Raw genomic sequence first — 72089 nt, 5'->3', positions numbered from 1 at the left:
ACCTTACCTGGCAACATAGGCAAGAACCCTTTCTTGCTTTCATCCATTATAAAATTCTTTAGAATCTTGTCCAGGTATGTACTCTGTGAAAGCCCTATTAGGCGTCTTGATATATCTCTACAAATCTTGATGCCTAAAATGTATGTTGCTTCACCAAGGTCTTTCATTGAAAAACACTTATTCAAATAACCTTTTACACTACTTAATAGTTCTATATCATTCCCAATCAATAATATGTCATCTACATATAATATCAGGAATGCTACAGAGCTCCCACTCACTTTCTTGTAAATACAGGCCTCTCCATGACACTGTATAAACCCGAAGTCTTTGATCACCTTATCAAAGCGTCGGTTCCAACTTCGGGATGCTTGCTTCAGTCCATAAATGGAACGCTGAAGTTTGCATACCTTGTCAACATTTTTAGGATCGACAAAACCTTTGGGTTGTACCATATACAACTCTTCCTCAATGTCACCATTAAGGAACGCCGTTTTGACATCCATCTGCCAAATCTCATAATCGAAAAATTCAGCTATTGCTAACAAAATCCTCACAGACTTTAGCTTCGCTACAGGTGAGAAAGTCTCATCATAGTCAACTCCTTGAATTAGTCGGAAACCCTTTGCAACAAGTCGAGCTTTATAGACAGTAATATTACCATCAACATCTGTTTTTCTCTTGAAGATCCATTTATTCTCGACAGCCTTGCGGCTATCAGGTAAGTCTACCAAAGTCCACACTTTGTTATCATACATGGATCCCATTTCAGATTTCATGGCATCTTGCCTTTTGTTGGAATCTGGGCTCATCATCGCTTCTTCATACGTCGCAGGGTCTTCATCATTTTTATCCACAATCATGACATTTAGACAAGGATCATACCAATCAGGAGTGGTACGCTCCCTCGTCGATCTGCGAGGTTCAGTAGCTTCCTCGTTCGAAGTTTCATGATCATTATCATTTGCTTCCTCTCCTATCGGTGCGAGGCTGCACAGGAACATCTTCCGATACTGCGCTACTCGATCTACGAGAGAAGGTTCGAGTAACCTCGTCGAGTTCTACTTTCCTTCCAGTCACTTCTTTAGTGAGAAACTCCTTCTCAAGAAAGGATCTGTTCTTGGCAACAAAGATTTTGCCTTCGGATCTGTGATAGAAAGTGTACCCAATAGTTTCTTTAGGGTATCCTATGAAGACGCATATCTCCGCTTTGGGTTCTAGCTTGTCAGGTTGTAAATTTTTTACATAAGCTTCTGTTGCGGTCAGAAACCCACCGGCGAGCAACGACGGGCAACACAGTAGAGCCGGGAACAACTTAGGGCTGCGGCTGGCCCTGGTCCCTCCGAGCGACGGCCCGCAAAGCCTCTGGTACGCACGTCCGATGCTGGTGCAAGGGCGTGCCACCTGACCTATACACTGGTCGGGAAGGTGATGGAGATGCCTCGCTTAGTTTCCTGCATGGCATACACGTAAACATTAAATACGAGCCTCGATCGGCTCTCAGGTTATCCTATGAATCGGCTCAAGGAGCCAATCCACCCATGATTCGTACGAGGTGCACGAATATATGGTGGTCCTGCTTGATCAAGATAAAGCTAAAACGATCTACGACGATTTAGGGTTTTCACCGCATAATCGGATCATCCTACTCACGATTGGGCCTCGCGGCCGCGCACGGTGATCGTAAGCCGATCCTAGACAAGGCCTAAAAACCAACACGAGGTTGATCCCCGGAACATCCTGTCTAGGGCTAGCAAACTACACCCTACGCGTCGCTGGATCCTCCAACCCTTTGTGAGGCCTAACTATTGCAGATATTAAACTAATCCTTGAAGAACAAGGAGCAACCGTAACGGATCGGATCTACCAAATAATGATCAAGCGGGGTGCCGCCCCTACACCTAAGATAGGTGTAAGGGCGGCTAGATGTGTAAGGGTTGCACTACGACAACATATGATACGAAGAACAATGCTAACCCTAACACATCTAAGATAACTACGTTGCTCGCCATCAAAAAGGCTTCAGTACGAGCAACGCATGAACAACGAAATAAGCTTATGCTGCCTTGATCGTAAGATGCGATCTAGGCAGCATGATGCTTACCAGAAGAAACCCTCGAGACGAAGGAGTTGGCGATGCGCCGAGATTGATTTGTGGTGAACGTTGGTTGTTGTTTATTTCATAAACCCTAGATACATATTTATAGTCCAGGGGACTTTCTAACGTGGGAATAATCCCCACCGTGCACGAGACAAACTCTACCTAAACGACACGTATCCTACTATATTACAGATACACGGGCCAACTAGCCCAAACTTTGCATAACAGGCCGATTCACGTATTTCCTCCATGTATATTCTTCAAATCCATCTTGATCGCGGCCCACCTCTGACTCGGTCAAATTCTTGGTGATAACACATGCCCCCCTGGTTTTGGAATTGATAATTCCAAAATCACTCTGCTTTTTCTTCGTTGGGTCATGTCGTGGCAGAACCGTCGCAGTATCCTTCATCATGATGCCTTGCCTTCTCAACTTCTCCGCGTGACCTGGCTTTTTTTTTTCTTTTAGGCACCACTTCCTCGGAAACTGCTGTGGCATTGAATTTCCACTATATCCCCTTTTATTTAACCGCTCCGAACAGTTTACTTCCGCATCCCCTTCGCATTAGCACTCCAAAAGCCCTCCTGCGCCACCATGTCTTCTTCCTCCTCTGCTTCATCGGATCTTTCCACCCAGTCCTCCTCTTCCCGCGAGCCGACGCCGGAGCCGAACCAGGAGGAGGTCCACGCGGCGAACACCCGTCGCGCCATCGAAGCCGGGGAGGAGTCTAGCCACGACTTTTCCGTCTGGTCTGAGGACGACAAGTCCTTGACCGACGGGGAAAGTGACCTCCGCTTCCTCGCCGACGGGGAAACGGAGGAGGAGAGTGATGACGATCGCTTCTCCTGCGACGACTTCACCTCCCCCGAGGAGGAGGAGGAGGAGAAGGAGGAGGAAGAGGAGGAGGACGAAACCTCCTCCGACGAGCCACCGGCCAAACGGTTCTGCCCCTGGCCGGGGAACCTCAGCGACTTCGACAGCGACGACGACGACGACGGCGACGAGGAGGATGAGGACAATGAGGGCCCGGCCGGCGGCCGGCTGGAGCGGCGACGACGAGCCCGCCGGGAGTAGCGCCGGCCGGCGGCGACGACGGCGACGACGAGGGCAGCGACGGCCCATAGATTAGGACCATTAGCATAGGATCAGTAGTAGTAGACGGGCAATGTATCCCCTAGTACTCCCTTTTGAGAGCAATCAGCTCTTTATGTAAGAAATCTTGCTTATCAATGAAGAATTTCCCCAATTTGATTTTGCCGATTTCCCTTGAGTCAATTTAGCCGATTTCCCCTCATACTGATTTTGCCGATTTGTCCCCTTAGCCAATGCTTGACGAGTCGATAGCAACGCATCGGTCCTTTACAATTCATCCTTCAATTCTTCAACTGATGACCTTGAGATCTGGTGGATAATGTAGAGTCTTCAAGAGAGCCTTTGAATTCTTCCAACCAGGCCCAATGGTCTTCTTCAAGCACTCATCATTTTGTGAAGAAGGTTGCGACGAAGGATCAGCCGATGGTACCCCAATCGGCTCCTAAACAGAGCATCTACCAGGCCTGCTGCCCCCCGAGCCTTACTCAAGGCGAGAATATTGGTGAGGATGCACCAAAGCTGATCACCTTTCTTCCCTCGAAAGCCGATATATCTCTTCTGACAGCACTGCTGAACTAGCACCAAGGGCTGAAAATCCTCGACAAGAAGGTTCAGGCACCAGAATCGGCTCAAGGCAGCTGAGGAAGCTCTCATTGTTTTACTCCCTCGAGGAAGCAGAAGGCCCCACAGCTGAACTGGACTTGGTGAAGATCCGTGCTTTGAACACGTAGCCAGTAGATCCTGCGTAGTTATACTAGAGTCGATGGCTGTGCATCGGCTTTGTCTCTCAGTTCTAAAGTCGATGTCCTTGCATCGGCTGTATATCGTGATGCTGATTTTTTTACTGGCCGATTTTTTCTACTCGGCCCCCAATGTTTCACTGCACACATGTTCATCTGCACATGTTCATCTGATTAGGTGCCCCCCGAGCCGAATCTGTCAGGTAACTGCAGATATCGGATCTGTAGTTTAGCCAAGGCACCGTATTGGCACGTCGGCTTCGGTAGGACCAATGTTGATTTTCCCTGACTCATCAGCCGACGTAAACCGCTGCCCAGTAGATCGACGTTGCATACAAGCAGAACATGTGGTGAGGATAATTTTGGCCGATTTCTGGAATCGGCCTCCATATTGATCGAAGTGTTCAATGAAGGCGTTGTGCTTTTCCTTCATATACCTTTGGGGGCCGATCCCAAGGATCGGCCTCGCCACATTTGCTCATCGGTTTGCTCTTGCTACACGGTCAGGCCAGTGGATAAGACCAGCCTAACCCTGCCCTTCGTTACGTCGATGCGCTCGCGATCGTCCAAATTGATACCCGAGAGTGGCTCTTGGCCTGCCGCTTCCCAAGCGTTCATGCCGGCCGTTGAAATTTCGGCTGAGTCATCGGCCCGGACGACCTCTACCTCATCTCCATCCCACTCGTATTACGCATTGGTGCATCGTGGAGGGAATGCAACAATTGGCGTGGATCCAATCTCTTCCTAGCAGAACAGCATAGGTGCTCTTGCTATCGACGATGAAGAACGTCGTAGGGATAGTTTTCCTTCCTACGGTCAGATCCACGGTCAGAACACCTTGTGCGTCAGAAGCTTGGCCGTTGAAATCGCTCAATGTCACGTTGGTCTTGATTAGATCCGAGCTAGAGCGTCCCAACCGACGTAGCATAGAATATGGCATAATGTTGACTGCCGCTCCGGTGTCCACCAGCATCTTATTGACAGGCCTCCCATCGATATAACCTCGCAAGTACAGGGCCTTCAGATGTCTGTAGCTTCTTTCTCGTGGCTTCTCAAAGATAACCGGCCGTGGGCCGCAGTCAAGTTGTGCCACAGGTGCCTCGTCTAATCCTGGAGCACTGAACTCCGAAGGAAGGATGAACACCATGTTTGTGCCAGCCGATGTTTCATCATCGGCTTTCCTTTGCTTGGGGCGCCACTCCATTTTCCGTGGTCGACCCTCTTCATCCAGGGTTCGCTGAATTTTCGCGGCCAGATCAGGCCGCGCCTTTCTCAGCGTGTGCAGGTATAACCTTTCGGCTTCCTCCAAGCCGCGCAATCGCTGAACCCTACGCTTTTGGGAACGGCTGAGTCCATCAGGGCACCACCTTGGCCGGTGGTACCTGTCTTCTTCTTGTTCTTCATCGTCTTCCAAATCCTCGAGATCTTCTACCCGAGGGGACTCAGCGTGTTTGCTTCGAGGTGGGAGAGGCCCTAGACGTTTGAACACGGACACGTTGGCTGCCTCCTTCTTCTTCTGGTTACATTCTGGGCAATTGCCGATTGTAGGCAATCGGCTCATTCCTGAATCCCAGCAGTGTCTGAAGAAGGTGCAGTCCCAGTGCCTATCCTCATCGTCCTGCTCCCTCGACTTTTCCTTGGCACGGCGCTCGTACTCCTCCTCATCGCGATCATGCCGACGATGTCTCCTGGCGTCCCTAGCCAGACGGTCTCCATCATCATCGTCGCTGGATCGTCGGCGTTGGCTATATTGACTCACATACTTATTGAGGAGGTGATCAGAGAGGGGTCGCTGATATCTTATGTTCTTCACTTCTCCCTCTGTGACGTAGCGCTTGCCATCGTGACGGAGCCGATCGCGTGGAGCGGCCTCCTCCGTGTCCTTGCTACGAGAGCAGCTGCCCTCGTCTCCATCCTTGCCGGAGTGGTGCCCGGGTCCTGCCATGTTGATACCGAACGAGGATCCCGACGGCAACCTTCGGGGTAAGTGCACTCCACCATGTTAACGGCGGGGAAGGGGTGAGTGTCGACCTTCATGGCGTACTGGTTGAAAATCGGACGTCCTTGTTCTATCGCCATTTGGATCTGCCGACGCCACACCCTGCGGTCGTTGGTGGCATGGGAGAGCGAGTTATGCCATTTGCGGTATGGCTTTCCGTTCAGCTCTCGTACCATGGGGAATTTGAGGCCTTCGGGTATCTTCAATCGCTTCTCCTTGAGTAAGAGGTCGAAGATTTGCTCAGTTTTGGTCACGTCAAAATCAAACCCTGCGGGCGGACTCGGTGGCTTAACCCATTTGCGGGACACGGGGTTGCCCCCGAGTCCATTCAGCCACTGCTACCTCTTGATCTCCCGCAGAGCCTTCGTCTTCATCCGCCTCAACCAGGACTACCGCACACTTGAATTTGTCCTGGTACAAGTCCGGGTGGCGCTGTTCATATGCTGACAGTTTCTGAACCATGTGCGCCAGTGAAGGGTAGTCTACTTGGGAAGCCATATCCTTGATTTGTGAGGCAAGGCCCACCACTGCCAACTCGACTGCTTCTTTTTCAGTCACACGAGCCGAATAACATCGGTTCCTCAGATTTCCGAAGCGCTGGATGTATTCTGCCACGGTTTCTCCACGCTTCTGACGTATTTGAGCTAGATCGGCAATGCCGGCCTCGGAAGCTTTTGAGTGAAACTGCATGTGGAACTGTTCTTCCAACTGCTTCCAAGTCCGGATCGAGTCCGGTGGCAACGAAGTGTACCACCCGAAAGCCGATCCCGTGAGGGATCGTGCGAAGAACCTCACGCGTAGTGGATCCGACGCCGAGGCCGTTCCTAGCTGTGCCAAATATCGGCTCACATGCTCGATGGAGCTGGAACCATCTGATCCACCGAACTTGGAGAAGTCGGGGAGCCGATACTTGGGTGGTAGCGGGACCAACTCGTATTCATCGGGGTACGGCTTGGAATAGCCGATTGTCCTCCTTTTCGGCACCATGCCGAACCGGTCCCTCGGGATCGTGCCGATCCGATCCACGGTGCCGGGCTGTAGGAGTCGAACTCTGAAGATTCGCCGGGGTGGCGTACTTAGCCAGCCATGCTTGCTTTTCCAGCTCTGAGCCAACTGCAGGAGCTGAGCTCTGGAGGTTCGTCGGGGTGGCATATTTAGCTAGCCACGTCTGCTTCTCAAGATCTGTCGCTGACGTTCCTCCTGCTTTCCCAGAAGTCCCTGCTGTCGCGGCCTGGTTTGTGAGCGCCCAGTTACCGCAGTCTGGCACGTATGTGCACATGTACCCGTGAGGGATCTCCTTAGGCGCCTCATGCAAGAACTGGAAGTCACTAGGGTCACCACCGATCTTGTAGACGACGAATGCCGGTGAATTCCGCACTTCTGGTGCTGCCAACGCAAATGGCAGCGGTGGACGGGACTGGAGTGGCATCTCTCCTTGGTGTGTCCCGAGAGCTGGTCCCGACGGAGAGTACTGGTGCCTCATGATCTCCTGGATCACCCGAAGAGCGACACGCTCCAAAGTGTTCACCGAGGTTCTCGAGTGGCGGTGCAGCGAGTGAGCCACCATGTAGTTGATCTCCCGACGTAGGGACTCGGTGCGTTCTTCGACGGGGTAGAGAGGTCTATCCCATCGAGCGCACCATCAGGCGAGAACCCCTTCCACCTGATGCCATGTGAACGGGTTCTGTGAAAAGAGCCGATGAGGTCGGCTTCGAGGATTGCTTTGACCTCGTCATACTTCTTCTTGAGCTCGTCGGCCAGATCCTCGTACGTGACTGGAGTGCCATCCGCCATCTCAGATGTAGATGGCGATGTGGTTGATGTCGAAGATGGTCCCACCGGGCGTGCCAGAATGTGTTGCGGTCAGAAACCCACCGGCGAGCAACGACGGGTAACACAGTAGAGCCAGGAACAACTTAGGGCTGCGGCTGGCCCTGGTCCCTCCGAGCGACGACCCGCAAAGCCTCCGGTACGCACGTCCGATGCTGGTGCAAGGGCGTGCCACCTGACCTATACCTGGTCAGGAAGGTGATGGAGATGCCTCGCTTAGTTTCCTGCATGGCATACACGTAAACATTAAATACGAGCCTCGATCGGCTCTCGAGGTTATCCTGTGAATCGGCTCAAGGAGCCGATCCACCCATGATTCGTACGAGGTGCACGAATATATGGTGGTCCTCGCTTGATCAAGATAAAGCTAAAACGATCTACGACGATTTAGGGTTTTCACCGCATAATCGGATCATCCTACTCACGATTGGGCCTCGCGGCCGCGCACGGTGATCGTAAGCCGATCCTAGACAAGGCCTAAAAACCAACACGAGGTTGATCCCCGGTACATCCTGTCTAGGGCTAGCAAACTACACCCTACGCGTCGCTGGATCCTCCAACCCTTTGTGAGGCCTAACTATTGCAGATATTAAACTAATCCTTGAAGAACAAGGAGCAACCGTAACGGATCGGATCTACCAAATAATGATCAAGCGGGGTGCCGCCCCTACACCTAAGATAGGTGTAAGGGCGGCTAGATGTGTAAGGGTTGCACTACGACAGAGCATATGATACGAAGAACAATGCTAACCCTAACACATCTAAGATAACTACGTTGCTCGCCATCAAAAAGGCTTCAGTACGAGCAACGCATGAACAACGAAATAAGCTTATGCTGCCTAGATCGCAAGATGCGATCTAGGCAGCATGATGCTTACCGGAAGAAACCCTCGAGACGAAGGAGTTGGCGATGCGCCGAGATTGATTTGTGGTGAACGTTGGTTGTTGTTTATTTCATAAACCCTAGATACATATTTATAGTCCGGGGGACTTTCTAACGTGGGAATAATCCCCACCGTGCACGATACAAACTCTACCTAAACGACACGTATCCTACTATATTACAGATACACGGGCCAACTAGCCCAAACTTTGCATAACAGGCCGATTCACGTATTTCCTCCATGTATATTCTTCAAATCCATCTTGATCGCGGCCCACCTCTGACTCGGTCAAATTCTGGTGTGTTGCGGTCAGAAACCCACCGGCGAGCAACGACGAGCAACACAGTAGAGCCGGGAACAACTTAGGGCTGCGGCTGGCCCTGGTCCCTCCGAGCGACGGCCCGCAAAGCCTCTGGTACGCACGTCCGATGCTGGTGCAAGGGCGTGCCACCTGACCTATACCTGGTCAGGAAGGTGATGGAGATGCCTCGCTTAGTTTCCTGCATGGCATACACGTAAACATTAAATACGAGCCTCGATCGGCTCTCGGGTTATCCCGTGAATCGGCTCAAGGAGCCGATCCACCCATGATTCGTACGAGGTGCACGAATATATGGTGGTCCCGCTGATCAAGATAAAGCTAAAATGATCTACGACGATTTAGGGTTTTCACCGCATAATCGGATCATCCTACTCACGATTGGGCCTCGCGGCCGCGCACGGTGATCGTAAGCCGATCCTAGACAAGGCCTAAAAACCAACACGAGGTTGATCCCCGGAACATCCTGTCTAGGGCTAGCAAACTACACCCTACGCGTCGCTGGATCCTCCAACCCTTTGTAAGACCTAACTATTGCAGATATTAAACTAATCCTTGAAGAACAAGGAGCAACCGTAACGGATCGGATCTACTAAATAATGATCAAGCGGGGTGCCGCCCCTACACCTAAGATAGGTGTAAGGGCGGCTAGATGTATAAGGGTTGCAGTACGACGACATATGATACGAAGAACAATGCTAACCCTAACACATCTAAGATAACTACGTTGCTCGCCATCAAAAAGGCTTCAGTACGAGCAACGCATGAACAACGAAATAAGCTTGTGCTGCCTAGATCGCAAGATGCGATCTAGGCAGCATGATGCTTACCGGAAGAAACCCTCGAGACGAAGGAGTTGGCGATGCGCCGAGATTGATTTGTGGTGAACGTTGGTTGTTGTTTATTTCATAAACCCGAGATACATATTTATAGTCCAGGGGACTTTCTAACGTGGGAATAATTCCCACCGTGCACGAGACAAACTCTAACTAACCGACACGTATCCTACTATATTACAGATACACGGGCCAACTAGCCCAAACTTTGCATAACAGGCCGATTCACGTATTTCTTCCATGTATATTCTTTAAATCCATCTTGATCGCGGCCCACCTCTGACTTGGTCAACTTCTGGTGATAACACATGCCCCCCTGGTTTTGGTAATGATAATTTCAAAACCACTCTGCTTTTCCTTCGAAGGGTCATGTCGTGGCAGGTCAGAACCGTCGCAGTATTCTTCATCATGATGACTTGCCTTCTCAACTTCTCTGCACGATTTGACAATTTTGGCTCCACCTCCTCGGAAACTGCTCGAGCAATAAATCTCTATTCCATCCCCTTTTATTTACAGCATCGAGCAGTTCACCTCTTCATCCTTCTGCTCCAGACTAGCCGTCAGCCAAAAAACCCTCTCCTTCCATAGCCATGTCGTCCTCTTCCTCCTCTTCCGTTTCTCTCCAATCCTCTTCCTCAAGCGAGTCGATTCCAGGGCACAACCAGATGGAGGCATACAACCGGCACGCTCCCCAACATTGGGACGAGCGGGAGTGGGACTTCGATTTCGTGCCAGAGGGCGAGGACCTCGTCTGGTCAGATGGGGCCATGCCCCTAACTGACGGGGAGGATGACCTCCGATTCCTGATTGACGGAGCACTGGAGGCGGAGAGCGACGACGACGACCCTCCCTTCCGGGGTAAATTCACCTCCATCACCAAAGAAGAAGAGGATGACGAAGACGAAGACATCTCCTCCGACACGAAGAAGGAACAGGAGGACGACACCTCCTCCGACGAACCGCCGCCAAAGCGCATCCGTGGCTGGGCTTGGTCAGATGAGGACGACGACGATGACGAGGAAGAAGCCTCCGCTGAAGGTTACAGTAGCAGCAACGAGGAACTCGTCGACAGCAGCAATGACGGCAGCTACTCCAGCGACGGCGAAGACAGCAACAGCCCTTAGAGTAGGGACCTACTAGCATAGGATTAGCAGTAGTAATCTGTTCCTCTTTGTTGAACAATCGGCTTCTCTTTGTAAGAAATCTTATTATCAATGAAAAACTTCCATTGATTTTGCCGATGTCCTCTATGCTGATTTAGCCGATTTTTCCTCATCTGACTTTGTCGACTGTTAGCCTAATCAATGCTCAATGACTGATGGCAACGCATCGGTCTCTCACGATAATCTGCGAGACAGGCCAATTCAGTCATCCCTCCAAGTTAGCCAGCTCTGCAGATGACGATAGCACAGCCGATCGCAGTAGGCTGGCGATTTGGTCTTGAGCAGGCGTCTTTAAGAGAACCCTGGAACTGTCGCTGAATCAGCTTGGATGCTAAAACTGATAACTCTGTCATAAAAGCACCACTCTTCAGAACAGTTGCGATGTAGAGCCAGCCGATTCCAACCAAATCGGCTCTCCAGAGCAAAGATTTTTTAGGGCGAGGTACCCCCCGAGCCTTAATCAAGGCGAGAATACCGGCGAGGATGCACAGGTCGAACAAAAAGGTTCTGACCTCAGGTAATCTGGTAATCCGAGATAGCCACCATGAAGAGTCAGCCAAACTTGCCCCCATTGATCAGCTTTCTTCCACTGAACGCCGATGTTGTAGATGAAACACCACCAGCTTAATGAGAAAGCGGCTGCCTTGCATGCCAAACTGATGTTGCTGCTGAACTTGGCGCAAAGGGTTGTCGGCTCATTGCAGCCGAGGCTGCTCTCATTGTACATTCCCTTCAAGGAAACATAAGCTCTTGAAGCCGAACTGAAAACCATCTTGGCGCAAATCTGGGCCTTGAGCACATAGCCGGTAGGTCTTGTGTAATTGTACTAGAGTCGATGGCTGTGCATCGGCTTTGTTTATTAGTTCTAAAGTCGATGTCCTTGCATCGGCTGTATGTCATGAAATTTTTTTTTACTGGCCGATTTTTTCTATCGGCCCCCAATATTTCACTGCACACATGTTCACCTGCACATGTTCATCTGATTTAGGTGCCCCCCGAGCCGAATCTGTCAGGTGACTGCAGATATCGGCTCTGTAGTTTAGCCAAGGCACTGTATTTGCACGTCGGCTTCGGTAAGACCAATGTTGATTTTCCCTGACTCATCAGCCGACGCAAACTGCTGCCCAGTAGATCGACGTTGAATACAAGCAGAACATGTGGTGAGGATAATTTTGTCCGATTGCTGGAATCGGCCTCCATATTGATCGAAGCGCTCAATGAAGGTTTTGTGCTTTTCCTTCATATACCTTTGGGGGCCGATCCCAAGGATCGGCCTCGCCACATTTGCTCATCGGTTTGCTCTTGCTACACAGTCAGGCCAGTGGACAAGACCAGCCTAACCCTGCCCTTCGTCCCGTTGATGCGCTCGCAATCGTCCAAATTGGGTGCCTCGTGTAATCCTGGAGCACTAAACTCCGTCGGAAGGACGAGCACCATGTTTGTGCCAGCCGATGTCTCATCATCGGCTTTCCTTTACTTGGGGCGCCACACCATCTTTTGTGGTCGACCCTCTTCATCTAGGGTTCGCTGAATTTTCGCGGCCAGATCAGGCCGCGCCTTCCTTAGCGTGTGCAGGTATAACCTTTCGGCTTCCTCCAAGCCGCGCAATCGCTGAACCCTACGCTTTTGGGAACGGCTGAGTCCATCAGGGCACCACCTTGGCCGGTGGTACCTGTCTTCTTCTTGTTCTTCATCGTCTTCCGAATCCTCGAGATCTTCTACCCGAGGGGACTCAGCGTGTTTGCTTCGAGGTGGGAGAGGCCCTAGACGTTTGAACACGGACACGTTAGCTGCATCCTTCCTCTTCTGTCTACATTCTGGGCAGTTGCCGATTGTAGGCAATCGGCTCATTCCCGAATCCCAGCAGTGTCTGAAGAAAGGGCAGTCCCAGTGCCTATCTTCGTCGTCTTGCTCCCTCGATTCTTCCTTGGCACGGCGCTCGTACTCCTCCTCATTGCGATCATGCCGACGATGTCTCCTGGCGTCCCTAGCCAGACGGTCTCTATCATCATCGTTGCTGGATCGTCGGCGTTGGCTATATTGACTGACATACTTATTGAGGAGGTGATCAGAGAGAGGTTGCTGATATCTTATGTTCTTTATCTCTCCCTCTGTGACGTAGCGCTTGCCATCGTGACGGAGCCGATCGCGTGGAGCGGCCTCCTCTGTGTCCTTGCTACGAGAGCAGCTGCCCTCGTTTCCATCCTTGCCAGAGTGGTGCCCAGGTCCTACCATGTTGATGCTGAACGAGGATCCTGGCTGGCAACCTTCAGGGTAAGTGCACTCCACCATGTTAACGGCGGGGAAGGTGTGAGTGTCGACCTTCATGGCGTGCTTGGTTGAAAATCAGACGTCCTTGTTCTATCGCCATTTGGATCCGCTGACGCCACACCCTGCGGTCGTTAGTGGCATGGGAGAGCGAGTTATGCCATTTGCGGTATGGCTTTCCGTTCAGCTCTGTACCGTGGGGATTTTGAGGCCTTCGGGTATCTTCAACTGCTTCTCCTTGAGTAAGAGGTCGAAGATTTGCTCGGTTTTGGTCACGTCAAAATCAAACCCTGCGGGCGGACCTGGTGGCTTAACCCATTTGCAGGACACGGGGGTTGCCCCCCGAGTCCATTCAGCCACTGCTACCTCTTGATCTCCCGCAGAGCCTTCGTCTTCATCCGCCTCAACCAGGACTACCGCACGCTTGAATTTGTCCTGGTACAAGTCCGGGTGGCGCTGTTCATATGCTGACAGTTTCTGAACCATGTGCGCCAGTGAAGGGTAGTCTGCTTGGGAAGCCATATCCTTGATTTGTGAGGCAAGGCCCACCACTGCCAACTCGACTGCTTCCTTTTCAGTCACACGAGCCGAATAACATCGGTTCCTCAGATTTCTGAAGCGCTGGATGTATTCTTCCACGGTTTCTCCACGCTTCTGACGTATCTGTGCTAGATCGGCAAGGCCAGACTCGGAAGCTTCTGAGTGAAACTGTATGTGGAACTGTTCTTCCAACTGCTTCCAAGTCCGGATCGAGTCCGGTGGCAACGAAGTGTACCACCCGAAAGCCGATCCCGTGAGGGATTGTGCGAAGAACCTCACGCGTAGTGGATCCGACGCTGAGGCCGTTCCTAGCTGTGCCAAATATCGGCTCACATGCTCGATGGAGCTGGAACCATCTGATCCACTGAACTTGGAGAAGTCAGGGAGCCGATACTTGGGTGGTAGCGGGACCAACTCGTATTCATCGGGGTACGGCTTGGAATAGCCGATTGTCCTCCTTTTCGGCACCATGCCGAGCTGGTCCCTCGAGGATCGTGCCGATCTGATCCACGGTACTGGGCTGCGGGAGTCGAACTACGAAGATTCGCCGGGGTGGCGTACTTAGCCAGCCATGCTTGCTTTTCCAGCTACGAGCCAAGCTGCGGGAGCTGAGCTCTGGAGGTTCGTCGGGGGTGGCATATTTAGCTAGCCACGTCTGCTTCTCAAGGTCTGTCGCTGACGTTCCTCCTACTTTCCCAGAAGTCCCTGCTGTCGCGGCCTGGTTGGTGAGCGCCCAGTTACCGCAGGCTGGCACGTATGTGCACATGTACCCGTGAGGGATCTCCTTAGGCGCCTCATGCAAGAACTGGCAGTCGCTAGGGTCACCACCGATCTTGTAGACGACGAATGCCGGTGAATTCGGCACTTCTGGTGCTGCCAACGCAAATGGCAGCGGTGGACGGGACTGGAGTGACACCTCTCCTTGGTGTGTCCCGAGAGCTGGTCCTGACGGAGAGTACTGGTGCCTCATGATCTCCTGGATCACCCGGAGAGCGACACGCTCCAAAGTGTTCACCAGGTTCTCAGAGTGGCGGTGCAGCGAGTGAGCCACCATGTAGTTGATCTCCTGACATAGGGACCTGGTGCGTTCTTCTGACGGGGCAGACAGGTCTATCCCATAGAGCGCACCATCAGGCGAGAACCCCTTCCACCTGATGCCATGTGAACGGGTTCTGTGAAAAGAGCCGATGAGGTCGGCTTCGAGGATCGTTTTGACCTCGTCGTACTTCTTCTTGAGCTCATCGGTCAGATCCTCGTACGTGACTGGGGTGCCGTCCGCCATCTCAGATGTAGATGGCGATGTGGTTGATGTCGAAGCTTGTCCCACCGGGCGTGCCAGAATGTGTTGCGGTCAGAAACCCACCGGCGAGCAACGACGGGCAACACAGTAGAGCCGGGAACAACTTAGGGCTGCGGCTGGCCCTAGTCCCTCCGAGCGACGGCCCGCAAAGCCTCTGGTACGCACGTCCGATGCTGGTGCAAGGGCGTGCCACCTGACCTATACCTGGTCAGGAAGGTGATGGAGATGCCTCGCTTAGTTTCCTGCATGGCATACACGTAAACATTAAATACGAGCCTCGATCGGCTCTCAGGTTATCCTGTGAATCGGCTCAAGGAGCCGATCCACCCATGATTCGTACGAGGTGCACGAATATATGGTGGTCCTGCTTGATCAAGATAAAGCTAAAACGATCTACGACGATTTAGGGTTTTCACCGCATAATCGGATCATCCTACTCACGATTGGGCCTCGCGGCCGCGCACGGTGATCGTAAGCCGATCCTAGACAAGGCCTAAAAACCAACACGAGGTTGATCCCCGGAACATCCTGTCTAGGGCTAGCAAACTACACCCTACGCGTCGCTGGATCCTCCAACCCTTTGTAAGGCCTAACTATTGCAGATATTAAACTAATCCTTGAAGAACAGGGAGCAACCGTAACGGATCGGATCTACTAAATAATGATCAAGCGGGGTGCCGCCCCTACACCTAAGATAGGTGTAAGGGCGGCTAGATGTATAAGGGTTGCAGTACGACAACATATGATATGAAGAACAATGCTAACCCTAACACATCTAAGATAACTACGTTGCTCGCCATCAAAAAGGCTTCAGTACGAGCAACGCATGAACAACGAAATAAGCTTGTGTTGCCTAGATCGCAAGATGCGATCTAGGCAGCATGATGCTTACCGGAAGAAACCCTCGAGACGAAGGAGTTGGCGATGCGCCGAGATTGATTTGTGGTGAACGTTGGTTGTTGTTTATTTCATAAACCCGAGATACATATTTATAGTCCAGGGGACTTTCTAACGTGGGAATAATTCCCACCGTGCACGAGACAAATTCTAACTAACCGACACGTATCCTACTATATTACAGATACACGGGACAACTAGCCCAAACTTTGCATAACAGGCCGATTCACGTATTTCTTCCATGTATATTCTTTAAATCCATCTTGATCGCGGTCCACCTCTGACTTGGCCAACTTCTGGTGATAACACATGGCACTAGAAGGAGGGCACCTCTGACTTTTGTTGCAACCCCAAACTTTAAGGAATGATAGCTTAGGTTTCTTCCCAAACCATAATTCATACGGTGTCGTTTCAACAGATTTAGATGGTGCCCTATGTAAAGTGAATGCGGTTGTCTCTAATGCATAACCCCAAAACGATAATGGTAAATCAATAAGAGACATCATAGAACGAACCATATCCAAGAGAGTTCGATTACGATGTTCGGACACACCATTGCGCTGTGGTGTTCCCGGCTGTGTCAACTGTGAAAGTATTCCGCATTTCTTTAAATGCATGCCAAACTCATAACTCAGATATTCGCCTTCGCGATCAGAACGCAGAAACTTAATCTTCTTGTTATGTTGATTTTCTACTTCACTTTGGAATTCCTTAAACTTCTCGAAAGTTTCGGACTTATGTTTCATGAAGTAAATATACCCATATCTACTCAGATCATTCGTGAAGGTTACAACCTAACGATAACCACTACACGATGGTACACTCATTGGTCCACACACATCGGTATGTATGATTTCCAATAAGTCTGTAGCTCGCTCCATTGTACCAGAGAATGGAGTCCTAGTCATTTTTCCCATTAGACATGCTTCGCATCTATCAAGTGACTCAAAGTCAAGTGACTCAAGAAGTCCATCGGAATGGAGTTTGTTCATGCGCTTCACTCCAATATGACCAAGACGACAATGCCACATATAAGTAGAATTATCATTCAATTGAATTCTCTTAGCATAAATGTTATGAACATGTGTATCACTACTATCGAGATTTAACAAGAATAAACCATTCATCTCAGGCGCATGACCATAAAAGATATTATTCATATAAATAGAACAACCAGTATTCTCTGACTTAAATGAATAACCGTCTTGCATTAAACAAGATCCAGATATAATGTTCATGCTCAACGCAGGCACCAAATAACAATTATTGAGGCTTAAAATTAATCCCGAAGGTAGATGGAGAGGGAGCGTGCCGACAGCGATCACATCGACCTTGGATCCATTTCCAACGCGCATCGTCACCTCGTCCCTCGCTAGGATTCGTTTATTCCGTAGTTCCTGTTTCGAGTTACAAATGTGAGCAACCGAACCAGTATCAAATACCCAGGCACTACTACGAGAACCAATAAGATAGACATCTATAACATGTATATCAAATATACCTGTCTTTTTCTTGACAAGGTGATACGTCTCAAACGTATCTATAATTTCTTATGTTCCATGCTAGTTTTATGACAATACCTACATGTTTTATTCATACTTTATATCATTTTGATGCATTTTCCGGCACTAAACTATTCACAAGATGTCGAAGCACCCGTTCCTGTTTTCTGCTGTTTTTGGTTTCAGAAATTCTACACATGAAATATTCTCGGGACGAAACAAAAGCCAAACCTCCTATTTTTCCGAGGGACACACGGAGCCAGAAGGGCAAGCCAGGGGGAGGCCCACGACCTCCACACCATAGGCTAGGGCGACCAAGAAGGGGGGCACGCCGCCCTATGGAGTGGGCCCCTCGGGACTCCACCGACATCACCCCTTCGCCTATATATTCTTCCGTCTCCGAAAACCCTAAAACAATCGACGATATTCCACGATGAGTTCCGTAGCCGCCGCCATCGCGAAGACAAGTTTCGGGGGACAGAATCTCTGTTCCGGCATGCTGCCGGGACGGGGAATTGCCCCCGGAGTCATCTCCATCGACACCACCGCCATCTTCATCACCATTGCTGTCTCCCATGATGAGGAGGGAGTATTTCTCCCCCGAGGCTGAGGGCTCTACCGGTAGCTATGTGGTTCATCTCTCTCTCCCATGGTGTGATCTTTATGTGATCATGAGCTTTGTATCACTATTAATCTATGTGCTACTCTAGTGATGTTATTAAAGTAGTCTATTCCTCCTCCATGATGTAAAGTTGACAGTGTGTGCATCATGTAGTACTTGGCGTAGGTTATGATTGTAATCTCTTGTAGATTATGAAGTTAACTATTACTATGATAGTATTGATGTGATCTATTCCCCCTTTCATATCTATTGGTGACAGTGTGTATGCTATGTTAGTACTCGGTCTAAATTGCAACGGTCTATTATGCACTCTAGAGGTTACTTTAATATGAACTCCGAACGTTGTGGAGCTTGTTTACTACGGCTTGAGGTGTGCTTTGTAGCCCTACACAATGAATGGTGTTTGTTATCCAACAAGAGAGTGTTTAAGAGTAGCATTTATTTATTCAGTTATGTGATCATTGATGAGAGTGTCCACTAGTGAAAGTATGATCCCTAGGCCTTGTATCTAAGCATTGAAACACCGTTTCCAACAAGTTCTGCTACATGTTTGTTTGCTGCCATTTTATTTCAGATTGCAATTACTACTTACAATCATCCATATTACTTGTATTTCACTATCTCTTCGCCGAACTAGTGCACCTATACATCTGACAAGTGTATTAGGTGTGTTGGGGACACAAGAGACTTGTTGTATCTTAATTGCAGGGTTGCTTGAGAGGGATATCTTTGACCTCTACCTCACTGAGTTCGATAAACCTTGGGTGATTTACTTAAGGGAAACTTGCTGCTGTTCTACAAACCTCTTCTCTTGGAGGTCCAACACTGTCTACAGGAATAGAAACGTGCGTAGACATCAAGCTATTTTCTGACGCCGTTGCCGGGGAGGTAAGGTAAAAGGTATTCACATCCTCCGACTACTAAGCTATTTCCTAGCACTGTTGCCGGTGTGTGAGTGCTCGAAGCTATTTCCTTTAGATTCTGCAATTATATCTTTTTGTTTCTTGTTTTTATTTTCACTAGTTAGGCATAATGGAAAAAAACAAAAAATAGTGACTTTTTAATATTTTTCCTGAGCTAAGACATGAATGGTTTGATGCGAAAATTTAAAAACATATGGAACCTTATTTGCATAGTAGGAATGTTATTAGTATGAACGCAATTACTGCTAATGCTATGGAAAAGTCTAAGCTTGGGGAAGCTAGTTCTTATGATCTTTTTAGCTTCCCAGCTTTAGGGGAGAAAATTTGCTCTGATAATACTTTATCTTCCATATGCGATAAATCTAATGATGCTTGTGATATTTTAAATCCACCTGCTGTCGAGGGTACTCCTCGGCAATGCCCTCCGATTGGGGCTTAGGGTTGATGGAATCCTGTAGGCTGACACGAGACATCGGTTCACAGACAAGCGGGGAGAGCAATTTACCCAGGTTCGGGGCCCTCGATGAGGTAAAACCCTTACGTCCTGCCTGTCTAATCTTGATTATGAAAACTAGTCATCAACCCGTGCGGAACCGCACGGGTTACATGCTTTTTTTATAGCATAACTAAAATAATTTTAATATTTTTTAAAAAAATTGTAGTTTAAGACATTACTTATATATATCTATAGGGAAAAATTATATCAGAAGTCGAAACTATAAGCCTAATTCCCATGTATTCTACAGAACATATTCTAGTATATTATATACTTCAAGCCTTCATATTTCCATGTTAATTATGCTATATCATTTGCTACTAATATAAGTCATTTTACAATGTCTACGTACCTTTTAATCAACTTTAATATCATACTGATCCTCATATTTTTCTAGATCCGTATGCATCTAGACTCGTTTTATCGTATACATTACCAGTATAACATATGTAAAGACCCATGAAAGAATGGGCATGGAAAGTAATCTTATGTTCTTTGGCTAACGTGACAATTGCAACATTAGTGAATGTTAATTTACATACATGCACTGGACGGTTAGTTCAGTTGTGCAATCAACAGAGTTATGATGAGATAATGTGGAATTTCCTGCACGAAACATGCTAAGAGATACCAAAAAAAAAACCTTAAAAGATTGCAATAAACTATACATAATAATTTCTGATGTAATTTTTAAATACAATAGGTTACTGATTTTTATTGTGCAAGAAATTAATGTTCGCTTAGAAATTTTATGTCCAGATACATAAATTGTTTGACAAATCTCAGGAAACCTTTATGGGATGGAGGGCGTGCAATTAAATACAAAATTTTCACAAAAGATAGAAAACATCCCTTGTAAAGAAAAGAAGTGATTTGCTTGTGTGAATGGTCGTACTGTCAATGTTTGCTTACATTTTCTATGATAGTGTAAAAAAAAAAATTTGCATTGTAGATTTCACAAATAATTTATGAGAATTTTGTATGGTGACAATACTAACTCACTTGGTTGGGGAGGGGTTATGCATCCCCAATTATTAAGTTCAAGTACTAACATATGTAAATTTGTATTCCTATATAGTTACAATATAGGACTCTAGCCTAGAAATGCAGTCTAAAATAGAACTTGTGAGGTGCAAGGGTCTTTAAATTATCTTGATGTTTACATGCGACCTCTATCAAGTTCTCCACACCATGTCAGCCATTCTTTGTAACCTATAAAGATCGTTGATACTTGAATTTATTTATCTAAATATGTCGACATGAGGACAGACATAAAAACAATTTCAGTATTATAGCCATTCACGTACCTAGATTTATACAAAATGAGTTCTGATGTGAAGTTACCTAATACTCCCGATGAGTACTGAGTGGGAGCTTGTGGCGTGTAGGCTTGTGGCAGTACGGAAAAAACAGAGGTGAGGAACATTGTCAGTCACCCAAAAATAACTGATAGCCAGAACCGATCCTTGTAAATATAAGAATGTGGCCATATTTTTACTAAGCACTTTTTTTTGCATAAATGAAGAGCAAATTGTATCCCACAACCTAGAAAAGGTTCCAATAGGATTTAGGATACTAAATTAATTAGATGATAGGGTTAAGAAAGCTAATCTTGGAAAATCAAATATGAACCTGAACCGGTAACATTGAGTGAGTTCGTCTTATTTTTTGTTTGCATACCCCCAAACCTACAGTGCTACATATCCAGACTAACTCCAGTGTCCTTTTCTTTAGAAGTAAAAGAGATAGTTAAGTACTGCAAATACCATATCAAACAACATATACTTGCTGGAACTAAAAAAATTGATGCGTAGATGAGATTAAACAGATATGAGATGCCTAAATAATATTGAGGTCAACCTTTTTGTGAAACATGTGATAATCTTAATAAGCATAATAATTAAAAAGCTAGATGTTCTTTGCACATGAATCATAGATTCAGTCGCCTTCAACCACAGAGGCCACCACCTAGTGGGATTATATAGAGTTAATTGGTTAGATAAAATCAAGCGTGACCAATCTGCTGAATCAATAGATATGTCCAAGACTCTTTATCATTGCTGCAAAAAGCTGAAAAATACCATAAAGGATCTAACTGAGAGATGAGAGCATGTTACCTACTGCCAAACACCGTGACTGCACTTCCAGATGGAGCACACATTAGCTGCTGCTGCTGCCAAGGAGACGCACGACCTACATGACACAGACATGCCTCGGTCAGGCAGCGATGGCTTCTACATCTGGCACAAACACCAGATCTTGAAAAAGAGGAAAAATTAGACGGGACACATAACCACATGTGAGCATGCAGACCTGAAAAATCAATCAGCGAGGTATCAATCGTGAGTGAAAAGAGCTGAAGACAATCCACATATCTGATCAGCTTATGGATCAAGAAAATTGCATTGCTGTGCATCAGCCGGATTGTTTGCAGATCGATCGAGTGCCCTTGGCCGCTGCTGCCGGCCTGCCGCTCGCATGTGACTACAGGAAACGCCGGAAGCTATTCCCATACATCTTCACTCGGTGTTACAAAATTAATTGGAGGACACATGTAGCCCGGCGAACGGTTTGTTCATTGAAAAAGGATGTCAGATTTACTCGCATCAAGATCAGAAAGGATGATAGGAAAAGAGGTGTCACGTTCCAAGACGTCACCTGTCCTGCGGGGGTGCATGGAGAAGTCAGGTTTCATCCAACGGTTTAAGATGGATCATCGGTTAATCAATGGATGAAATTTGTTAATCTATAGGATTAACGTGGTGTCTCCAAGGGAGTCTCCAATTAGTAAATATAAGATATTGGGTTACAATGAGGTGCCAAAAGGTTTGGCTGAGATCTCGTCGAGAGGTTAAGTATTGCGGCGATCTAGCTCTAGACTTCTGGTGGCTAAGATTGCTATGATTGATCGTGTCCCTCGGCAGCCCCTCTCCTGGCCTTTATATAGGAGGCCAGGTCTCAAGAGGTCTAACCGTGTACGACTAGATTTACAGTAGTTCTAAATCTAAACTTTCCGTGTTCGGCTCCTTCCTTGTCTTGCCCGCCAAGGAACCTTCTGGTGCGCCATCCAAGTGACCCGCCTTGCCTTCAAGTGCCTTCATGGGCCTCCAACTAGGTTGTACAGGATAGGGCAATGTCGGTTACCCGAAGGGTAATGCCCATGTCAGTAGCCCCCAAGTGTCTAGCCAAAAATAGTTCGGGTAGGGACTAAAGCATGCCTCCTCTTAACGTTCTTCTCCTTGATTGTTCTTGTTCATCTTCAATCAGCATCATCTTCTTCTGTCGGGTGCGCATCAGCGCTCCCGATGGGAGTAGCCCCCAAGTCTAGGTACGGATGCTTGCAATCCGTGCGTAGACTCAAGTTGTACCACTCGAACGTTTTGCTCTGCCGAAGTTTTTCTGCAAGTCTTCATAGGTCATCCGATATATTTTTCGCGCGTAAGGGATAATGAGTAATGTGCCCAACTTTTGCTGGTTAACTGCCGATGGCAACACAACGTTACCCTACACAGAATCAAGTCCCCGGGAATGATCCTGGAGTGCAAAAAAGTTATGTCGGGTGCGCGTCCAGCGCTCCCGATGGGAGTAGCCCCCGAGTCTGGGCACGAGCGCTTGCAACCGGGTGCAAACTCGAGCTGAGCAATCATCTTTTTCTTCAGTCGTTTCTTCACAGGAATTACTTTGAGTCCTCATTTTATCGGGTGCGCGTCCAGCGCTCCCGATGGGAGTAGCCCCCGAGTCTAAGTGCGGATGCTCGCAATCCGTGCATAGACTCAAGTTCACCACCTGATACCTTTTCCATTCCTTCGAATGCTTCGAGCATTCCTCACGACGTCACTGATGACGTCACTGACATTTTGATTTTGACTGACAAGGCGCGACCTGCTGGGCCCACTCTTCCTCTGCCTGGCCCTATTTTTAAGTAATATCCGCCTTTCTCATACGGTTACCAAGGCGCCTCCTCGATTTCCGCGATCACCAATGGAAAAAGGTCCCCTTAATGAACTGGCAGCAACGACACGTGCCCACGCAATCCTCAAGTTCTCCCTTTCTTAAAATCTTTAGAGGACAAAATCTTTAATCTTCTCCCATATTCACCGTAACATCTTCCCGTCCTTCTTCTTCCTCTCTCTTTCACAACCGCTGTGCCGCCACCACCGCTTTTCAGATTTTCTCCATATCTTGCAATGGTGAAGAAGAAGAACCTCGCTGCCGCCGCCAGCTCCACGAGTAGTGGCGCCGCCGCCAAGGCCTCCTCGAATCTTCCGAAGAGGAGCGCTCCAGATGCTCCTCCCCCAGCTCCGGCGCCGCCAGCGCCGCCAAGCTCGATAGCCAAACCCGGAGACTGGCTAGCGTCCTCCATCACGAAGCGTGATGAGAAGAGGGCCCGAAGCCTCGGGTTAATCTCCTCCGATGAGGGAAATGTGATTCTTCCAGGTGCGATTTCTCGGCCCAATCCTCCTGCTGGTTTTACCGTGATGTTCCTGTCGTTCTTGTATCGGGGTCTCTCGCTTCCTGCCCACGAATTCCTTCATCGTCTTTTGCGGACTTACGAAATCCAACTGTGGCAACTCACTCCCAATTCAATCCTCCACGTTGCTGTGTTCATCACCCTCTGTGAGGCGTTCTTGGGCATCGAGCCTCACTTTGGGTTGTGGAAGAAAATTTTCTTCGTAAAGAGATACAGCAGTAGCAATGGATCTTTTGCCATTGGAGGAGTGGGATTTGTTGTCCGTTCAGAGGTTAACTATATGAGTTTCCCAATGAGAGAATCCGTGCAAGGATGGAGACTGAAATGGTTTTATGTTAAGGATCCCTCAACAACCGAGTCCTAGCTTCCTTGCTTTGCCGACGTCCTTGAAGCCAAGCCTAAGCATTCTTGGAAGAACATCCTCTCTCCCGACGAAAGGACAGCAGCCGACGAGTTATTTGCCAAATTCCTTCGGATCAAAGAAGCCGATGGTCAAACTATGATCGGCACAGAGGTGGCCGCTGTGTTCTTGAAACGTCGAGTCCAACCAATCATGGCCAGGGTTCGTCCGATGTGGTTGTATTCGGGTCCAAAGGATGAAACCAGGATAAACATTGCTGAACTATCGGAAAAGGAGCTGCTTGATGAAGTTCGTCGCCTTACTCTCTTTAATCAGGAAGACTCGATCTCGTTGATATCTTCTTATTCTCCTCTTGATGCTGATCATCCACCGTTGGAGGCAATTTTCCTTGTCATACTCTTATTACTCTGTTCCACTTTGTCGACATAACTACTATTGTTCTTATTTGTTCTTTTCTTCGACAGGTCCCCATAGTTTCTGAAAACTTGCATGATTTGCCAAACGATACTTCCGAGGGAAGAGGTTCCTCAGCCCCTGTTGATTTTCATAGTGCCAAGCACACGAGCCCAAAGAACGAACATGACGACCCGATAGATTCTGAGGGTGTCTACACCGATCTTCCTCCCTCAGCCAATGATGCTTGTGACACAGTAGGATCAGTGCGTGATGACGACGCTGATCGTGATACCTTTGTTAATGCAGCTGTGGAGGAGGCCAGAGCTTCACCCGTGAAGAGATCAACCGGCGGCTTTGCCGATGAAGACGATCTCTTCGACATGTAAGCGCCTTTTTCCTAGGATTTGTACCCTACTTCCATCATTCACTTTTCCTTTTTAACTTGTGCCAACCATCCTTTCGCAGTGACGAAGGTTTCATCGAACCTCCGTCTAAGAAAGCCAAATCTGGTGCTGCTCTGCTGGACGTCGCGGCTTCCGAAGCTTCGGTTCCTAAGGCAGCCCCCCGCGGCCCAGGTATCAACTGCTTCCTCCCTTTCTAAGGGGAAAGATGTCCCTTCAACTGCTGCCGCCACGACCCCTCTTTCAGGAAAACCTGTAAGTATTTTTCGATTACAACGCGAATTTTCCCTGAATGTGCCTTTATTAATGATTCTTTGTCAAACATCTGTTTTTTCTCCTTTCCTTAAGGACCTGCGGGGCGTTATATCTTCTTTGGAGGCCTTTGCCTCCCAATTTACTTCCCTGGAAGCAGACAAGGCTCGGCTGCAGAAGGAAGTTAAATCTTCTTCCTCGAAACTGGACGGTGCAGTCAAAATAGCGGCCGCAGCTCGCCAAGAGGTCGACTCCCTGAAGGAGGAACTGTGCAAGCTGAAGGAGAAGTTGAAAGAAGAGGAAGCGTCTAGGCTGGTCGCCGAGGCTCGGGCGACCGAAAAATATGAACTTCTTCGCCAGTCTTCCTTGGCTTTGCTTGGTAATTTCTTTTATGCTTCTCTGTCGATTATTGCGCTTATGAATTCGATTCTTTGTCAGTAATATTTTCTATTTCATTCTCTTGCAGAGGCCGCCGACATCCCTGCCAATGCCTTGGACAAGATTCCAAACAACTCTCCGGCAAACGGTGTGTCGATGACTCTCGCCTCCCACCAGCTTACACGGGAGCTTCTTGAAAAGGGCAAAAGTGCCATGGCGCGGATGCACTCGATGATCTTCCCCAAGATCAGTCAAGACAATACTCTGGGGCAGTTGATCAATGCCTTCGCAGTCGACACCAAGGAGGTTATCGAGGTATTCAAACGCACTTCGCGTACCTATGGTGCCCTCCTAGCCTTCCAACTTATGATGGGTCATGGCTTCAAGGCCGATATCGAAGAGATGTCTAGGGAGCTGCCGAAAGAGCAAGATGGGCGCTTCATTGATTTAAGCATCTTCAAAACGTCAGCCCTTAAGTGTGCACGCCAGCTCCTTGAGCTGGTTTCATCAAGGAAAACATCAGCTGGCCCCAGTTTATCGACTCAGATCCAAGCCCCTTGATTTTTGTAACAAACTTCTCTTTGAGTTGATGTGAAACAATGTTCTATTGCAAAACTTATGTTTGTAATAAACTCCGTGCTAGCAATGTTGTTAGTACACCCTTATTATGATATTTTCACTTGCACTCTCCCGATGGGAGTACCTTCTGATGTTGATGCGAAGCGATCCGTCATGCCTTTGACGTTGTTCCTTGCAGGTTTTCCCAGTGCCTGCATTTGTTGATGATTCTTCGGGTGCTCTTTGTGAAGATGATCGAATCCAGCGTATGAATGATCGGATCGCGCAGATGGAAAAGGATCTACGCAGTACCTATGCCTTGGCTGCCATTATCAAGAAGAAGGGCGAGATTGCAGCCGACGTAGAGCGCTATGCTCTTACTGAACTGCATAAAGCCACTGAAAGTTTAAACTATAAGTTCCCTGGTCCTTGTGCTCATTACTCTTTGTCAAAAACGCATTGCCTCAGCTGAAGAGAACAAGTGGATCCACGAGCGCGTTAGCGCATTGACTCAGCTGTCATCAGCCGAGGAAATTTTCTGGAGGGAGCACTCGAAAGCTTCGGCTGTCGCACAATTCCAGGATCGGGTCCAGCAGGTCCACCATTTTTTCGACAAGTGCTACAAAGCCCTAAGGGTAATTTGGAGGACGATGTTCCCCTTGAACGCGGTCCCTCCTACGTTGTTGACTCTGATGTCTGAATTTGGGAATACCAAGAAGATTTGAGACTTGGTGCAAGCTCAGGTTTTTGCAGGGGCCAGATTTACACTTGCCCTCGTCCTTGCACGTTATCTTTCGGCGAATCTGCTGGCTATCGCCAACGCGGTTGGTGATTTGGAGACACTGTACCCGAAAGTATTGTTGCCCGCCAATATAATTGTCGACAAGCTTGAAAAGGATTCGAAGGTACCTGAAGAAAGAGAGACTCCGCAAGAGTAATTCAGGGTTAAGTTTTTATTGTAAATAGTTACTTTGGCTACTTCGTCCAAGCGTTTGGATTGCATAGTTGAAACTTTTTGTGCGGTATATACATGTATATGTACTTTTACCGTGTCAATGCCGTTGGCAAATTTTGAAGGAGCAAATCTTAATTGCCCGTTTAAACGCATGTGTATTCGTTGGTCAGCAAATTATTTGAGTGATCAGCTCGTGTTGCGGGTCTTGCTAAACCCGTTGTATGTGCAACTTTGCTTTCAACCGATGTATGTTCGGAGAGCAGCTCCCGAATATATCGGGTGCATTAACTCTGCCGATGAGCCTGTTGTTCTATGGTATTTCCATAAGTAAAATATCGAACGTGGGTTGTGTTATATGTCTTTCCAACCTCTTGCTATTTACGGCGCTCGTAGAGGCATCTATAGCAGAGGGAAGTGTTAGTGTCCTTGTTTATTTTGCATCCTGTAGCACTCGTAGAGGCTTTCTCGGAGCACGATCTTTTGCCGCATACTACGTTGCACCGTCGTTCGCCAAGGGGCGTAAGCAAGGTTTACGATGATGCGGTTTAGGTGCTCCGAATTACTGCAATGCTTTTCAAGGAATCAAAACTTAAGTTCTCATTAATAATAGAAACATGGGACTAAAGGGCGAAAAAGGGAGAGCCCTATTTGAAAAGAAAGGGAACACTGAATACTAATAAACTGCTTAAGCAAGTAAGGGGTTCTTCTTATCTTACAGCTTGTCCACCACGTTAGTGGCTATCGAAGCGTCGTTGATTTCACCAGGGGTCTCGGCAACAATTGCCAGTGTCTTGCTGTCTCCTATGACTGCTGTGCCATCAACTGCCGAAGTTTGTGCTGCCGAAGCTTGTGCTGCCGAAGCTTCCAGGGCAGGGTCAGCTGGCTTCTTCTTTGCTCCTCTGACGCGTTCTTCTTCCTTATTATCGCGTGACGATGACTTGGAAGGGAGATCGGTAATTTCCTGTCTCAGCCCAAACTTTGCAGCAATCCTCTGAAAGTCGCGATCACAATTGTCCGAGCGTGAGAAACTTCCATAGAATTTGACGTTTGTCCCGTTGCTCCCAGGCATTTTCAGCTTGAGGTATGCGTAGTGCAGTACAGCCATGAACTTGGCATAAGCTGGTCTTCCGAGTATAGCGTGATACTGCGATTCATAGTTCACGACTTCGAAGTCGATCTTTTCCTTCCTGAAGTTGTCGGGTTTTCCAAAGATGACGTTCAGGTAAACTTTGCCAAGAGAGTACGCCGGTGAAGTAGGGAGAATCCCATGAAAACAGGTGTCTGTTTCTTCTAGCATTCTCATGGTGATCCCCATACTTTTGATTGTGTCGACAAATATCAGATTTAATCCGCTTCCACCATCCATGAAAACTTTGCTCATCTTGAACCCCCTGATACGTCTCCAACGTATCGATAATTTCTTATGTTCCATGCTACTTTATTGATGATACCTACATGTTTTATGCATACTTTATGTCATATTTATGCATTTTACGGCACTAACCTATTAACGAGATGCCGAAGAGCCAGTTGCTATTTTCTGCTGTTTTTGGTTTCAGAAATCCTAGTAAGGAAATATTCTCGGAATTGGACGAAATCAACGCCCAGGATCTTATTTTTCCACGAAGCTTCCAGAACACCGAGGGAGATACGAAGTGGGGCGACGAGGCGGCGACACGCCAGGGCGGCGCGGCCCACCTCCTGGCCGCGCGGCCCTGTTGTGTGGGCCCCTCGCGTCGCCCCTAAACCTACCTCTCCGACTATAAGAAGCCTTCGTCGATAATAACTCCGGCATGCGAGAGCCACGATACGGAAAACCTTCCAAAGACGCCGCCGCCGCCAATCCCATCTCGGGGGATTCAGGAGATTGCCTCCGGCACCCTGCCGGAGAGGGGAATCATCTCCCGGAGGACTCTTCACCGCCATGGTCGCCTCCGAAGTGATGTGTGAGTAGTTCACCCCTGGACTACGGGTCCATAGCAGTAGCTAGATGGTTGTCTTCTCCTAATTGTGCTATCATTGTTGGATCTTGTGAGCTGCCTAACATGATCAAGATCATCTATCTGTAATGCTACATGTTGCGTTTGTTGGGATCTGATGAATATGGAATACTATGCTATGTTGATTATCAATCTATCATCTATGTGTTGTTTATGATCTTGCATGCTCTCCGTTGCTAGTAGAGGCTCTGGCCAAGTTTTTGCTTGAAACTCCAAGAGGGAGTATTTATGCTCGATAGTGGGTTCATGCCTCCAATAAATCTGGGACAGTGACAACAAGTTCTAAGGTTGTGGATGTGCTGTTGCCACTAGGGATAAAACATCAATGCTATGTCTAAGGATATATTTGTTGATTACATTACGCACCATACTTAATGCAATTGTCTGTTGTTTGCAACTTAATACTGGAGGGGGTTCGGATGATAACCTGAAGGTGGACTTTTTAGGCATAGATGCATGCTGGATAATGGTCTATGTACTTTGTCGTAATGCCCAATCAAATCTCACAATACTCATCATAAGATGTATGTGCATGTTCATGCCCTCTTTATTTGTCAATTGCCCAACTGTAATTTGTTCACCCAACATGCTATTTATCTTATGGGAGAGACACCTCTAGTGAACTGTGGACCCCGGTCCATTCTTTACATCGAATACAATCTACTGCAATACTCGTTCTATTGTTCTCTGCAAACATCATCATCCACACTATACATCTAATCCTTTGTTACAGCAAGCCGGTGAGATTGACAATCTCACTGTTACGTTGGGACAAAGTACTTTGGTTGTGTTGTGCAGGTTCCACGTTGGCGCCGGAATCCCTGGTGTTGCGCCGCACTACACTCCGCCGCCATCAACCTTCAACGTGCTTCTTGGCTCCTACTGGTTCGATAAACCTTGGTTTCTTACTGAGGGAAAATTTTCCGCTGTACGCATCACACCTTCCTCTTGGGGTTCCCAACGGACTCGTTAACTGCGTGCGAGCATCAAGACAATTTTCTGGCGGCGTTGCCGGGGAGATCAAGACACGCTGCAAGGGGAGTCTCCACTTCCAATCTCTTTACTTTGTTTTTGTCTTGCTTTATTTTATTTACTACTTTGTTTGCTGCACTTAAACAAAACACAAAAAAATTATTTGCTAGCTTTACTTTATTTACTATCTTGTTTGCCATATTAAAAACACAAAAAATTAGTTACTTGCATTTACTTTACTTATTTCATCATGTTTCCTCCTAAGTTTATTCTTAAAGATGTACCGTTAGGCTGAGGGTCTATCCTTGGGAAAGATAATATAGAAGATTTTTTCACTCATATTAGTACGGCTGAAGATTTTGAAGATAGACACCTGGTAGAACTTGCTCCTACTTATGAAATTGCTGCTGCTTCTTTAGTCGATCAAGGTCATCATAGAATGCTATGACACATGTTATAATTATCCTTATGAAACTTGTCATAGTTATGATGGGATTGCCAAAAACCATTCCCTTGGTATGCAACTTGTTTACCATGTTCAAATTCTTGATAATGATCCTGCTCCAATTACTATTAATGAGAAGAGTTTTTCTTATGCCAAAATTAATGATACTTTTATACATATGAACCATGTTAAGAATGTTTTAAGTGATGGGTATATTGTGGATTTCATCAATGATGCTACTGAAAGTTATTATGAGAGAGGGAAACATGGTTATATCCATCTTAATAATATTAAGTTTCCCCTCTTTATGTTGAGAATCTTGAAGTTGCGCTTGTGTTGTCTTTCTATGCTACTTGCATTATGCGTACATGACTTGTTTATTTACAAGATTCCTTTTCATAGGAAGTGGGTTAGACTTAAAAGTGTTTCTTATTTGTTTTTGATGTTCTCTTTTGCTTCAACTCTTATTTCTTGAGAGAGCATCATTAAAATTACCGAGCCCATCTTAATGGCTATAAAGAAAGCACTTCTTGGGAGATGACCCATGTTTTTATTTTGCTACTGTTTTTTTTGTGTCTTGGAAGTTGTTACTACTGTATCAACCTCTTCTTATCTTTATTTTATTTCATTGTTGTGCCAAGTGAAGTCTTTGATAGAAGGTTGATACTAGATTTGGATTTCTGCGCAGAAACAGATTTTTAGCTGTCACGAATTTGATTTGATCTCTTTGTAGGAGAGTCTAAAAAATCTGCAAAAATTCATGTGTAATCCTCAGATATGTACGCAACTTTCATTCAATTTGAGCTTCTTCATCTGAGCATGTTAAGTTCCTCTAAAAAATTCTTCTTTACGGACTGTTCTGTTTTGACAGATTCTGCCTTTTATTTCACATTGCCTCTTTTACTGTGTTTGAGTGGATTTCTTTGCTCTATTAAATTTCAGTAGCCTTTGGTAATGTCCAGAAGTGTTGGGAATGATTGTGTCCTTGCTGAACATGTGAATTTTTGATTATGCACTAACCCTCTAATGAGATTGTTTTGAGTTTGGTGCGGAGGAAGATTTCAAGGATCAAGGAAGGAGGATGATATGATATGATCAAGAAGAGTGAAAAATCTAAGCTTGGGGATGCCCCCGTGGTTCATCCCTGCATATTTCAAGAAGACTCAAGCATCTAAGCTTGGGGATGCCCAAGGCATCCCCTTCTTCATCAACAACTTATCAGGTCACCTCTAGTGAAACTATATTTTTATTCCGTCACATCTTATGTGCTTTACTTGGAGCGTCTGTGTGTTTTATTTTTGTTTTGTTATTTTCATTCTCTGAATAAATTCGGATCCTAGCAATCTATGTGTGGGAGAGAGACACGCTCCGCTTTTTCATATTGAACACTAGTGTTCTTAGTTTTACTTTTAATGTTCATGACAAAAGTTAAAAGCTGCTGCATTTATTGCTATTTGGTTGGAAACAGAAAATGCTTCATGTGGTAATTGGTATATGGTCTTGAATAATTTGATACTTGGCAATTGTTTTGAGCTCTCAAATAGATCATGTTTAAGCTCTCGCATCATGTAGTTTGAACCTATTAGTGGAGAAATACCGTAGAGCTTGTTGAAATTTGGTTTGCATGATTGGTCTCTCTAAAGTCTAGATATTTTCGGGCAAAAGTGTTTGAACAACAAGGAAGACAGTGTAGAGTCTTATAATGCTTGCAATATGTTCTTATGTAAGTTTTGTTGTACCGGTTCATACTTGTGTTTGCTTCAAACAACCTTGCTAGCCAAAGCCTTGTACTGAGAGGGAATGCTTCTCGTGCATCCAAAACCTTGAGCCAAAACTTATGCCATTTGTGTCCACCATAACTACCTACTATGTGGTATTTTTCTGTCATTCCAAGTAAATTGCTTGCGTGCTACCTTTAAAAATTTCATTCCTTGTCTTTGCAATACATAGCTCATGGGAAAGTAGCCTAAAAACTATTGTGGTAAAGAATATGTCGTTTATGTATCTTATTTCTTATAAGTTGCTTGTTGAGCGGTAACCATGTTTCTGGGGACGCGATCAACTGTTACACCTTTGTTGAATATCATGTGAGTTGCTATGCATGTTCGTCTTGTCTGAAGTAAGGGAGTTTTGCCATGAGTTGAGTGGTTTGAGTATGCATATTGTTAGAGAAGAACAGTGGGCCGCTAACCAAAGCCATGTATCATGGTGGAAGTTTTAGCTTGGATATTAATCCTCAAATCTCTTATGAGAATATTATCTGTTGGTGAATGCTTTAAGCATTAAAGAGGAGTCCATTATCTGTTTTCTATGTTGTCCCGGTATGGATGTCCTCAAGTTGAGATATATCAAAATCGAGAAATCAAATGCGATTTATCTCCTTGGACCTTTGTACATGTGGCATAGAGGTACCCCTTTGTGACACTTGGTTGAAACATATGTAATGCAATGATAATCCATGGAAATCCGAGCTAATTAGGACAAGGTGCGAGCACTATTGGTATTCGATGCATGAGGCTTGCAACTTATAGGATGTTTTATGCATAACACATATGAATTATTACTACCATTGACAAAATTGTTTCCATGTTTTCAAAACAAAAAGCTCTAGCACATGAGTAATCCTTGCTTCCCTCTGCGAAGGGCCTTTCTTTTACTTTATGTTGAGTCAGTTTACCTACTTCTTTCTATCTTAGAAGCAAACACTTGTGTCAACTGTGTGCATTGATTCTTACATACTTGTGTCAACTTTGTGTTGACAATTATCCATGAGATATACATGTTGAAAGTTGAAAGCAACTGCTGAAACTTATATCTTCCTTTGTGTTGCTTCAAAACCTTCTATTAAGAACTTATCGCTTTATGAGTTAACTCTTATGCAAGTCTTATTGATGCTTGTCTTGAAAGTATTATTCATGAAAATTCTTTGCTATATGATTCAGTTGTTTAGTCATTATCTTTACCATTGCTTTGAATCATTTCATTCATCGCATATGCTTTACAATAGTATTGATCAAGATCATGTTGGTAGCATGTCACTTCAGAAATTATCCTTTTTATCGTTTACCTACTCGAGGGCGAGTAGGAACTAAGCTTGGGGATGCTTGATACGTCTCAAATGTATCAATAATTTCTTATGTTCCATGCTAGTTTTATGACAATACCTACATGTTTTATTCATACTTTATATCATTTTGATGCATTTTCCGGCACTAACCTATTAACAAGATGTTGAAGCGCCTGTTCATGTTTTCTGCTGTTTTTGGTTTCAGAAATTCTACACAAGAAATATTCTCGGAATTGGACGAAACAAAAGCCAAACCTCCTATTTTTCTGAGGGACACACGGAGCCAGAAGGGCAAGCCAGGGGGAGGCCCACGGCCTCCACACCATAGGCTGGGGCGGCCAAGAAGGGGGCGCGCAGCCCTATGGGGTGGGCCCCTCGGGACTCCACCGACATCGCCCCTTTGCCTATATATTCTTCCGTCTCCGAAAACCCTAAAACAATCGATGATATTCCACGAAGAGTTCCGTAGCCGCCGCCATCACGAAGACAAGTTTCGGGGGACAGAATCTCTGTTCCGGCACGCCACCGGGACGGGGAATTTCCCCCGGAGTCATCTCCATCGACACCACCGCCATCTTCATCACCATTGATGTCTCCCATGATAAGGAGGGAGTAGTTCTCCCCCGAGGCTGAGGGCTCTACCGGTAGCTATGTGGTTCATCTCTCTCTCCCATGGTGTGATCTTTATGTGATCATGAGCTTTGTATCACTATTAATCTATGTGCTACTCTAGTGATGTTATTAAAGTAGTCTATTCCTCCTCCATGATGTAAAGTTGACAGTGTGTGCATCATGTAGTACTTGGCATAGGTTCTTATTGTAATCTCTTGTAGATTATGAAGTTAACTATTACTATGATAGTATTGACGTGATCTATTCCCCCTTTCATAGCTATTGGTGACAGTGTGTATGCTATGTTAGTACTCGGTCTAAATTGCAACGGTCTATTATGCACTCTAGAGGTTACTTTAATATGAACTCCGAACGTTGTGGAGCTTGTTTACTCTGGCTTGAGGTGTGCTTTGTAGCCCTACACAATGAATGGTGTTTGTTATCCAACAAGAGAGTGTTTAAGAGTAGCATTTATTTATTCAGTTATGTGATCATTGATGAGAGTGTCCACTAGTGAAAGTATGATCCCTAGGCCTTGTTTCTTAGCATTGAAACACCGTTTCCAACAAGTTCTGCTACATGTTTGCTTGCTGCCATTTTTATTTCAGATTGCAATTACTACTTACAATCATCCATATTACTTGTATTTCACTATCTCTTCGTCGAACTAGTGCACCTATACATCTGACAAGTGTATTAGGTGTGTTGGGGACACAAGAGACTTCTTGTATCTTAATTACAGGGTTGCTTGAGAGGGATATCTTTGACCTCTACATCACTGAGTTCGATAAACCTTGGGTGATTCACTTAAGGGAAACTTGCTGCTGTTCTACAAACATGTGCTCTTGGAGGCCCAACACTGTCTACAGGAATAGAAGCGTGCGTAGACATCACAAGGCCGCTCTTCAGATCAGCCATGTACTTGGAGAAATTACGCTTCCAGTGCCCCTTCTCCTTGTAGTAATAGCAGTCAGTATCAGGTTTAGGGCCAGCCTTAGGCTTCTCAGGAGGCGCAGCAACTTTCTTGCCGCCCTTCTTCAAGTTGCCCTTCTTAGGTTTGCCTTGCTTCTTGAAACTGGTGGTCTTGTTGACCATCAACACTTGGTGTTCTTTCTGTATCTCAATCTCAGCAGATTTCAGCATGGAGAAGAGTTCAGGTAACTCTTTGTTCATGTTCTGCATGTTGTAGTTCATCACGAAGTTCTTGTAACTTGGTGGCAGTGATTGGAGGACACGATGAATACCCAGCTGGTTAGGAATCACTATCCTCAAGTCACTGAGCTTCTTCGTGTGCCCGGACATAGCGAGCATGTGCTCACTAACGGAGCTGCCCTCTTCCATCATACAGCCAAAGAAGTGTTTCGAGCCCTCATAGCTTTCAACGGCCGCATGAGTTTCAATGATAGCTTTTAGCTCATGGACCATCTCATATGGGTCGTGGTACTCAAAACGCTTTTGGAGCTCCGCCTCTAGGCTGCACAGGATGGCACACTGAACTTGAGAGTACCGAATCACCTGAGTCTCGTAAACATTCTTTTCATCCTCAGATACTGCAGGTGGTGGTGGGGGACCTAGCGGTGCTTCGAGCACAAATTGCAGATTTCCACCATTGAGAAAAATCCTCACATGACGGAACCAGTCGGTGAAGTTGCTACCATTGCTTTTAAGCTTTTCTTTCTCTAGGAACAGGTTAAAATTGATGGAGGGGGACGCCATGATCTACAACATATTTGCAAAGAGTTTAGAATAATTTTATGATAAATTGAGTTCAAATTTTTATTCTTAAATTAACTAGGTGAACTCCCACTCAAAACAATATCCCTCGCATTGTCTTAGTGATCACACGAACCAAATCCACTACACCAAATCCGATCATCACGAGAAAAGATGTAGCTTCAAAGGCGAACACTCAAAGTGTTCATCATATCAATCGTATGACTCATGCTCTACCTTTCGGTATCCCGTGTTCCGAGACCATGTTTGTACATGCTAGGCTCGTCAAGGCAACCTTAGTATCCGCGTGTGCAAAACTGGCTTGCACCCGTTGTATGCACATGTAGAATCTATCACACCCGATCATCACGTGATGCTTCGAAACGACAAGTCTTAGCAACAGTGCATACTAAGGATGAACACTTTATTATCTTGATATTTAGTGAGAGGGATCATCTTATAATGCTACCGTCGTGATCTAAGAAATACAAGATGCATAAAAGGATTAACATCACATGCAATTCATATGTGATATGATATGGCCCTTTTGTCTTTGCGCCTTTGATCTTCATCTCCAAAGCACAGACATGATCTCCATCATCAACGGGCATGATCTCCATCATCGTCGGTGTAGCGTCAAGGTTAACGGCGCCATCTTCATGGTTGTGTTCCCATGTAGCAACTATTACAACTACTTTGAAATAATAGTTCAACATGAAATTTAAAGACAACCATAAGGCTCCTGCCGGCTGCCACAATACAATAATGATCATCTCATACATATTCATCATCACATCATGGCCATATCACATCATCAAACCCTGCAAAAACAAGTTAGACGCCTCCAATTTGGTTTGCATATTTTACGTGGTTCAGGATTTTCGAGTAAGATCCAATCTACCTACGAACATGAACCACAATGGTGATACTAGTGTTGTCAATAGGAAGAGTAGATTGAATCTTCACTATGGTGGGAGAGACAGACACCCGCAAAGCCACTTATGCAATACAAGTTGCATGTCGAGCGTGGAGCAAATCTCATGAACGCGGTCATGTAAAGTTAGCCCGAGCCGCTTCATCCCACCATCCCGCAAGATGCAAAGTACACGAACTAAAGACAACAAAAGCATCAACGCCCACAAAACCATTGTGTTCTACTAGTGCAACCAATCTATGCATAGACACAACTCTGATACAACTGAAGGGATTCGTAGCATAGAAAACAAAAAATTTCCTACCGCAAGAACGAATAACAAGCCAAGATCCAATCAAGAAGATGGTAGCAACGAGAAGATCATGAGACTAACCCTCGAAGATTTCCAAAGCCAACGAAATTAGATCTCGTTGTTGCAGAAGATGATCACTTGCCGCTTTCAAAAGCGCGTAGAAGATTTTGACGGTGCCACAGTCGGGCAGCACCTCCGTACTCGATCACACGTTCGGTGTTGATGACGACGTCCTTCTCCCCGTTCCAGCGGGAAGCGGAAGTAGTAGATCCTCCTCAGAATCCCGACAGCACGAAGGCGTGGTGGCGGTGGTGGTGGAGATTGATGACCCACAAGTATAGGGGGTGTATCGTAGTACTTTCGATAAATAAGAGTGTCGAACCCAACGAGTAGCAGAAGGTGTTGACAAGCAGTTTCGATGAAGGATTCATTGTTAATGCTCACAAACAAGTATTCAGGGGGTTTTGATATAGCAGATGAATAAGGTACAAGTAAGTGAAATGCGAGAGTAATAATTGCAGCGAGTGGCTCAATCCTTTTTAGCACAAAGGACAAGCCGGTTTGTTTACTTATAATGACCAAACGTTCTTGAGGACACACGGGAATTTAGTCTAGTGCTTTCGCTTCATATAGTTGATTAATCTTCATTGTTTTGATAAGTGTTGTGTGGGGGAACCTATGCTAATGTACCGCCCTTCCTAGGACTAATACATACTTGTGATTATACCCCTTGCAAGCATCCGCAACTACAAGAAAGTAATTAAGATAAATCTAACCACAGCCTTAAACTCTGAGATCCTGCTATCCCTCCCGCATCGATATACCAACGGGGGTTCAAGTTGCTTGTCACTCCGGCAACCCCACAATTAGCAAACGAATACAAGATGCATTCCCCTAGGCCCATAAAGGTGAAGTATCATGTAGTCGACGTTCACATGACACCACTAGAAGAATAACACCACAACTTAAATATCAAACCATTGAATATTACTCAACATAGTTCACTACTAACATTTAGACTTCACCCATGTCCTCAAGAACTAAACGAACTACTCACGAGACATCATATGGAACATGATCAGAGGTGATATGATGATGAATAACAATCTGAACATAAACCTTGGTTCAATAGTTTCACTCAATAGCATCAATAACAAGGAGTAATCAATACCGGGAGAGTTTCCTCTATCAAACAATCAAGATTCAACCCTAGATGTTACAGCGGTGACGAGGTGCAGCAGTGGAGATGACGGTGACGGTGGTGGAGACGATGGTGGAGACGATGGTGATGATGATCCCAATGAAGTCCAACTCGATGGCGGTGACGATGGCGTCGATTTCCCCCTCCGGGAGGGAATTTCCCCGGCGGATTTCAGCCTGCCGGAGAGCTCTTTTCTCTCTGGTGTTTTTCGCCCCGCAGAGGCGGCTGTGTCTCCTCGCGATTATGCCCAGCACCTTAGGTTTTCGGGTAGATGAAGTACGCGAAAGAGAGGAGGCCGAGAGGGGCTGTGGTTCCCCTCCCCACAAGGCGGCGTGGCTAGGGCAGGGCCCGCGCTGGCCTATTGGGGGCCCATGGCGGCCCTCCTCGGCTCCTCCTTTTGGCTGGCTCATTATTCCGGGAAAATAAGATCTTCGGTGTAATTTCCGTCAATTGTTGATCTCCGGAAATATTGCATTCTGACGGTGCTTTTTCCAGCAGAATCCTCACTCCGGTGAATGATTCTTCAATAATCATGAAACATAGAAAATAGATGAAATAACATAAGTATCACCTCTAAATATGAAATATATCAATGAATAACAGTAAATTCTGATATAAAATAGTGATGCAAAATGGACGTATCAACTCCCCCAAGCTTAGACTTCGCTTGTCCCCAAGCAAAACTGAACTCAGTAAACAAGACCACATGTTTATGGAGTGAAGAGTCGATAAATAAAATACGGACAAGAAGCATCATATTAATTCACACAAGACATTCTAGTGAACAACTTCCTCATATAATTCAACTTGAAACAAGTAAAAGGAAATCACAAATAAAGGTACATAGGAAATCATAATTGGTGATGGCAAACTTCGTTCTTGGTCAGAGAACAATTAACAGATTGTAATTATCTATCGAGCAGCGCTCTTATATTAAAGCTTATACGGCAAAACTTGCATACTCAATCATAATAATCTCCTCATAATCATTGATAACCTTCAAAGCTATATTCATTCAGATAAAACTTGTACTAAACAAGGAAGAATAATAGGCATGATTAAGTAGATCACAGTATAAATGGTTTGATCACAACAACTCAATTGCTTGCTTAAGATAGAGGGAAATAGGTTTACTGACTCAACATAAAGTAAAATATAGACCCTTCGCAGAGGGAAGCAGGGATTAAATCATGTGCTAGAGCTTTTTCAGTTTTGAAATCATATAGAGAGCATAAAAGTAAAGTTTGAGAGGTGTTTGTTGTTGTCAACGAATGGTAGTGGGTACTCTAACCCCCTTGCCAAATAGACTTCCAAAGAGCGGCTCCCATGAAGGACGTTATCTCTACCAGCAAGGTAGATCATCCCTCTTCTCTTTTGTTTACACATGTACTTTAGTTTATTTAAGGATGACACTCCTCCCAACGTTTGCTTTCTCAAGCCATGGCTAACCGAATCCTCGGGTGTCTTCCAACATTTCACATACCATGGAGGAGTGTCTATTGCAAAATTAAGTTGCTTACTGATGAATCAGGGCAAAACATGTGAAGAGAATTATTGATGAAAGTTAATTAATTGGGGTTGGGAACCCCGTTGCCAGCTCTTTTTGTAGAATTACTGGATAAGTGGATGAAGCCACTAGTCCATTGGTGAAAGTCTGCCCAACAAGATTGAAACATAAAACACCACATATTTCCTCATGAGCTATAAAACATTAACACAAATAAGAGGTAATAACTTTTGAATTGTTTAAAGGTAGCACATGAAGTATTTAGTTGGAATGGCAGGGAAATACCACATAGTAGGTAGTTATGGTGGACACTAATGGCGTAGGTTTGGGTTAAAGGTTTGGATGCACGAGAAGCATTCCCTCTCAGTACAGGTCTTTGGCTAGCAAGGTTGATTAGCAAGCATAAGAGTTGAGGGAAACAAACAAATATACATGTGATAGAAACAATCATTCATCTTCCTTGTAAGCACAAACAATTTTAACTTCAGAATACTAAGCTAAGAGCTAATAAGAAAGAAAGATAATAAAATAACATATCTACATGTATTTCCTCTTTTCTACTTAAACTCAAAGTGTTGTTGCTATTGACCAATGCTAAGTTTGCCAAAACCAAAAAGATTTACTCAATGCTCCCAAAGTGATACCAATACTAACAACAAGATCAATCATATAATAGAGATTGCAAACTAAAATAAGATGTGCAATATGTAAATGATAAAACTTCTCATTAATATTTCATAACGATAACTCGCACCAAGGGATACATAGATAACCAACTAAAAGAGAGATACTTCCATACTGCAACCCATCTTATATGATAACTTCCCTACTCATGATATGACACTACTTGATAGTAAAAAGGTAAAAGATAGTGATAATGTGATACCGTGGCACTCCCCCCAAGCTTGGAACAAACCAAGGGGGTGCCAATACCAATGATGAATTACTCCTTCGGCGGTGGTGTTGATGATGGGACAACCTTGATGGGAGTGAGGAACCGCTCTAGCATTATGTGAAGTCGATTATTCTCCTCCTGAAGTATCTCCACTTCCCTTCTCAGAGCACGGTATTGATCACAAAACTCATTGGTAACCCATAAAGCTTCTTCCAAAACAGGGAAAGAGTCGAGGCTAGGAGCAGGTGGTAAGGGTCCCTGCAAGTTATGAGAAAAAGAACGTCGAGTGTTAACCGATCCCACCAAGATTTGCTTACTCCCAACAGCTTGTTGCTCTCTTTTTGATGACATCTTCTTCACTTCTTCCTCGACACTCTCATCCACCTCTTTCCACTCGGGATCTTGAATATCTTCCTCCGAAAGCCCCTTGCCCTTGTTGTTGGAGACCATGGTGCTTCTAGATCAAAAACGGATCCTGGCGGAAAACAGCTCGAAATAAAACACGACGAGAAAACGTTATACGGACCTCCAGGGGTCCGGGGGATTATATAACAGAAATTTTCACGACAGAAGGAAAGTACCAGGTCGAACCAGAGTTGGAGAGGGACACCGAGGGGCCGTCCTCATAGGGCGGCGCGGCTAGGCTAGGGCCCGCGCCGGCCTATGGGGGCACGCCCTCGTGCGTCTCCTCCTCTCCGTTTCGATCTCGTAATTTTTCATATTTTTCGAAAATAGCAAAAACATTGTTCGGAAAGTTAAACGCGGACTTTTTATTACCAGAACTGTTACCTATTCAAAGTCGAACTCTGCAGAACTATCAATTTGACCTTTGATGAAAGCTTCCGGAGTCACCACTCGAATAACATCAACATCTTCATGATAAGAATCACCAGAGATATAATGCTTGAGTCTTTGTCCATTCACCACTTTTGTGGCATCACCTTGCATAGAACTAATTTTAATTGCCCCTGAACGATACACCTCCACAATGACATATGGTCCTTCCCATTTTGAGAGTAATTTCCCTGCAAAAAATCTGAGACGAGACCGATACAATAGGACTTTATCTCCAACATTAAATTCTCTTTTGATAATTCTTGTATCATGCCATTTCTTAACTTTCTCTTTAAAGAGTTTAGCATTTTCATAAGCTTCACTTCTCCATTCATCTAGAGAACTCAATTGTAGCAATCTCTTCTTACCGGCAAGTTTAGGATCTTTATTTAGTTCTCTCACAGCCCAATAAGCTTTGTGCTCTAGTTCTAAAGGTAAATGAGAAGCTTTCCCATAAACCATTTTATAAGGTGACATACCCATGGGATTTTTATAAGGAGTTCTATAAGCCCATAGTGCTTCCTTCAATTTACCAGCCCAGTTCTTTCTAGATTTATTAACAGTCTTTTGCAAGATAGATTTAATCTCTCTATTTGATAATTCTACTTGCCCACTAGTTTGAGGATGATAAGCTGAAGCAATTCTATGATTAATACCATATTTAGCAAGAGTTTTTCTAAAACCACCATGAATAAAATGAGAACCTCCATTAGTCATAAGATATCTAGGAACTCCAAATCTAGGAAAAATAATATCTAAAAGCATTCTTAAAGAGGTCTCACCATCAGCACTTTTTGTGGGTATGGCTTCCACCCATTCAGTAACATAATCAACAGCGACAAGTATATGAGTGTTACCTTCTGAAGAAGGGAAAGGACCCATGAAGTCAAATCCCCAACAATCGAATGGTTTAATAACAAGAGTATAATTTATAGGAATTTCATTGCATCTGGAGATATTACCAACCCTTTGACATTCATCACAAGATAAAATAAACTTTCTTGCATCTTTAAAGAGAGTTGGCCAATAAAAACCTGATTGTAGAACCTTTTGCGCGGTTCTATCTCCGGCGTGATGTCCTCCATAAACACTACCATGACACTTACTCAATATCTCTTGTTGTTCATATTCGGGAACACATCTTCGCATAATACCATCCACTCCTTCTTTATCTAAGTGTGGGTCATCCCAAAAATAATGCCTCAAGTCATAAAAGAATTTCCTCCTTTGCTGAGCTGAAAAGGTTGGAGGCAAGTACTTGGAAACAATCAAGTTAGCATAATCAGCATACCAAGGACTATCTCGCGAGCTCACCTTTATTACAGCCAATTGTTCATTTGGAAAACTATCATTAACAGGAACAAGATCATAAGCAATATTTTCCAATCTAGACAAATTATCAGCAACAGATTATCATCACCTTTCCTATCTATAATATGTAAATCAAATTCTTGCAAAAGAAGCACCCATCTAATAAGCCTTGGCTTAGCATCTTTCTTTTCCATAAGGTACCTAATTGCAGCATGATCAGTATGGATTGTAACTTTTGAATCAAAAATATAGGATCTAAACTTGTCACAAGCAAACACTACAGCTAATAACTCTTTTCAGTTGTAGCATAATTTCTTTGAGCAGCATCAAGAGTTTTGCTAGGATAATGAATAACATTCAAATTTTTATCTACTCGCTGTCCAAGAACAGCGCCTACAGCAAAATCACTAGCATCACACATAATTTCAAAAGGTAAATTCCAATCAAGAGGTTCAACTACAGGAGCAGTTGTTAAGGCTTTCTTTAGAGTTTCAAAAGCTTCCTTACAATCATCATCAAAAACAAAAGGAACATCTTTTTGAAGAAGATTAGTAAGTGGCTTTGAAATCTTGGAGAAATCTTTAATAAATCTCCTATAAAACCCAGCATGACCAAGAACGCTACGAATACCTTTAACATCCCTAGGATAGGGCATCTTCTCAATTGTTGCAACTTTAGCTCTATCAACTTCAATACCTCTCTCGGAAATTTTATGTCCCAATACAATTCCTTCATTAACCATAAAGTGGCATTTCTCCCAATTAAGAACAAGGTTAGTTTCTTCACATCTCTGCAAAACTTTATCAAGGTTTCGCAAGAAACTATCAAAAGAATTCCCATAGACAGAAAAAATCATCCATGAATACCTCTACAATATTCTCACAAAAGCCATGAAAAATAGCAGACATGCATCTTTGAAAAGTAGCAGGAGCATTACATAAACCAAAAGGCATACGTCTATAAGCATAAGTTCCATAGGGAAAAGTGAAAGTGGTTTTCTCTTGATCTTTAGTTTTAACAACAATTTGTGAAAACCCAGAATAACCATCAAGAAAGCAAAAATGAGTATTTTTAGACAACCTTTCTAACATTTGATCAATAAAAGGTAAAGGGTAATGATCTTTCTTAGTAACCTTATTAACTTTTCGATAATCAATGCACATTCTATACCCTACAACTACTCTTTGAGGGATGAGCTCATCATTATCATTAGGCACAACAGTTATTCCTCCTTTCTTAGGAACACAATGCACATGACTAACACATCTACTATCAACAATAGGATATATAATACCAGCTTCAAGAAGTTTTAATACCTCATTCCTTACCACATCCTTCATCTTAGGAATTAGAAGACGCTGATGTTCAACAATAGGCTTTGCATCATCTTCCATGTTGATGGCATGTTGGCAAATAGAGGGAGAAATCCCCTTCAAGTCATCAAGAGTGTAGCCAATAGCTCCTCGGTGTTTCTTCAATATTTCCAATAACCTTTCTTCCTCAAAATCTGAAAGCTTAGAACTAATAATAACAGGATATATTTTCTTATCATCAATATGAGCATACTTAAGATTATCAGGCAACGGTTTTAAATCAAAAACATGATCTTCCTTTGGTGGTGGTGTTGTACCTAGATCTTCAACCAGCAAGTCATGTTTAACAATAGGTTGACGAAGGAAAATTTCATCAAGCTCATTCCTTTCTTCCCAAAAGACTTCACTCTCACTATCCTCCAAATGTTGCTGCAAAGGATTATTAGGAGCAAGAGCAATAGACGCAAACGGTTCAACTCTAAAATCATTATTAGGCAAATCAGCTTTATAAGGAGTTTTGGCAAATTTAGAGAAATTAAACTCATAAGATTCACCAGCAAATTTAGTCACAATTTTTTCCTTCTTGCAATTTATAACAGCTCCACAAGTATTTAGAAAAGGTCTACCAAAAATAATAGGACAAGACTTACTAGAAGCAGAACCAAGTACCAAAAAGTCAGCAGGATATTTAATCTTACCACATAGAACTTCCACATCTCGAACAATACCAATAGGAGAGATAATTTCTCTATTGGCTAGCCGAATAACCACATCAATATCTTCAAGTTCACAAGAACCAATTTCATGCATGATTTCCGTGTAAAGCTCATAAGGAATGGCACTAATACTTGCACCAATGTCGCATAAACCATAATAACAATGATCACCAATTCTAACGAGAGAGCATAGGAACACGAGGCTTTCCTAGACTTATTAGGATGCGAAACAATACTAGAAGCATCTTCACAGAAAATAATATGACCATCTTCTACATTTTCAGTCACAAGATCTTTAACTATTGCAATAGCAGGTTCAACCTTTATTTGCTCTTCAGGTTCTATAGGTTTCTTTGCACTTTTATTAACCGCACTAGTTATAACATAATACTCCTTCATTTTAACAGGGAAAGGAGTTTTTTCAATATAAGCTTCAGGAAGAATATGATCAACAGTTTTAATTACAACACATTTATTTATAGATGAATCAATTTTATCTTTGTACGGTTCATGATACTTACCAAAATTCTTCCTAGGCAATTCAAAATGAGAGGCAAAATCTTTATAAAAATTTGCAAAAACTTGAGGGTCAAGACCATAAGTAGCACTCATATTACAAAATTCAGTATCCATAAATATTTCAATGCATTTATAATCATAATTTATACCTGACTCTCTATCTTTGTCGTTCTCCCATCCTTCAGTATTCTCCTGGATCCGATCAAGAAGGTCCCTTTTAAACTCTTCTTTGTTGCGTGTAAATGATCCAGAACAAGTAGTATCCAGCAAGGTTTTATCTTGAAAAGAAAGTCTTGCATAGAAATTATCAATGATGATATTACCAGGAAGCTCATGAATGGGGCATTTGAGCATTAAAGACTTCAATCTCCCCATGCTTGGGCAATACTCTCTCCATCATGAGGCCAGAAATTGTATATGCGGTTCCGGTCTTTGTGAATTTCACTTGGAGGATAGAATTTAGAATAAAATAAAGGCACAATATCCTCCCAATCAAGAGAATCCCTATTCTTCAGTAATTTATACCAATGCGCGGCTTTACCAAACAGCGATATAGAGAATAGTTTCTTCCTAACTTCATCCATAGCAATACCTGCACATTTGAATAACCCGCATAATTCATGTAAAAACAGTAAATAATCTCCAGGATGGACAGTTCCATCACCTTCATAGCGGTTATCCACAACATGTTCAATAATTTTCATAGGTATTTTGTATGGAACCTCTTTCTCACCTGGCGCCTCATCCACTACCTTTGCAGTAGTAGTAGATTTCCCAAATAGAAATTCAAGAGAAGATCTCTCCATAATGAATTATAGCAGCATGCAGAAATAAAATCAGCACGTACAGTAAAGGTTTCCCTTACCAATTCCACTTACCAATAGCGCTTCACTCCCCGGCAACGGCGCCAGAAAATAGTCTTGATCACCCACAAGTATAGGGAGTGTATCGTAGTACTTTCGATAAATAAGAGTGTCGAACCCAACGAGGAGCAGAAGGTGTTGACAAGCAGTTTCGATGAAGGATTCACTGTAAATGCTCAGAAACAAGTATTCAGGGGGTTTTGATATAGCAGATGAATAAGGTACAAGTAAGTAAAATGCGAGAGTAATAATTGCAGCGAGTGGCCCAATCCTTTTTAGCACAAAGGACAAGCCGGTTTGTTTAGTTATAATGACCAAACGTTCTTGAGGACACACGGGAATTTAGTCTAGTGCTTTCGCTTCATATAGTTGATTAATCTTCATTGTTTTGATAAGTGTTGTGTGGGTGAACCTATGCTAATGTACCGCCCTTCCTAGGACTAATACATACTTGTGATTATACCCCTTGCAAGCATCCGCAACTACAAGAAAGTAATTAAGATAAATCTAACCACAGACCTTAAACTACGAGATCCCGCTATCCCTCCTCGCATCGATATACCAATGGGGGTTCGAAGTTGTTCGTCACTCTGGCAACCCCACAATTAGCAAACGAATACAAGATGCATTCCCCTAGGCCCATAAAGGTGAAGTATCATGTAGTCTACGTTCACATGACACCACTAGAAGAATAACACAACAACTTAAATATCAAACCATTGAATATTACTCAACATAGTTCACTACTAACATTTAGAGTTCACCCATGTCCTCAAGAACTAAACGAACTACTCACGAGACATCATATGGAACATGATCAGAGGTGATATGATGATGAATAACAATCTGAACATAAACCTTGGTTCAATAGTTTCACTCAATAGCACCAATAACAAGGAGTAATCAATACCGGGAGAGTTTCCCCTATCAAACAATCAAGATTCAACCCTAGATGTTACAGCGGTGACGAGGTGCAGCGGTGGAGATGACGGTGACGGTGGTGGAGACGATGGTGATGATGATCCCAATGAAGTCCATCTCGATGGCGGTGACGATGGCGTCGATTTCCACCTCCGGGAGGGAATTTCCCCGGCGGATTACAACCTGCCCGAGAGCTCTTTTCTCTCTGGTGTTTTCCGCCCCGCAGAGGCGGTTGTGTCTCCTCGCGATTATGCCCAGCACCTTAGGTTTTCGGGTAGATGAAGTACGCGAAAGAGAGGAGGCCGAGAGGGGCTGTGGGCCCCCTCCCCACAAGGCGGCGCGGCCAGGGCAGGCCCCGCGCCGGCCTATGGGGGGCCCATAGCGACCCTCCTCGGCTCCTCCTTTTGGCTGGCTCATTATTCTGGGAAAATAAGATCTTTGGTGTAATTTCCGTCAATTGTTGATCTCCAGAAATATTGCATTCTTACGGTGCTTTTTCCAGCAGAATCCTGACTTCGGTGAATGATTCTCCAATAATCATGAAATATGCAAAATAGATGAAATAACATAAGTATCACCTCTAAATATAAAATATATCAATGAATAACAGTAAATTATGATATAAAATAGTGATGCAAAATGGACGTATCAGAGATCTCCGGCAGGGCTTCGCCTAAGCGCTACGGGAGGAGTATGAGGAGGGGGCGGCTAGGGTTTGGGGAGAGGGGGAAGCTGGGGCGCCGGCCTTGGTGCCTTTGGTTGGGGCGGCCAAGGTGGTGGCCGGCCCCCTCCCTCTCTCCCTCATTATATAGGTGGAACCCCAAGGCTTTGCCCAAAGTGTTCGAATAAGACCCCAATTCAAAAACTTCCATATGGACGAAACCTAGAGGGACAGGGACTATCCCTTCCCCCTTTGCTTGGCCGGCCAAGGAGGTGGAGTACTCCATGGACTCCACCCTCCCACTTGGTGGGAAGTTAGGGTTGGTGGAGTCCAACCGGGACTCCACCTTCCATGGTGATTTCTTCCGGAAGGTTCTAGAACATTCTAGCGCCTTCCATAAATGCTCCAGATCATTTCCAAACATGGAAAGTGACTTCCTATATATGAATCTTATTCTCCGGACCATTCCGGACCTCCTCGTGATGTCCTGGATCCCATCTGGGACTCCGAACAAAATTCGAACTCCATTCCATATTCCATATCTACTTAAAACAACATCAAACCTTAAGTGTGTCACCCTACGGTTCGTGAACTATGTAGACATGGTTGAGACTCCTCTCCAACCAATAACCAATAGCGGGATCTGGAGATCCATAATGGCTCCCACATATTCAACGATAACTTAGTGATCGATTGAACCATTTACATATGATACCGATTCCCTTTGTCACGCGATATTTTACTTGTCCGAGGTTTGATCATCGGTATCTCCATACCTTGTTCAACCTTGTCTCTGACAAGTACTCTTTACTCGTATCGTGGCATATCATCTCTTGTGAACCAGTCACATGCTTGCAAGCTAATCAGACGATATTCCACCAAGAGGGTACAGAGTATATATATCCGTCACCGGGATGGACAAATCCCACTCTTGATCCATATGCCTCAACTCACACTTTAGAAATACTTCATCCCATCTTTATAACCACCCATTTACGCAGTGGAGTTTGATGTAATCAAAGTACCCTTCCGGTATAAGTGATTTACATGATCTCATGGTCGAAGGACTAGGTAACTATGTATCCAAAGCTTATAGCAAATTGAACTTAATGACGTGATCTTATGCTACGCTTATTTGGGTGTGTGTCCATTATATCATTCATCTAATGACATAACCTTGTTATTAATAACATCCAATGTTCATGATCATGAAACCATGATCATCTATTATCAACAAGCTAGTTATACAAGAGGCTTACTAGGGACTCCTTGTTGTTTACATAACGCACATGTATCAATGTTTCGGTTAATAAAATTATAGCATGGTATGCAAACATTTATCATAAACACAAAGATATATAATAACCACTTTATTATTGCCTCTTGGGCATATCTCCAACAAGAGGGTGTGTGGGTGATGTGTGTATTAGATGGAGTAGCATGATTTTAGTGATTGGATAGTGACAATATGTTCAAGATCTATTATGGCTTTGCCTTTTCTTTTGCTACCTCACTAGGGATAAAGTGAATGCATGTGCTATGTTCGTCATGTGATAATAGTGATGGTCTTGTTTGTTCAAGGTAGCATATTTGATATTCAAACTTCATGTGAAAGTACTTATGGCTATGCTCTGTTAATTCTTAATACATGATTTATGAAGTTTCTTTCTTGTGGAGCATAAGAGAGATGTGTTGCATCATCTCTATGTTAGGACGTGATGCCCATATTAATTTTGATCTTATGCATACTATTATTTGCACCTTCATATCGTCCACCACAACTTAAAAGGGAGAATAGTCAAGTGAACCCATGAACCCAGGTCCACTTTTTATCATAAGAAACACATTTATATTGTTTTTTATCTTGTTTTCTATTTGCTGCACTATTTTAGTCCATAAATACAAAAATATTTACTTTTATTATTTGCATCCAAAACACCAAAAACAATCAACCCCTTTACAGTTTTACTTAGTTATTTTATCTAGTTTAGTTTTATTTGCTTTATTTTTACTTGTGCTTATTTACTTACACGAAACCTTGTGCTTGACAACCACACGGTGGAGTTGGAGACACAAGCCATTTATTTTACTTGTAGGATTGCTAGAAGAAGGGAGACGAGAAGTCTCTTTGTACAGTTCCCCGAGAGTTCGATATAAACCCTCGAGTCACCCTTGTGGGGAAAATACTCTACTGACACAACACTCTGCACTTGGAGTCCCAACGTTATCAAGACATTTTATGACGTCGTTACCGGGGAAATGAAAGGAGTGCATTACATTGATTGTCAACTTCCGCAGCTAGTGCAAGACATTTTCTGGCGCTGTTGGAATCTTCTTACAACTACATCTCACCAAATCTCGGGGAGGTAAGAGCATGTCTAACAGACCCCTTATTTGCTCGTCCCGTATCGAGCGAGTACATGGCCCTGTGTCAAAAACATTGTCACGCACAAACCATTCCATCTAATAGACCCCTTACTTCACCCCGTATTTTTAAAATTTGCAAAACCCGGGAGAATTCATAGATAGTTCATCAAATTGATCATAGATAGGGATTTAAAAAATTGCGCGATCCTACTGGATCGCGACTTCTACAATGCCACCTAGTCGTCGAGGATGACGACTTTGGCAGTGGCGGTGGCCTCCCGAGCCTTCATCTCCTCGATGGCGGCGATGGCCTAAGCCGCCTCCTCCGCCTCCGTCCGAGCCTTGTCAGCGGCCTCCTTCTTGGACGCGGCCAACGCCTCCAAGAAGAGGGGGTCCTCCCCCTCCTCCGCCTCCTCTTCCTCATCGGCGGCTCGCGGCGCTCCACCGCTGGAGCTCCCCTCCCATGTGGCCTTCCACGCGCGTTGCTGCTCCCACGCGCTCCGCCACTTGTCGAAATCACCGCCGCTCATCGGCTTGAGCGGCGGGTCGACCTTGTGGTAGCGGCCACCCTCCGCGAAGTCGACGAGCTTCGGCGGCACCCAGTCAAAGCCGGCATATTTGCACGCCGCACACCGACTCCTGATGTCTACGGGAGCTTCTATTCTTGTAGACAGTGTTGGGCCTCCAAGAGCAGAGGTTTGTAGAACAGCAGCAAGTTTCCCTTAAGTGGATCACCCAAGGTTTATCGATCTCATGGAGGAAGAGGTCAAAGATATCCCTCTCAAGCAACCCTGCAACCACAAAGCAAGAAGTCTCTTGTGTCCCCAACACACCTAATAGGTGCACTAGTTCGGCGAAGAGATAGTGAAATACAGATGGTATGAATAAATATGAGCAGTAGCAACAGCACCAGAAAAGTGCTTTGCTGTCCAGGACTGGCGTGTGATGGATGGTGGTAATATTGCAGTAAGTAGAGATGCAGTAGAACAGTAAACAAGCAGCGATAGCAGTATTTAGGAAACAAGGCCTAGGGATTATACTTTCACTAGTGGACACTCTCAACATTGATCACATAACAGAATAAATAGATAGATGCTAGACTCTACACCCTCTTGTTGGATGATGAACACCACTAATTGTGTAGGATTACACGAACCCTCAATGCCGGAGTTAACAAGCTCCACAATATTCAATGTTCATATTTAAATAACCTTAGAGTGCAAGATAGATCAACATAACCAAATAGATCACATCAATACCATCATAGTAATAGTTAACTTCATAATCTACAAGAGATCACAATCATAAACTACGCCAAGTACTACATGATGCACACACTATCCACATTACATCATGGAGGAGGAATAGAGTACTTTAATAACATCACTAGAGTAGCACATAGATGAATAGTGATACAAAACTCATATGAATCTCAATCATGTAAGGCAGCTCATGAGATCATTGTATTGAAGTACATAGGAGAGAGATTAACCACATAGCTACCGGTACAACCCCTTAGCCTCGATGGAGAACTACTCCCTCCTCATGGGAGAAAGCAGCGGTGATGAAGATGGCGGTGGAGATGGCAGCGGTGTCGATGGAGAAGCCTTCCGGGGCACTCCCCGTCCCGGCGGCGTGCCGGAACAAAGACTTCTGTCCCCCGAATTGGAGTTTCGTGTTGGCGGCGGCTCTGGATGGTTTTCTCTGGTTTCGTCGAACTGGGTCGAGATTTTAGGTCAGGGACGACTAAATAGGCGGAGAGTCGGAGTTGGAGGGGCCACAGGGGGCCCAGACACTAGGGGGGCGCCCCCCCTTGGCCGCGCCGCCCTGTGGGGTGGGCCCCCCCTGGCTCCCCTCTGGCCTTTCTCCGGTGCTCTGGAAGCTTCCGGGAATTTTAAGATCTTCGGTGTTGATTTCGTCCGATTCCGAAAATATTTCCTTACTAGGATTTCGAAACCAAAAACAGCAGAAAAACAGCAACTGGCCTTTCGGCATCTCGTCAATAGGTTAGTTCCGGAAAACGCATAAAAACGATATAAAGTGTGAACAAAACATGTCGGTATTGTCATAAAACAAGCATGGAACATCAGAAATTATAGATACGTTGGAGACGTATCAACTCCCGACGGTGGAGAACTTGCAGTGGAGGCGCCACACCTCCTCCATCATCGCCGGCTCGCGGGATCGCTTCGATCCGGTGGCGGGCGAGACACTACTCCTCCGCGAAGCGCTCATGGCCGGCGGTGGTGCAAATGCAACGGGCCGCGCGTGCGAATTGCTCGCCGGAGTGGGTGCGGGGAGGCGGCGGCGCACGGCGGGGCTAGGGTTGCGAGTGAGGGGTTGGACCCCCACTCGCACCTTCACCCTGTATTTGTAGGGGGCGGCAGAGTGGGTTTGGCGGGCCCCGTATTCTGCCGATACGGGCCGACCCGAATACGGGGCCTGCTAGACAGCCCAAAACGCCCTCACCCCCTATCCCACCAAAATTATACGGGGTGCGCGCGTTTTGAGGGGCCTGCTAGACATGCTCTAACACCGCTATGAGCTCTCTTATCTCTTTAGATTTTACATCGTATTTTATTTGTCTTGTTTTTAGTCTCTGTTTGCTTGTTTTTAGTCTCTTCTTGTTAGTTCTTTTTCTTGAAAATTGAAAAGTACATAAAAATTAGTAGTAACTATTTTCTAAAATCATGGAAAGAAGGACTCATTTGCCTTTTAGTGTGAAGAATTTTCCTCAAGATAATGATATACCTATTGAGTCTTTTGAAATTGATCCTAAAGTGGTAAAAGTCATTTATGAACATCACTTTTATGGAAGACCTCATGATTGCCCTATGGAGCATTTAAAAGGATTCAATGAAAAGTGCAAAACCCTTAATGTGAGGAACACGAATAATAATATAATCAAAGTTAAACTTTTTTCCTTAATCTCTTGGTGGTAAAGCATTAGATTGGATTTTCAAATGGCCACCTGAAAAGTTTAGCTCTTGGTTTAATTTTAAAGCTGCCTTTGTTGAAAGATTCGGATCTCCTGAAATAGTAAGCCGTATTAGAGATATCATTACTTCCTTTAAACAAAATAAAAATGAATTACTAGTAAATGCTTGGGAAAGATTTAGAGGGCTTGCATATGGAACAAAAAGCGGCCTTAAGATTGGATGCTAATATATTTGTTCTATAATGGTTTGGGAAGCACCTGTAAAATGTATCTTGATAATCAAAATGGTGGTAGCTTCATGAATTTAACAGCCCAAAATACTTTTGTGATGCTAGACGGTTTACTCATAGAAGTGAACTTATAGAAAGTCTTGATGTTTCACCGGAGATCATGGAGGAAGAAGAACAGTCTGTGAAGTACATCATTCGGGAGAAGATGAACAAAGCTGGGTTGAGCCTACAAACATAGTTTTACATGTCGTGCCTTGTTGGGAAGGCTCTTTTTGGACCATAGATTTAAGATCAGATGGATATATGAATAATTGGGATTATGTGGCTACACTAAATTTCAGCTTGCAAATATTAAATGCATTTTAGTGGGGATGAACTTTACAGATATTACTATACTCTGTAAATAACACCTGAAAGTATAGTCTATAAATAGGTCTCAGCATGCATTGTGAGGCATCACGGAGCATTGTTAGCGGCATTACGAAAAAGACAGACTGAGTAGATGGGTAGACCGCATATCCCATGATATTGCTAACAATACGAAGTATTTCGCAATTGCTTCCACAGTGCTTCGAACAAACACTGTTAACGGTGCGCAGTAGACTCTTGCTCCAGGCTGTAACATCTTTTGCTCGATTGAGACGATGAACTGGCAGTGTCCCCCCATTCAACACGCAATGGCTGATAATTGACTTTTGATCTTGTATCTAGTAACGGTTTTTTCTCTGCAACGTTGTCTAGAGTAATTGGACGCGCCCTTGGTCTCTTTGCCCTTAAAACTTGCAATCTGCTCTCAACTTGCTTCATGGTCGGCCTTTCTTCCCCTTGCGGCCTCAAGCACATCTCCGCAAGCGAGGCAATATTTTCCATTTCTTCCTCTGTTGCTTCTTCCAGAACCTGAACGGACACAATCTCTTTAATCGGTCGCATATTTATCTGCGACAGAAAGTAGCTGGACAAGTTCTGTTTCAATCCTGATTCAGCTGTAAAGATAGGCTCTCTTCTAAGAAGCAGCTCCAAAAGCACAACCCCAAAACTGTACACATCACTCTTCTGGTTTAGTTGCCCAGTGTAGAAATACTCCGGATCTAAGTACCCGTGAGTGCCTTGAACATTTGTTACAAGATGGGTCTTATCTCTCGGGACCAATCTTGAAGCACCAAAGTCTGAAAGTTTGGCGGTGCATTTTCCGTCTAACAGTATATTGGAGGACTTGACATCACGATGGAAGACTGACACTGAAGCTGATGAATGGAGATAACAAAGAGCTCCTGCAGCTTCTACAGCAATCCGCAGGCAGTCATCCCAGCCCAGACATAATTTACCACTTGAACTTCCATGTAGGGCGTCGAATAATGAACCATTGGGAATAAAATCATATACCAACAACGGCACCTCAGCTTCAAGACAGCACCCAAAGAGCTTTACGATATTTCGGTGATTTATTTGCGAGAGGATTGCTACCTCATTAATGAATTGACTGGTCTCATCTTCTTCAATCACAATTGACTTTTTTATTGCCACCACATGTTTATCAGTTAATATGCCTTTGTAAACTGTCCCATGGCCTCCACGGCTCTGGCCGGGCGTTCGGTCTGTTCGGTTTGCTCGGTCCGGTCTTTTCGGTCTTTCCAAATTTCGGTCATCCAAAAATGATACCCATAATACCTTCGGTCTTTCCGGTCTTTTTGTATTCGGTCTTCGGTCTTTTCGGTCCGGTCTTCGGTCATGACCATATAGACCAAATAGAGAAAATGCAACACCCATATATACAATAAATGGAAGCACAACACAGTGATCATTTCAGGCATTTTACTTTACAATCTGCAGCACAAACATAAACAAGCACAATTGGCAGCGCTACATGGCAATACCAGTATAATGGCAGCACTAGCACAAGTGCACAACACCTTACGGTAGCAGCAGAGAATGCCAACATCTCACAGGTAATCGTTTACAATTTAAAGCAAATAATCAAACATTAACTCTTACAACAGCTCACACTCCAATGCATTGCAATGCATAAGTCTCAGTCTCACGGTCATCCAGAAATCAAATAGCAAGTCTGGTCATCCTCATGAAGATGTCATCTACAAAAGCAGCAAATAAGTCTCTTACTATAACCAGCAAAGTAACAGGAATACAATCAACAGATTATATTCAGCAACAAATTGTCTTGTACAGTACTTCTTCATTGGAAGGATCGGATCTGAGAGCATCAGCGTGGAAAGAAACACGGATGGATAGAGTATCAGCAAAGAATGTATCTCCGCTTCAATCTCAGATTCATTCCCATTTGTAGCTAGGGGTTCACATCTTGATGTCTCAATCTACAGAAAATAATCATGAGAAGATTAAGGATACCGAAAGGATTAAATGGGTATGGATTTCTTACATCGCAGAAACGCTCGCAGCCTCGAACTCAGCTGTCGACTGGCAGTTCACCATCAAGTTCACGACTCCTGGGTACCGGCCAGGTCGTGCGGCGTCGGCGAGGCAGGCACTGGTGCGGCTGGCTACCAGCGCCCAAGGTTGGAGAAGGGGCGGCCGCGGCCGGCCGTATGGCAGCAGCTTCCGACGCCCAGGGTCAGACTTGGAGATGCCGGCTGGAGCCTGGATGCGAGGTGAGGACGCGACGCGACATGGCGTGGCGGCGGTGCTCGCAGGTTGCAGCTGCCGGCGACCGGGGATGGAAATGTGGCGCCGCGAGGTCGACCTTGAGCGGCGGGCTGGCGGCTAGGTCAAGAAGAAGAGTGATGAGGGGAATAGAGAAAAGTGTGAGCAGAGAGGGCCTCATGGGCTGCCCGCGAGGCTGAATTGGATGCACTGGAAAGAAATGATCGGTCTATTCGGTGAGTTCGGTTTCCTGCCAGCTACAACCGAGCAGCCCGAAATTACTTCGGTTATCTCATGAGCAAGACCGAACTGCTAACCGAACACTGAAATTTGGGTTATTTTGGTTTCGGTCCCGGTTATTTCAGGTTCGGTCTTCGGTTTCGGTTTTTAATGCCCGAAATTACTTCGGTTATCTCATGAGCAAGACGCGCATGGGGTCGAAATTATTTGTTGCCTTCTTCAGATCTTCGAATGAGAAAATCTTTGCCTTGTCACTCGCATTTTCGTCAGATGCTATCAGTTGTTCCAGGAGAAGACCTTTGTTTTTCCGGAAATATGTCCTTCTTAGTTGTCTTTGAATGTTTCTTTTCCACGTTAATATGAAGAATGTGACAAATAAACTCAAGAGTATAATGCCGACCCCACTGCAGAGTCCAATTATAATACCTACAATGGACATGCTCCGTAAGTAATCTTCCTTATCGCTGAAGTATCTGGAAATGAATATATAGGGCTTACCCATCAGGAGATTTTGCTGTTTCGTTGGAGTGCATTGCAGATTTGTCGGGTCATATTCCGTTTTGGGAGGACATTCGGTACATGTGAATGTTCCGATAGCATTATGGCATATTCCGGTGCAATTGTTTGGTTTAAGACACTCATCGATATCTGCAGTTATCCATGCATATCTTTGGTCAAATACACGAGCATAATCTATGAAACGGGAATTACATTACTAATAAAGTCAGCACATGTAGTACAAGTAGCTATACTACCGTTCAAGTATGTAAATAAAGCTCGCCTGATCATAAGCTATGTGTTAAATATAATTGCCTAGTCTCCGGAAGGGGAAAAACGTTTGGAGCTAGTCCTGTTGTTGCTCCCAGACGACGTGAGAGACGAACCCTAGAGCCGTCACCAACCCTTTCCATCGGCTCTCTCCTCCATCGCCCTTGTGGGCCTGAGCCGCAGTGGCAGCGGCTAGCGGGCCCGCTACTTAAGGGTGGCAGGATGCTCTTGTGCTAGGGAAGGCGGCTTTGTGTGGGGCGATGGAGGCCAAGAGCATCTCTAACAGAGCCCGTAAATCCCGCCGGAACCGAACTTTTCTGGTGGATTTACGGGTTCGGGCCGAAACTGGCGCAGATCAGCGTCCGAAAAAGTGGGCCGGCCCGAATTGGAAGTTCACGGGCCCGAACAAATCGCCGCACGGCCCCTATTAAAAGGGTTCGCCGAGGGGAGTTCGGGTCGCAAACCCTACTCCCCTCCGCCGTCTTCTCTTCCTCCGCCGCCGCCAGTCCCCCCGCTCCGACGAGCAATCCATGCGCAGCCAGCCACCGCACCTCCAACCTCCACCGCACGATGGCCTCCCGTGGAGGTGCTGGCAGCCCAGCCGCCGGATTGGGCGGCGGGGAGTCGCTGCCGCGTCCGCCCGTATTCCGCACCGAGGAGGAGCGGCGGAAATGGGTCCGCTCGGAGGGAAGCTCGCCAAGTACGCGCTAGGAGGCGAGGGGTCCTCCACCGGCGGTTCGCGACGCCTCTGTTGGTCCGAGTCGGAGGAGGAAGAGGACGAATCGGAGGAGGAAGAGTCGGAGGAGGAGGAGGAGGAGGAGGAGGAGGAGGAGGAAGAAGAGGAGGAGGCGGAGCTGGCTGCCGTCGCGCATACGGCGGTGACGGTCGTGTCCGCCGAGGACTACGTCCACGACGACGAGGAGGAGGAGGCGGTTGTCGCTCAGGTGGCGGTCGTGTCCGCCGCGGAGGCCCGTCGACGCTGGCGCCGCGACGAGGCCGACGCCGTCCGGCAGGTCCAGGAATACGAGGTGGCGCGCCGTGAAGAACGCGCCCGCCGCTTCCAGCAGGAGATCGTCGAGCTCGACGACGACTAGGAGCTCCAAGCGTCCGCCGCCTCGCCTTCCACCGCCACCACCGCCGACATCACGCGTAGAGGCCGTCTGGCCGATTTTTGGGCAAAATTAGATCGCGCTGCTGCGGATATTAGTTAATTTAGGTTATTAGTTTGAATTATGTAGTGTTTGGTGCTCAATCGGAGCAACAACTATCGTCTATTTGTGTTTATCGATGAATTCTCCCGCGAGATTTCTGGTTACATGTTTTCAGTTCGTGTTTACGGTTTCTGTTCTGCGCCACTGCCAAAAACGGACAAACTCTCGTTTTTGGGAGACTGAATCCTTCCTTTTCGATTTGCGTTTTTTCGGGCTATGCTAGAGATGCTCTGTGGGCGTTTTCTGGGCGGCCACCCTACGGCGGGTTGACGTGAGGACGCGCGACCCATGGATGGCTCCGCCGCCGCCGAGCGTGGAGGACGCGCGGCGCTCACCTCCCTCCACCAAGCCGCCGAGCTACGAGGGACGCGCGCGCGGTGCACGCCCAGCTCCGCCAAGTAGCCGCCGTCAATCGACGAGGACGCGTGGCGCACATACAAGCCGCCGCCGTCAATCGACGAGGACGCGCAACGTACGGACGTCCTGCTAAGCCACCGCCGACGAGCGAGGAGGACGCGCCACGCACGCCTGGCTCCGCAGAGGAGAGCTCCACTGCCCCCGACGAGCGAGGAGGAGACGCGGCGCCAGCACCAGGCCGTCGACGACAAGGAAGGAGGAGGTGAGGTGCAGTAAGAGCTCCACCAGGTCGCCGGCTACAAGGGGTGAGGCGGCGCGTCGCAGCAAGGGCGTCAACAGTCCACCTCCGACAAGAGAATAAGCAGCGGGATGCAGCGGGGGCTCTGCCTGGCCGTCGCCGCCGAGAACGAGGAGGCGCGGCAGAGGCGCACGCGATGATTTATTTTTGTGGCAGCCGGCTCAGTTTTCCTCTTCTCCCCAGATCTCGAACTGTTTGCAATTTATTTGTTGGTTTTGGAATTTTGTACGTGCACCAAAATCATCTGAGTCATTCTAGGACGCGTTTGGTAGGCTGCATCCGATTCATGACTCACTGATGAGACTTCCATCTCGTTCCGGACGAGCTTTGATTCACGAATCACACATCTTTGATAGGCTGGGTTGCATCGGGTAGCACCCAAGTGACACTTTGATTGGTTGGTCGCATGGTTTTCGTAGCCTCAACTATATGGCAACATGGTGACCTTACCTCACCTATCACAAGACCACCATGGCACTGCCGTTCACAAGCTTCGGCACGTCGACGATGGCACCGTCGGCCACGCCGGTCAAAAGCATCATCACATAGCCGATCACGAAGACGAAGACCACCATGACACCATCGGCGACGCCGGTCACACGCATGGGCACGTTGCCGACCACGAAGATGAACACCACCATGACACCGTCAATGACGCCGGTCACAAGCATCACCATGTCGCCGACCACGAAGACAAACACCACTAGGACACCGCCGGTCATAAGCATGGGCACGTCACCAACCACGAAGATGAACACCACCATGACACCGCTGGTCACAAGCATCACCATATCGTCGGCCACGAAGACGAACACCACTAGGACACCGCCGGTCACAAGCATGGGCACGTCACCGATCACGAAAACGAACACCACCATGACACCGTTGGTGATGCCGGTCACAAGCATCACCATATCGCCGACCACGGAGACGAACACCACCAGGACACCGCCGGTCACACCGGTCACAAGCATGAGCACATCGCCGACCACGAAGAAGAACATCACCATGACACCGTCGGTCACGCCGGTCACAGCACGTAGCCGACCACGAAGACGAACACCACCATGGATTATCACCTCTCACTTCTCACCTATCATCACCACGTCGCCGTCCATGAAGATGGCGAGCGAGAAATTAAGCAAAATTACTACAAACCTTAGTCACACATACGTACAAATTGTAGTATACTTGTGAGTCATTTATGTATTAGCGTATGTACACCAAAACAAAAACCTGTCAACATGAAAGTCATGAGGAATGGTGAGGTGAACCTACTCCTGAAAGTAAATCTCAAACGGTTGAGCGTGTGCGACGAATTTGACAAAATTCGCTTAAAACTTCATACACGAAATTGACGATTTACGACTGGCAAAACTCGAAACCGATTGTGGGAATTGGTTCGTATCATCGACACACATCTTTTTCGTGTACATCTTATTTCGATTCAGACTATGCTTGTGTTGATTTGAGAGAGGGTGCGTGGAGTAGCGTAAGAGAGTGAGTCTAAGCAACAACTCATACAGCCGTTGCATCACTGAAGTCAAAGTGGCGCGAGAACAAGTCTGACCCTGGAGAAACTGCCATTCCGGTCATTCCTCCAGAGCTGTCCCGGGGGTGTTTTGAGAACCGTGCGATGCAACAACCACGGCTCGGCCCAGGCAACCAAACGAATCAAAAATTGCTAGCCCAATACCAAGCCAAAGAGTATGCAGACTACCAAACACGCCTCTATAGTTCTGTGTCTCGGTTTCCTTGTTGGAGGACAAGCTCATGCACTGCAATTCTTGGCAGCTACGTGGAATTAACCTGGCAGCTTAGGCACTAATTTGGGTTGGGAACCAAATGTAATTAACTTGTTAGTAATGCACTGCAATTCCGGCAACTAGGTGAAATTAACCTGGCAGTTTAAGCACTAATTTGGGCTGAAAACCTAATGCAATTAACTTGTTAGTCATTCACTGCAATTGCGGCAAGTAGGTGAAATTAACCTGGCAATTAGGCACTAATTTTGGTTGACAACAAAATGTAATTAACTTACAAGCATGCACTGCAAATTGGCAACTAGGTGAAATTAACCAGGCAGTTAGGCACTAATTTGGTTGGCACAAAAAATATAATTAACTTGGCAATCATGCATTGCAATTTTGAAAACTAGTATTCAACAACTAGCAATAGTATTAGCCGCCGCACGGATCGATAATAGCAAGGTCCTTCTTTGTTTGAGGGTGTGCACGAGTTAAAATCATCACCGAAACAGATTGGCACACGAGGATAGGAGTTTACCTTTCCTCAACCAGGAAAAAAAGGATAGGACTTTTATATTACCTTTACAGCCATGTTCAATATAGGGATTTCCATGGAAGCCATCTTCGCACTTGCAGCGGTAACCATAGTAACCATGAAAGGAATTAACCGAAGTAACAGGCACGCATGTGCTTCGGGAACTCACACATGCATAACCTGAGATATTTTGCTGAGCCTCCAGACAAGTTAAATTGGCCACGGCCCACTCCAGAGATGCCGTTTGGTTGGAACTTGTATATAATTGTTGCCCTTGGTTAAGAGCCAAGGAAAAATCTTCAAATCCATCCCCGGCCCCCATATATTCAATGAATCCATCATTAACATTTATGTTGGTCACACGAGAGTATTCATCATACGTTAAAAGAAGAAGTGATCCTGCACTTGTGCAATTGAGCTGAAATGTTTCTCTTGCGGAGCAACCTTTTGCCAAACCAAAAGGGTATGGAACACTGATGTTGCCACAAGAACGAGTACAATGCTCTTTCTGTTGCACGGGATTATAACCTAGTTATGATGAGAAGTGAATACAGTTATGATCTTATTGCCACCAACGAATTTATCAATGCAGATTATAAACAAATACTAAGACGGTGGACATTGCAAATGCGAGACTGCAAAATCTTTAGTTTGTTGAAATTGTTAAACTTGTATTTCTTATCTTATCCAAATATTTGTTTCTCCTATTTACTCCCTCATTTGCAAAATATATATGTTTCTAAACATGTAGCTTTGACAATTGGGATACTATTATGTTGATAATAAATACTACCTCCATCCCAAAGCTTAATGCTTTTTTTTTGAAAAGTCAAACCAAGTAAAGTTTGACCAAAGTTTTGGGATGGAGGTAGTAAGAAATAGAAACTACAAAGTTTATTGGAACTCTACAAATTTTGATTCTTATTTCTCAATAGATTGCTTATAAATTATGCTTGAGGTTGTGAGGAAACCAACAATAAACTAACCAATCTTATCAAAATGTGGTTAGGTAGATTAGTGAGGATATTTGCATCTTATCAAAATGTGGGTAGACAAATTAATGAGGATTTGCACCTCCCTCCACCTCACCCTTTTTTTTGGAATTTCACTATTTTTTGGAAGTTCAATTTTTTCAGAAGCTAATTTGTTTTGGAAGTCCGCGTTACTTTTTTAGAAGTTCAATTTATTTTCAGTAGTTCACTTTATTTTTTCAGAAGTTCAATATGTTTTTTAGATGTTCACCTATTTTTGGGTAGTTCGTTATTTCTTTTCTTCAAAAGTTCACTTGAAAACGGTTATAAAGATGTAATGGATGTGATATGTTAGATACAAGTATGTACATGTGGCAATATTATCGGAAAAGGTACAAGCATATGTAGATCTAATGGTTCAGATCTCCAAATAAATACATGGTTCACGACAATCAGACTTTTTTTAATGGATTTATTATATAATAATAGTACAATGGTAGATAGATGTGCCTTCTTAAAAAATATGGACACGTTGCTTGTTGAAGTTGTGACGAATATGTGTACATGTTACAATTAGACTTGGATTATGCGGGTAGTTTACGTGTTGGAGTTAAACTACGTACCCGAGTCTAATATATAAAGCACCTGGGTAACCAAAATAGACTAGACACAAGTTAGGTTAGACACAAGATCGAGTTTTCGGGGACGGTCCGGTGCCTGTGGAAAAGACACTGGACTGGTGTGGTGTTTGTAGATTTGATGTGTATGTACACTCCACGACGGGATTGTCGTCAACTGTACTATGATAGTACTTAGGGAGGAGCACCCATTAAGCATGCCTCTAGATGTAGGCGATGATCCATGAACTGCGTTACCAAACATGTCGATATACTTTCTGCAACAATCAAATTGTGACAAGTTATAAGAGCGAGGTTACCGATTGGATTCATGGTGCAGATGGTCTAGCCGAGGACGAGGTGATGTTGTTTCTGAGGGAAGCAGGCTTTTGAGTGAAGTGCGGAGTGAGCGAGGTTCATAGAGCAACATTCTACAATGCGGCTATCACCCGGTCACAACACGAATCACACGTGCATCAAGTGACCCGATCGGGCGCATCATCAACTTTGTTCGATTCACCAGCGCAACTGAAAGCACCGGGGCTAACAATCCCATTGAATCAATAACATCAACGGTCCCCAACAACAACGTCATTGACTTGGCGAACACGCTTGATGTGATGGACGACATCGACCTCAATGTCGCTGCCACCTTCAGTTCTCCCACCTATGCCATCTTCGTCATCAAGTCAGTTGCGGGAGGCAGCCACAATGACAAGTCAATCTTTCCCATCCTCGACTATGAATCAAACAGCGAATCGGAAAACTACATCTCCCATGGAACGGACACAACAACTGTAGTACTTATGGTACAACCTAGAAACACAGAGGCGGAAGCAACAATAGTTATATCCACGACAACTGCCATGACAACCCGAAACAAATAGCATAGCCAAGGGAGGAGGCACCTCCTATGCTGGACCAAGCCCTACCGCACTGAACCCGGATGTCCACATGGCAAATCAAGGGAAGACCGTCACAAAACCCAGAACTTGTGCCACGATGCGAGCCACCAGCGCAAGAGCGCTCGCTCCCAACGCAGGGGCAGCTATGCCACCGCCTCCGTATGCACTCACCATGGTCGTTACGCCAAAATGTGGAGGTAATCCGATAGCGGTTACTCGCAGAGCAGGAGCGGCAACGCCGGTCGCGCGATTGCCTACGCATGGGGAGGTTGCAGCAAACCGTTGTATCCAACTATCGGAGTCATCGAGGAATCCCTCGTACTAATCCTGGACAACAAGGTTGATCGGGCCGACAAGTTTTCAAAGGAAGGTTCGCCATCGGCGCAGGGGGCTCCAAACCGCAAAACCCGTGGCACAGTAGCCTGCAACACCACCAACGGGAAACCTACGACACAAGTGGATACGCCAGCCGCCGGCACCAATGGCGCAACAGACAATGGGTTGCCTTTCTAGGCCACATCGGTGAAAAACCTGGTGACAGCCGATAGCCTTTTGGAGCGGCGACAAGATTTGGATATTGGGTGCAACCGGCTCGAGAGGGTGGCACGGGATTTATACAATCAGTGTGCAGCAGACGTTTTGATCATAGGATTCAATGTTAATGCCGAGCCATTTTATGTTCATCTTTTTATTCTGATGGTTGATTCATGTATCGACCCACACTGACCGATGATTCTTACGTTTATGTAATTCTGCAATTATAATAAAGTAATAAAATCCGCATACATCGATTGATGCAAAGGCTGGAGCTTCGCCTCCATTTCAAAAAAGTACCTACCGCTCATGCTGGAAGGATCCACTCTCTTGTGAATAAACAACCTAAGCAAGGAAAGCATCAGCTCGTCGTAGGAAATGAAGAAAACATTCATCAAAAACTTCCAGGGCACATGCAAGCAACTAAACACAATCTAAGGGCATCTCCAACCGCGCGACCCAAACGGACGCGCTGGGCCGTCCGTTTTGGGCCGTTTGCGTGGCCGAACGGACACCCGGACAGCGGCCCGCGTCCGCGTGTCCGTTTGGGTCGCACGCTGCGCCCAACGCGCGGACGCAGCGCATTGGTAATAAAATAAAACAGAAATGAAAATAAAAAAGGAAAAGAACAAAACATAAATTTAAACTAGTTGGTCATTAAACTTAGCCCTATTTTGGGCAAATTTTACACAAAAGAAAGCCCTATATGGCTTTAAACTAAAAAAAAAAGCAAACCCTAGCCGGGGTTTGCGAGCTCGCGGTGGCCGCCGGCGATACTACCCCGATGAGTACTCGTCATCGTCGGCGTCGATGACGACGACGCCGCCCGGCGGCGACGCGGCCGTTCCGGCTCGACACGCCGGAGGGCACCGGGGACTCCGGCCGGGGGTCCCACCGCGCCCTTTCCCGGGCGGAGTGCGCGTTCGGCGGGCTCGCCGGCCTCGCGCAGCCGTGCCCTCCGCGCGGACTCCCGTCGGAGCTGCTCCTCCGCTGCGTGGCCGGGCGCTCCTCCTCCGCCGGGCGCGCGGCCCGGCGCTCCTCCTCCCGGAGCGCCGCCCGACGCGTAGCGGCCTCCTCCCCGACGGCGCGCCGGCTGGAGGAAGGCCCACGCGTCCGCCTCGGGCGTCCTCCTGGGCCTTCCCGGCCGCCTCCTCCGGCGCGGAGGTGCGCAGCGTCTCGGCGAGGGAGCCGGCCATTTGGCCGGCTCGTCGAGGTCCTCGCTGCTCGCGGGACGCCGCGAGCGCCGCCTGCGGCTTCCGGGTCGTTCTCCTCCTCCCGGGGCTGCGGCTGCGCGGCCGGGGCGCGGCGGGGCCGGGGCTGGGGCGCGGGCTCGTTGATGTAGAGGCCGCCGGCGCGCGGCGCAGCCCGCCTAGCAGCCGTGCTCGGCCGCGCGCGAGGCCGCGCCGTCGCGGATGTGAAGCACGTGCGCCGCCGCGCATCGTGCTCCACCTCGAACCACAAGTCCCGTTGGGACTTGCGTCGCCGTCACGCGGGGTCCTGCGGGAGGTCCGCCGCGCGCCGAGCGCGGCGCCTCCGGATCTCGGCGTAGCGGGCGCGGCTCGACGCCGGGATGGGCGGCACGCGAACCCGATCTAGGCTCGGGTGCCGGCCGTGGGGAGGTGCACGTCCCCCACGGCATTGGGACGCCGGCGTCCCGGAACATCCGCGCCACCGCTACGGTGACGTAGATCCGGTCGCGTCTCGGGCGTCGCCGGCGGCCCATGGCGAACCGCGCCGCGCGACCGGCCGTGGCCGCCGCCGCCTCGTGGTCGTTGGCGGATGGCGAGAACTCGCGCTCGGGACCATGGCGGCGCGGAAGCTTCGAGCTCGCGCGTGCGGCCGGAGTGGAAAGTGGGGACCCGGATAGGGACAGTCCACTTCCCCGATCCACATTTAATAGGGACCGGGGCACCGACAGTGGGGCCGACCACGCGGACGGGGCGGACACGCGAGGACGCCGCGTGCCATCCGCGGCCACGCAAACCCGGCCCGATTTGGGCCGGGTTTGCGTCGTTCCGAACGCCGCGGCCGTCCGCTTTTGCGGTGCGTCCCCGCGTTGGGCCGGGTTTTTGTCCGGCTGGACCCATCCGGACGCGCGGGCGCGGGATGGGTCGCCCCGTTGGAGATGCCCTAAGACCTCAAGAGATGCTCCGAGAAGGAAAACAAGTCAACTCACAAGTGGCTGGAGAGATGGGACGAATTGTGGAACTCTTCAAACGACATTAGTCCGGATGCGTCCCTGGTCGTCTTCCAACGCAGATAAAACCAAGGATGACTCCTAAGAGGACGGCAAGAAGGACGACACCTGCAAAGGTGGTGGCCACCTCGATAACGACAACGGCCATCCCTGCCACGACAATCGTCATCACACGCGCAGCAACGACAAGCGTAAGGGTGACTGCAACTTGTAGTTCATCACCAACGCTTAGAAATGCAAGGAAAGAAAAGGTAGCGGAAACTACCCCCGAAATAATTTCAGCCCTGCCATAACATTGTACGGACCATGTGTTCTCCATAGGAGATACAGGCGCGCTGCGACTCGCACAACAGACAAGTGTTTCCAATTTCGTGAATTCTAGAAGTTCAAAAACACCAATGGAGATGTACATGACCAGGGAAAACAATAGGTACATTCTACACCTTCACTGGCACCCGTAGCAGAAAGTATCGCAAAGAGCTCGCGCGCACCCGCCACTTTCCCCGATGTACCCCAAGTCCCCAATGGCTTCCATAGTGAGAGAAAGTCGTGCACTTCGCTACCACCTGTTTGGATGACGAGGGATGGGACCTTCGCTACCACCTGGAGAGCCAACTCACCCATTTGTCCAAGATGGAAGAGGAATATTGGCGCCAACGGAGTCGTGTGGACTGGCTCACCAAGGGGATTGCGAATACGGCCTTTTTCCATGCCTTTGCTAATGGGCGAAGACGGAAATGCACCATCTCCCGCCTCCACACCGATTCGGGGATCATTGTGGCCCCAATGGCTCTACAAGCGCACGTTTATGATTTCTATCTAGCGCTTATGGGGGTTGAAGGGGAGCGGAGCCTCTTCCACCTTAACCCAACCATCTGGCACGGGTCAGGGCGTGTGTCTGATGAAGAGAACGATAACCTCATGATTGCCTTCTCGGGGGAAGAAATCGATGAGGTCTTGGCTCGTATGAAGGTGGACACGGCGCCTGGACCGGATGGCTTTCTGGTTGCCTTCTTCAAGCGTTTCTGGCACCTGGTGAAACCCTTGATCCTGGACATTGCAAATGGCTTCGCTCTTGGGAGAGTGGACATCTCCAGGCTCAACTTCGGCGTGTTCTCGCTCATACCGAAGGTCCCCGGGGCGGAGGACATTAAGCAGTTTAGACCTATTGCGCTGATCAACGTCATTTTCAAATTTGTCACTAAAGCTTATGCTATTTGGCTCTCTGCAGTGACGCATAGGACAATCAGTAGAACGCAGTCGTCTTTTATCAAAGGTAGACACATTTATGAGGGAGCCCTTTCTCTACAAGAGATCATCCATGAATCTAAATCAAGGAAACTTAGGGGAGTTTTCCTGAAGCTCGATTTCGAGAAGGCCTACGACAAGGTGAATTGGTCCTTCCTGCAGGAAGTGCTCCTGGGTACAGGTTTTTGAACCCGCTTGGGTTCACAAGGCAATGGGTCTGGTCTCGGGGGGCCAGACTGCCATCACCCTCAACGGTGACATTGGAAACTACTTCCGGAATGGCCGCGGGGTGCGCCAGGGAGACCCTCTGTCTCCTCTCCTCTTCGACTATGTTGTTGAAGTGCTAGCTACCATCCTGGACAAGGCTAGAGAGTCGGGCCACATTGCGGGTGTGGTCCCGGACCTGATTCCTGGGGGAGTCTCTCATTTGCAATACGCAGATGACACCATCATCATGATTCAGCCAGATGACCTCACCATTGCGAACCTGAAGTACATTTTACTCTTCTTCGAGAGCATGTCAGGTCTTCGTCTAAAAATAGATGTCTCACTTTTGTTTAGATACGAATGTATCTAGATGCATTTTGGTTAGGGATACCTCCATATCTAGATAAACTTGAGATTGTTAAGCTTCATGCACTAGCCACTTGAACCAAAAGTCCGAACTGATGAAAAGGGCTAGGCAATCCACATATACACTTCACAACACCCCCACTCGCGTGTGACGGGAGAAGAGAAAGTCAACACGTGAAAGAAGAAGAGCACACCGAAACAGCGGTGGCTAAAGAGGGGGCAACAACAATTTTTAGGTTTAATTGCGAAAACCATGTGAAAGCCAGGATTTGAACTTGAGACATGGGGCTCTGATACCATGTTAAGCTTCATGCACTAGCCACTTGAACCAAAAGTCCGAACTGATGGAAAGGGCTAGGCAATCCACATATACACTTCACAACAGAGATATCTACTTTTAGACGGAGAGAGTACTAATAAAGTAGAAAGTAAACGGTTGACCACTAATTTCATGTTTTTATTAAGGTAAGATACATCTGTGCAAAAGGCGACATGAGCTTTATAGACAGTATGATCATCAAAAAATGTTAGATAGATTCAGTACGTACCTTTGTCAGGTGAGCAGCCTTCGAGAATGTATGGATTGCCTCCGTATCCATCTCGGCAGTAGCAGTAGTACCCAAAACCATCAGCGTCAAGGCATATGCTGTCTTTGCTTATGCAAGCATAGTTTGTCTTGTTTCCCTTTACGTAGTCACAGTTTGCTTGAGCAACGATACTCCACTTGAGAGAGGTAGAGCTGGTTATCTGGATTGTGTCCCATAAGGAGCTGCCATTATTACTTGGCCTGAGCTTGCCATGTCCATGGTGGACAAATCTGAGGTGAAAGGTGCGAGAAGCAAAACCATAATTATCGAAATTAATGGTGCAGCACCCAGTACCATTACAGATCCCCCTAGCTAATATGCCCGTGATTTCTTCACCGGGGCAGGAGGCCACGCAGTTTTCATCAGCGACTGAATCTGACCCGTTGCCGACCAGGGACGCATGAAAGTCACAACCGGTTATATTAAGACTGGCACCTGGCAGACTAAAGGATCTCCCCGGAGATTCCCAGTACATATGGTATTCATCGACTCCAGATCTCATATGAATTATGTAAGAAATGTTAATGGGGATATATAGGTGGTCAAGGCTGTATAGCGATATAGAGAAGTTGTCGGTAGTAGTAATGTTTTCGAAAACCTGAGTGGTGCCGTCGCACAAGAGCAGCTTGGGCGGGTGAGCGGTGTTGTCGCAGGTGAGCTCGAAGTCGGGATTGCGGGAACAGCCGGGGCCGATGCCGAAGGGGTAATCGAAGGTGAGGTTGCCGCAACGCTTTGGACAGTGAGCGAGAGTGGCTGCGGACGGAAGCGTCCTACTGTCGTCCTGGCTTCCTAGAACGCCATATGGACCCAAGAATGGCAACCTGAGTACCACCAACAGAAGCAGCAGATACAACTCTGCACCACCATATCGCCTCATCTCCACCTGCACGCGTTCAAGTTTCGAGCCCCGAAAGAAGATCAGTTAGCTCTTAAAGCCTGGATGGACTGTTGAATGCGCAAAATTAAAAAGTACATGTAAATTGTAACGAACTAATGGAGGCTTTTCATTTACTCACTTGCGACTGTCTGCCGTACTACTTCGGGCTTTGCCTAGATGCTCCAGGGAGCTGCAGGGCCATGCTCGCACAGGAGTGAGTATTCAGGATATTTGGAACCAACTTGGACTACTTGTCCAAATAGATACTCACACAATTACTTCAAGGTAGTCAGGTATACACGTTCACACATTTCATCCCCATCACTCACATCCACATACACCTGGAGTTCAGGAGGGCCACATACAAATATGCGCTTGCGATGACCCAAGAATAGTCCACGGTCCTACCAACAAGAAAAAATCCACAGTCCTACACAATATTGCCAACTTGTCACGCTCATGCTTGACTAAACGTACAGATGCCAGTAGCGTCTCTGAGCGAATCCGATGACGAAGAATAATCTTTGGTGCTCGGCAACAGTACTTCCGAATGATCCAAAGTGGTTCTAGGCAGTGGCGGATGCAGAAAAAAACTGGTGGGTGGGCACACTTCAACAAAAATCTCACTAGCCCATTTGTGATAAAAAAAATATCAAATTATTAATATAGATACACAATCAGATTAACAACATTGTAGCTGAATACATTTTGTTTCAAATGTGGATGGTTTCAATACGATGAAATATAGCATAAATATGAATTTACATCACTAGGAGACAGGAGATTCCAACGAGGAGTGTAAGCTAGGCTGGAGGAGGCGGGCGAGGGGAGGCCTGACCTCCATGTGGCTCGAACCAAACATTTCCATAGATTGGTGATTTGGTATGTTTATGAGTCAAATGAACTCAATAAAAGTTGAATGGAGAATTTAGGAACAAGTGAAGTGTAGATTTAGCTATATTATTTTGTATTTATGGGGAAATCTCAAAGAAACAACTTTTCAAGACATCACATTTTTATTATTATTCATGAAATAAAAATTTTAAGCGTAAATATTTTGTAAACATCCATGAACCAAATTTCTCCGCACCAGTGTGATAAAGAATTGCAGCTATTTACAAGTTATAATTGTGCCATTAAGTTGAAGTTGTAGAAGGAATCGAGGTCAAGAAGGTAGATTGCATCATGATTCTACAAAGGCATGAAAATGTACAAGCTAGGCGTCGTCGGCGTCAGAGCTTCAGCTGGCGCAACCTCTGTTAAAAAAAACTATATAAGTATCCAAGGTGGACCCATGTGTGTCGGTATATATGCACCGCGGGCCCTCATTTAGGGTTACGCTTCCCATAATATTGGTAACCTCCACCTCCTCTTCCAACTTCCAGTTCATGTGCAATCCAATCGGGAGGAGCTCAGGGGCTAAGGCTGCTCAGTTGCTCAAGGAATTTTGGCGGCCGACAACGTGTGCAGCCATGATGGAGCCAGGAGCGAGCGTCTGGTGCATGTGTTTGGACCCCATCATGGTTGCACAAGTCATCGGCCGCCGCAATTCCTTGAGCAGTTGAGCAGCCTTAGCTCCTGAGATCCTCCAAAGTCCAAACACATGCACCAGACGCTCGCTCCTGGCTCCATCATGGTTGCACACGTCATCGGCCGCCGTGATTCCTTGAGCAGCTAAGCAGTCTTAGCTCCTAAGCTCCTCTCGATTGGATTGCACATGAACTCGAAGTTGGAAGAGGAGGTGGAGGTTACCAATATTATGGGAAGTGTAACCCTAAACGAGGGCCCGCGGTGCATATATACCGGACATACATGGGTCCACCTCGGATACTTATGCAGTTTGTTTAATAGAGGTAATGCCAGGTAAAGCTCTGACACCGACGGCGCCTATCAAGTACATTTTCATGCCTTGTACTGTAGAATCACGAGGCAATCCACCTTCTTGACCTCGATTCCTTCTACAACTTCAACATAATGGTACAATTATATATTGTAAATAGCTACAATTTTTTATCACATTGGTGCGGAGAAAATGGTTCATGGATGTTTACAAAATATTTACGCTTAAAATGTGTGTTTCATGAATAATAAAAAGGGTGATGTCTTGAAAAATTGTTTCTGAGAATTTCCCCATAAATAGAGAATAATACAGCTAAATCTACACTCCACTTGCTCCTAAATTCTCCATTCAACTTTTATTGAGTTCATTTG

The 72089-nt window shown here is 46.1% G+C and overlaps 1 protein-coding gene and 1 long non-coding RNA gene across 3 annotated transcripts; both read right to left on the bottom strand.

Annotated features, from left to right (window-relative positions):
* Positions 1-54000: 54000 nt before the first annotated feature.
* On the bottom strand, positions 54001-70123 carry LOC124691142 (wall-associated receptor kinase 4-like). 2 transcript variants are annotated; one of them, XM_047224424.1, is made up of 7 exons: positions 70018-70123; positions 69600-69884; positions 68963-69161; positions 61415-61897; positions 56951-57100; positions 56635-56878; positions 54001-55175 (listed from the first exon to the last, which is right to left on the bottom strand). In XM_047224424.1, the coding sequence occupies exons 2-7, from the start codon at positions 69876-69878 to the stop codon at positions 54182-54184; spliced, it is 2349 nt and encodes a 782-aa protein (XP_047080380.1). In that variant the 5' UTR covers positions 69879-69884; positions 70018-70123; the 3' UTR covers positions 54001-54181. The 2 variants fall into 2 exon arrangements, with proteins under 2 accessions (XP_047080380.1, XP_047080375.1); XM_047224419.1 differs by having other exon boundaries at positions 68963-69884.
* Positions 55666-56113, bottom strand: LOC124691161. Its single transcript, XR_006998813.1, has 3 exons — positions 55992-56113; positions 55784-55926; positions 55666-55686 (listed from the first exon to the last, which is right to left on the bottom strand). It is a non-coding gene; the product is annotated as an uncharacterized LOC124691161 (long non-coding RNA).
* Positions 70124-72089: the final 1966 nt, after the last annotated feature.

This window comes from Lolium rigidum, chromosome 1, assembly GCF_022539505.1.
Source record: "Lolium rigidum isolate FL_2022 chromosome 1, APGP_CSIRO_Lrig_0.1, whole genome shotgun sequence".
Classification (NCBI taxonomy): domain Eukaryota; kingdom Viridiplantae; phylum Streptophyta; class Magnoliopsida; order Poales; family Poaceae; genus Lolium; species Lolium rigidum.
This window is presented reverse-complemented; position numbering and strand designations above follow the sequence as displayed.

Excerpts from the sequence above, each read along its gene's own strand:
- LOC124691142 (XM_047224419.1), bottom strand. The coding sequence starts at position 69,878 with ATGAGGCGATATGGTGGTGCAGAGTTGTATCTGCTGCTTCTGTTGGTG. Across the intron at positions 61,898-68,962 it reads AGGCTGCTCACCTGACAAAG|GTTATAATCCCGTGCAACAG; the intron begins GTACGTACTGAA and ends CATCATAACTAG. Across the intron at positions 57,101-61,414 it reads TATTGAACATGGCTGTAAAG|ATATCGATGAGTGTCTTAAA; the intron begins GTAATATAAAAG and ends GGATAACTGCAG.